At 35.2% G+C, this 64,840-nt stretch overlaps 8 protein-coding genes and 2 pseudogenes across 8 annotated transcripts; 3 read left to right on the top strand and 7 right to left on the bottom strand.

Annotated features, from left to right (window-relative positions):
- Nucleotides 1-3,138: 3,138 nt before the first annotated feature.
- LOC139881073 (uncharacterized) lies at nt 3,139-5,789 on the bottom strand. Its single transcript, XM_071865612.1, has 6 exons — nt 5,288-5,789; nt 5,033-5,132; nt 4,718-4,800; nt 4,438-4,500; nt 3,918-4,354; nt 3,139-3,759 (listed from the first exon to the last, which is right to left on the bottom strand). The coding sequence occupies exons 1-6, from the start codon at nt 5,787-5,789 to the stop codon at nt 3,139-3,141; spliced, it is 1,806 nt and encodes a 601-aa protein (XP_071721713.1).
- A 1,621-nt stretch (nt 5,790-7,410) lies between these two features.
- Nucleotides 7,411-8,677, top strand: LOC139881091 (iron-sulfur assembly protein IscA-like 1, mitochondrial). The gene is given in 4 exon segments (XM_071865622.1): nt 7,411-7,612; nt 8,173-8,261; nt 8,263-8,291; nt 8,587-8,677. Coding segments are annotated over 4 exon segments (411 nt in total).
- A 3,068-nt stretch (nt 8,678-11,745) lies between these two features.
- On the bottom strand, nt 11,746-13,244 carry LOC139881074 (uncharacterized). Its single transcript, XM_071865613.1, has 2 exons — nt 12,701-13,244; nt 11,746-11,939 (listed from the first exon to the last, which is right to left on the bottom strand). Exons 1-2 carry the CDS (start codon nt 13,242-13,244, stop codon nt 11,746-11,748), a joined length of 738 nt encoding a protein of 245 aa, XP_071721714.1.
- Nucleotides 13,245-14,068: 824 nt separating this feature from the next.
- On the bottom strand, nt 14,069-20,285 carry LOC139881075 (uncharacterized). Its single transcript, XM_071865614.1, has 16 exons — nt 20,014-20,285; nt 19,522-19,765; nt 18,783-19,063; nt 18,471-18,641; nt 18,233-18,312; nt 17,530-18,145; nt 17,350-17,432; nt 17,000-17,046; nt 16,773-16,889; nt 16,629-16,694; nt 16,064-16,528; nt 15,856-15,930; nt 15,688-15,758; nt 15,504-15,561; nt 14,934-15,174; nt 14,069-14,697 (listed from the first exon to the last, which is right to left on the bottom strand). Exons 1-16 carry the CDS (start codon nt 20,283-20,285, stop codon nt 14,069-14,071), a joined length of 3,516 nt encoding a protein of 1,171 aa, XP_071721715.1.
- A 2,558-nt stretch (nt 20,286-22,843) lies between these two features.
- On the top strand, nt 22,844-27,751 carry LOC139881076 (uncharacterized). Its single transcript, XM_071865615.1, has 13 exons — nt 22,844-23,104; nt 23,351-23,467; nt 23,814-23,878; nt 24,182-24,287; nt 24,454-24,525; nt 24,657-24,716; nt 24,813-24,942; nt 25,024-25,217; nt 25,347-25,531; nt 26,044-26,171; nt 26,450-26,709; nt 26,963-27,182; nt 27,405-27,751. The coding sequence occupies exons 1-13, from the start codon at nt 22,844-22,846 to the stop codon at nt 27,749-27,751; spliced, it is 2,145 nt and encodes a 714-aa protein (XP_071721716.1).
- A 2,071-nt stretch (nt 27,752-29,822) lies between these two features.
- Nucleotides 29,823-33,896, top strand: LOC139881077 (diphosphomevalonate decarboxylase MVD2, peroxisomal-like). The gene is made up of 11 exons (XM_071865616.1): nt 29,823-30,038; nt 30,219-30,417; nt 30,523-30,586; nt 30,816-30,879; nt 30,982-31,062; nt 31,459-31,545; nt 31,812-31,969; nt 32,085-32,133; nt 32,219-32,343; nt 32,479-32,746; nt 33,819-33,896. Exons 1-11 carry the CDS (start codon nt 29,823-29,825, stop codon nt 33,894-33,896), a joined length of 1,389 nt encoding a protein of 462 aa, XP_071721717.1.
- Nucleotides 33,897-37,909: 4,013 nt separating this feature from the next.
- LOC139881078 (uncharacterized) lies at nt 37,910-41,285 on the bottom strand (annotated as a pseudogene).
- Nucleotides 41,286-43,814: 2,529 nt separating this feature from the next.
- LOC139881079 (uncharacterized) lies at nt 43,815-45,592 on the bottom strand (annotated as a pseudogene).
- Nucleotides 45,593-46,348: 756 nt separating this feature from the next.
- LOC139881081 (probable sodium/metabolite cotransporter BASS4, chloroplastic) lies at nt 46,349-49,702 on the bottom strand. Its single transcript, XM_071865617.1, has 14 exons — nt 49,517-49,702; nt 49,346-49,433; nt 49,162-49,269; nt 49,013-49,080; nt 48,745-48,823; nt 48,189-48,247; nt 48,032-48,100; nt 47,701-47,814; nt 47,521-47,542; nt 47,192-47,259; nt 46,937-47,022; nt 46,693-46,822; nt 46,502-46,603; nt 46,349-46,423 (listed from the first exon to the last, which is right to left on the bottom strand). The coding sequence occupies exons 1-14, from the start codon at nt 49,700-49,702 to the stop codon at nt 46,349-46,351; spliced, it is 1,254 nt and encodes a 417-aa protein (XP_071721718.1).
- Nucleotides 49,703-58,745: 9,043 nt separating this feature from the next.
- LOC139881082 (uncharacterized) lies at nt 58,746-61,387 on the bottom strand. Its single transcript, XM_071865618.1, has 4 exons — nt 60,979-61,387; nt 59,644-60,685; nt 59,096-59,288; nt 58,746-59,012 (listed from the first exon to the last, which is right to left on the bottom strand). The coding sequence occupies exons 1-4, from the start codon at nt 61,385-61,387 to the stop codon at nt 58,746-58,748; spliced, it is 1,911 nt and encodes a 636-aa protein (XP_071721719.1).
- Between the last annotated feature and the right edge of the window lie 3,453 nt (nt 61,388-64,840).

A 64,840-nucleotide genomic window follows, 5' to 3' on the forward strand; every position in this document is an offset into this window, starting at 1 on the left:
TTAACTTTGAAGGCATATGAAAGTTTTGAACTTTGAAGGTACCATTCGGAATATGAAAGTTTTGAACTTTGTAGGTTTAACTTTTAGTATCTGGGGAGAAATTTGCTCTTTTTTTGTGTGAAATCTTTGTCCTGGTTTCTTCGCTTATGTTATTAGATTCTGATGAATACTTTACACAATAATGTCATGAGTGGTTAATTGTTTTTACGAAATGTTCAATTGGGACCCTGATATATATTTTCTTCATTTTTAAGCTTAAGGCTTTCTAATGGGAAAATAAATAAAATCTGCTAGCTCAACTCTCGAGTCAATCTTGAATTCATGTGACAACTACCTCATTATCACAATAAAAGAAAGTCATGAATTCATATTTGTTCATATCATAAAAAGTTAAAACTCTGTTCAACTCAGATATTTCTACATCCTAATTCCTGTATTGAATTTTTTTCTTTTACAAATGGCAAACCCCAGCCTTTCCTTTGCATTGCATAGAGACTGTTATCGTGACTCTAATTTTTTTCTTTTACAATAACCTTTTTTTTCTTAGGCCGTTATCCTAGAGAAGTCAACTGATACATCAAACTCTTGAATGAGTTATACAATATCAATACTTTATCTCTATAATAAAATACTAGTTTATTGTAAAGTATAATAATGTACAAATCATCTTTCTTCTTTTATATGATATAAGCTTGCTTGATGTTGCACATGATTATTGTTTATATGCATCATTTATTCAATGCTTAGTTATGATAGTAATTGATATGTACAAGAGTCTTAGATCACAACTTCAACAGAACAGGTTGAAGAATTGGCCGGAAGTTGACCTCATCGGTCTATCTGTCACTGTGAGTGCAAAACTGTTAATCAATTGATTTGATTAGTTTAAAGTCATGTGGAGATAATTTTTCTCGTTAATTTCTTGCAGGTTGTTTTTGGTGTTCTGCATTGGAATTCAAACATTCGTAAGGCCTTGTTTGGTTGGGACAGCCACAAAAGTATGTTTCGCCTCTCACTTCTATGTTCTGTTTTTACAAAATCACGCTTCAGAAAATTAGGTTCAAGTTTTCTGTTAACAATGGTGGATTTCATGTCTAAAGTCAGAAAACATTCAATTTCGTCTTTCTATGTTCCCAGAAAGGCTCTAGTTGTGCATTACTATTAATTTTCTTACATATCGGCCCCCTAAATTTAGTAGGTCCAAGTTTTGACCAAGACAGTATTAGCATTACAGCGATGCTACCGAATGATGTGTTTGCTCCATTCAAACGAGCTATAAGAGATGGCGATGCAGATTTTGTGAAGGAATTTATTTCGTCAAATCCTAATGCAAAAAATGACAAAATTGACCTTCTCGGTCAGACTGCCCTCCATCTTGCAATTGATGCTGGCCGAATAAGGATTGTGAATAACTTACTGAAAATAATTTCCGATGAGGATGGTTTCCGAATTCAGGACAACAATGGTTATACACCGCTCTGTCTAGCCGCTCAAATCGGAAATACGGAGGCTGCTAAATCCATAGTTAAGAACAGCGTTGACCCGGCAAGCTTGCTAGGCACTACAAATGAAAGAGGAGATACACCGGTTTGTGTTGCTTGCTTGGCACGGAACAAGGATACAGCTCGATATCTTTATTCCGTGACTCCAAAAGAATTGTTTGAACAGGAAAATGAAAAAGGCCATGGATCTGTGCTTCTAGTTGCTTGTATTACCACCCATACGTTCGGTAAGAGTAGTCCAAAGTTTGGTAGAAAAGCTGGAAATTTTCTAAATTAGTTTTCATGGAAAATATTTCTACAATTAAGCCCAAAAATTTATATTACTCATCTCATCGATTACAGATATTGCTCTAGATCTTAAGTTTCCACATTTATCGATTGTTCGGAATCGATATGGCAGCACACCATTGTCAGCATTGATCACGACACCTTCTCTGCTCTTCAGTTGCTGTCCTCTACCTCCTCTATACCTATTTCTCTATCGATGTTAGTATTTACTTCACATCGATCATGTATAATAATCTATATATACACCCATGGTGATTTTCAACTTAATAGAATTAATTTGGGATGTTCTTATCATGAAAGGTATATTTGTCCAGCTTCCTTCTTTGTGTCTACAAGAGAGTCAACTAGACATTCTCACAGAAGAAGAGAATGTAATGGATCGGATTAAATCGAAAGGTAAATCATTACTTACCAGTAAATACTTATACAGGGACTTAGTTTTCTATAGAGTGAAAACAAACTGCGTTTTATAATTTTGTAGAGCTCTTTTTTCTATAAGTAAACAGGGCCTTAGTTTCCAATTGCAGGATGGTCAGATAGATTTAAGAGATGGGGTGCTACTTTTCGAGAATCAATATCAATTTACAACGGTACTCACTTTAATAATCTTATTTGGTTTTGATGTCACTGCATATTGTCGTAAGAGTAACATCATCGATCGAAAGACAAAACCTGATACTCAGATAATCGATTGTCAAGTGTTCCTAGCATTAGCATAACATCGACATCACAGTGTTCACCTGTATTATTAGCTCAATTCCCTAACAAAGAAAAGATGAGTGGCTTAATTGGACATTGGATATAAACTGAAGGGAATAATCTGAATAGCGTGCCTTAGACAGCACGTCTCCGAAATAGATAAGATAATTGGGTTTAAGCGGCCTTGGATGTCTTGGGCGGGCAGTGGGCAGAATCCATTCGACCATTCATTCCTCTGTTTGATTGAAATGAAAAGGCAAAACGACGTCATGTTTAAAGACCGCTAAATTACCGAGTTCCTTAGAGAGAGTTGTCTCGCACCCCTCCTTCTGTGCTTGAAAAGTTCACTCTGTTTTAGAATCTCATAATTGTTCGTTAGGACGATCAAACCCTACCCGTATATATGAATGTTCACCCGAAAAATGAAATTGGAAATAGTGGGATTCGATCTGTAAGTTATGTTTACTTGATGAAAAATCTTGTTGCTTGGCATTTACCTTGAGCCTCAAGATTCAGTAGACTAGAACATCTTCTGAGTCATAAATTAGCATATGTACTTATTAAGCTCTACATAATTTCCACTAGTAATATCTCATTTGTAAAGTCAAAAATTTAGGGACAAATTACAATAGCATGAGTGCACTGTGCACTACATAATTACATGAGCCAAGTCTTTGTTTGTTTTATCAAAACCGCTCAACCCACAAGAGGAAACAGAAATCTTCTTTAAAATTGGGGAAAATGCAAGTGCTAAAGCATTTATATTATAACTTGCAAGGACAACGATCGGTATGAAGAATCCTAGCTCTCCCTTTAGGACAGCAAAGAAAGCAGCACAGAACGCGACGATCATGGCTTGAATCGAAATGAAAAGAGTGGTCAACGCAATCATTATCATTTTCGGCAGAGTTTCGAGGAAATCTCTTTCGACGAAGGAAATAGTCATTAGCCTCAGGAATATCAATACCGATGTTGAGGAAGAAAGGAGTGATATAGCATTGGATACCATAAAGATTTTGAATGAGCTTTCTTTGAGTAACAAGGGATACCCATTTTCTTGATCATTGCTGCCTGGAAATGTAATTGCAGCAGCAAACGAAATTGATATGATTAGGGCACAAACAAATGCACAAGACGACGCGTTGCTCTTTACCCAATTCCCTGCTTCATTCGCTAGATCCTTATGGTTCGTATTAAAAACTTCACGAGGAGTTGCATAATCTAGATTGTAAGATGACCATTCCATTACGTTCATAACGTTTTCCACCTCCTGCAAACATTTAATGTTTACTTTTTGGATACATTGAAAAGTGGATATATCTATACATACCCAAAAGGTAAAGGTGATTACTATTTCTTTTCTTTTTTTTAAAAAAAAGTGATTACTATTTTGATACAGATGTAATAGTAATTAGATTACGACCAGACCTTATACCATTCGAGCTCTCTCTCCATCCGCATAGCTGGATTCGGAATGCGATCATTCATTGAAATAGGAGGTGACATCCCTGCTATATGTAACATATTACTTTGAAACTTATCTTTGTAATCGATTAGCAAGTCTTTCCTTGTTTTAATCCCATAGATAAGGCTGAAAATCTTTTCCTGACGAAATTGAACTGCCAACATAAACATGCCTCTCGAATTCCTATCCCTAGCATAGAGAAGGCTAGGATTAGCTTTAACCATTGCCACGACAATTTCAACTCTTCCATTCTCAACAGCTTCAAAGAAAAGATCTAGTAATCCAAATGACTCGAGATATCCAAGATCTAGCCCCACAATTTCAGGAGCCATGCATTCTAGGATTTTCTTAGCACATAGATGATCGTGCTTTAAATGGTATAACTTCTGTATGCAAGACACTACAATCAGAGAAGTCGAGGATTCAGAAAAAGAGACGAAGATAGGAACCAAAGAAAGAAATAAAGGCGGAATACGTACGTACCATCGATAAGTAATATTGATTCAAGAAAATTTGCACCCCATCTGCTAAATCGATCTAACCAACCTGCAAGTTGAAAATGAAAAACGCAGAAAAGCACATACTTTAAAAAACTAGTTGCTTTCTAGAAAATAAAAAACAATAGAATAATTCTACTAACAAGACCGAAATATAAAATGAATATAAGCTTCTAGTTAATTTGGGGAATGATTTTCATAATGAAATCTTTTGTCAACACTACTATGTATATTGTAATGTACAAAAACTATTTTGTCGACCCTACCTTTTGGTTTCATGGCATCCTCTACATTTTCTCCCTCTGCGATAATATCTAGTCGACTCTCTCGCATGAAGAAAGAAGGAAACCTGACATATATACCTTTCATGAACAAAGAAACCAAAACTAAATATCAAGCAGGTTAACCAAAAAATCATACAAAGTTTGTATATGCTGGAAATATGTACCTAGACTATATAGTCTTAACTAGTCATATATGATCAATGTGAGATAAAATCCCAAGCTAAATATACAGAAAACAAATACTAACATCGATAGAAAAATAGGTATAGAGGAGGCAGAGGATAGCAACTGGGGTACAGAGAAGGCGTCCTGATCAATGCAGCCAATGGCGTGCTGCCATATCGATTCCGGACAATTGCTAAAGCTGGAAAATTCTCGATAAGATCTAGAGCAATATCTGTAATAAATGATGTGATTATATAACAAGCATATGCAATTTCCGACAAAATTGTCTAGATTGATCTGAACTAAAAGAAAAAAAAAAAAAAACATTGGCCACTTCTCTACGACACCAACTAAATGTCTACATATGACTTTGAAGTATACTCTTACCGAACATATGTATGGCAATACAAGAAACTAGAAGCACAGATCCATGTCCATTTTCATTTTCCGGTTCGAATAGTTCTTTCGGAGTGACAGAATAAAGATAACGAGCTGTATCCTTGTTCTGTGCCATGGAAGCAACACAAACTGGTATATCTCCTCTTCTATTCATGATGCCAAGCAAGCTTGTCGGGTCCATGCTGTTCTTAACAATGGATTTAGCAGCCTCCGTGTTTCCGATTTGAGCGGCTAGACAGAGCGGTGTATTACCAATATTGTCCTCAATTCGTAAACCATCCTCGTCGGAAATGATTTGCAGCAAATCTTTCACTATCCTTATTTGGCCAGCATCAATTGCTAGATGGAGGGCAGTCTGTCCTAGAAGGTCAATTTTGTCATTTTTTGCATTAGGATTAGATGAAATAAACTCCTTCACGAAATCTGCATCGCCTTCTTTAATAGCTCGTTTGAAAGGCGTAAATTTCCGGTACACGTCATTCGGCAGCATCGCTGGAATATTGTCTTGGTTCAAACTTGGACCTACTAAAATTTAGGGGGCGAAATGTAAGAAAATTAATACTATTGCACTACTATAACAATTTTTTTCCCCTGCAAACATAATGACCAAATTGAAAGGACAAAGAGAAACCAAAACAGCAACAAAAGCAACATGGTAGTATAAGGAATAATCAAATATTACGAATGAGCTTAAAAATATAAAACGTCATCTATTTTAATACGAAAGGAGGAATAATAAGTAGCAGTTTCATTAGTACTCACAATGATAGGGTCGCTGGAGGAGTTCAATCTTGGGACGAATTCTTCATTCTTGCTCAGTTGTGCTTCTGCTACTGTCTACAACCAGTAACCATTGAATGTAAGTTTATAAAGTCGTATGTGAAATCAAAGGAAGGTTATACAATAATAAAGAAAAGGAAGATGATTTATACGGTACAATAAAATAATATCTTTATTTATACAGCTAATATATTGGCATTGAACGACACATTCAAATGTTTGACTAATCTAATTGACTTATGTTTTACTAGATAGGAAAAACATTTTTTATGAAGGAATAAGAAGAATAAACATTGAGTTGTTTTAATAAATTGAAGCTGGCTGCTAAAAGGATTGAACATTTCGTACGAACACTTCGTAGGGGGCATTCAATACATTGAAGCGTTAGCCATACTAAAAGGATTGAAGCTGGCTGCTCTTTGCAATATCAGAAACTTCGTGATTGAATCTGACTGTAGTAGAAGCCATTCATAGCAGTTCCCTATGTTTTTTTCCCATGCTGTTTTGTAATAGATGACATTAAAAAGGCTATTAGCTCTTTTAATTTTTGTGTATTGTTATTTATTCGGCGAGAGGGGAACAACATTGCGCATAATATTACTAACTCAAAAATTAATTGGCGATGCAATTTCTTTCTTCTTTATTTGATGTAGCCACTCATGATTTGAATTAATATAATTTACGATTAACCTAAAAAAATTGAGTTGTTTTATTAATTGTAGAATTTTTTGTTGAATAGTATTTTGATATGTAGTTTTTATTTTTATTTTATTTATTATTTTAAAAATAATAGAGTAGTACATTTTCTATAAGATTGTAATTGTTAGATTAAAATAAGAAAATAAAATTAATTTATTATATATTTTTAATTAAATTTTACTAATATTATAATTTTTATTGTTAAAAGATAATTTTATATACAATTCATAGGTATTTTCACACGGAAGAGTACTAATTTTATAGTTTTGGGGGAAAAACATACAACTCTTATACTTAACTATAAATTCTGTCCCAAAATAAATAAATAAATTTTTTATATTTATAATTTTTTTATTAATTTTCGACTATATAAAAGAACTATCACGTATTTATCGAGAATTGATCCTATGATCTCAGGTGATATCCATCCCAATAATGATTTGAATCCGGGAAATGTATGTAAGATAATCCGTGACAAATTTAAAACTTCTAGAAGCCTCTTACGGGTCGTTGTTCGGGTATGAGCCGATTCGTTTTAAACCAAATAACCGACTTCCATCTTCAATCCGCTCAAAACATTTCCGTAGTTTCCAGACACAAATCAATCAAATTAAGAATTCAAGCACATAAAAATGGCAGCTTCTTCATCGTCCAGAATTTTGGCGTCGGCGGCCAATAGGGTTGGGGCAGCTGCGCGCCGTCAAGCTCTTTCTTTAACGGACGCTGCCGCCGATAGAATCCGCCGCTTACTCCAGCAGCGACAACGCCCGTTTCTTCGTCTCGGCGTCAAGGCTCGCGGCTGCAATGGATTATCCTACACCCTCAATTATGCAGGTTTGTAGTTTTTTGTTTTGTTCATGATTTGAAATTTTTGGATTTGATATCTCGGAGAAGCTTTTTGTGTTGGAACGATCAATGATTTTAATCGCGTCTTAGTATTATTTGGACGTCTTGTTGAATCTTCATGGAATTATAATACCCTTTACGAATTTAGATATCTAAACCACTTTGAGGTGATTAAGATGATTATCGGAATTCAGATGAGGTTGAAAGTTCCCAATATGTCATTATGGTTTTCAATCAAAAGCAGAGACTTTAGAAGAACCAGTGAATATGGTTTCTATTGGCACATCTAAATTCACTTAGATTTCTTTCAGATGATTGCTTAAAACCATGCCTCTTGAGTCTCAGCGTCGCCATGCTAGTAACTTGTTTATTTGTGTGGTTTGTTTTGTGTTGAATTGCATCTGTTTTCCCTTGTATGTAAACGTTCTAGTTTAAATGCCTAAATATCCTATCTTTTACACTTAGTTACATACTATCGCCTATTAAAGTGTTTTACTCTGTGTACCTTTTGTACTGACTGTTTATATTGTGTTGCTTTTTATATTTAGATGACAAAGGGAAGTTTGATGAGTTGGTCGAAGACAAGGGTGTGAAGATACTGATTGATCCAAAGGCCTTAATGCATGTCTTAGGAACCAAAAATGGATTTCGTAGATGACAAACTCAGGTAGGCTTCATTTCCTGGTGTTACCTACAAATTTGGTCTTGGTTCTCAATGTGGTCTTCGGTGAAAATTTGTTTTCAACAATGTTAACTGAACAACATTTACTTGGTTTGAGTTTCGGACTCTCTTTAGGTGGCAAGACGAATAATATGAATCAACATGGAGTAAAATATGAGTGTTTTGTATGTAGATGAAAAATAAATCATTTTTATTTGTTCATATTGCCCATTTTAGTTTTTCTTGTAAGGTTAGCATTGAGTTTGTACTCATCTGATTTGCATGATTTGTCATGTAACAGGTCGGAGTTTGTATTTATAAATCCAAACTCTAAAGGACAATGTGGTTGTGGGGAGTCTTTTATGACAACAAGTAGTTCACAGCGCAGCTAAGGATCGTACTTGAGAGAACTTCGGCAGAAGAGCTCTTTCGTCAATCCTTTTAACATATGAAACCCTCCAAAATACATATGTTGTTTATATTTTTTCCCCTTTTGTTTTGTAGTTGAGATATGAAAATTTTCTGATGCAAAAAACATTCTCAGATGTAGAAAAAGGGGAATGACAAATCTATTCCAGGCGTTTTTTACATTAATTCAGGCTGTATCAAAATAATAAATTAATTCTAACAATCAGGTTGTACAGTTGAAACAATGTGATGATACAACTTTTATTTTTATGGTTCAATTGGTTCAACTTCCGGCAATAAAACAAGCCTTAGCAGTTATTTGCAGCTTAATTAAAAGCAATCACCCAAAGTGTCTTTTTTTTTCCTGATAGAACCATGAGATCATCCGGAAACTTCATTACTAAATGTTGCCTCCGTTTACGAATAATTGACACATGTAATTTTTTTGTTCATTATTCATGAACGGAGGGAGTATACTGTAAAGCGTCAAATACTACGAACAATTGCACAATCTAGAAAGCAGGATGAGTATATATTCCAACATAAGGAAAACAAGAAAGTATTTGACTTTGAGCAATGAAAGCTGGTAAGCCAATCCATCTCCTTTCTAGTTTTGAAATGAATCAATCCATAAGCTTAGAGAAAGTTTTCAACTGAAGTACTACATGTGTTTATTTGTAGAAATTGGATTAGATATTCTATCCTTGGACCATTCTTCCAAGGCTCCACGGAATTGTATGTAAGATAAAAATAATCCGTGACGAAATTAAAACTTCTATTACGAGGGATAATAACATTTTTCATGCCTCATAAGGCATTTTGCTAACAAGTTGATATCTCGTAATTTTTCGTTAACAAAACCATACCTATCCGTTAGATTTCTTAATAAAATCATACTTTCCGTCAAAATTTGCCTATGTGGCATCAAACTTCCGTCAAGTATGCACAATCATCATCAAACAAGTAATACATCACTTGTTCAGCAAAAATGAGACATCATCAACCTCAACCACCCTAAAAAATTTCCAGAATCCGGCGACCACTAACGATGGTCTAGCCGCCACTTATGGCAGCACGTCGGTCTGTGATCGTTCGATTTCGATAACTTTTACATGTCCGGACTCGTTTCTACGAGATGAACGTCGTGGTGGTGTCGGAATTTTCAAATTTATAACCGTTTGTGGAGGCAAATTTTGACGAAAAGTATGATTTTGTTAGGAAATCGGATATGTATAATTTTGTTAGCGAGCAATAATGAGGTACCAACTTGTTAGCAAAATGCTTTTTGAGGTATGAAAAATGTAATTATCCTTTTAGGGGTTATTGTTCGGTTATGACCCGATTTGTTTAAACCGATTTACCGACTTCCATCTTCAATCCACTCAAAACATTTCCGCAAGTCCCAGTTTGGATTGAGTGTTTTAAGGTATAGTAAAGTAATGGAAAGATTGTAAAAGAAAGAAAGGGAGAGTAAGAATTTTTATGGGATGAAAATATAGTAAATGATGGTTTTATAAAAAAATTCATTTGATTTAAGAGGAGAAAAATGTAAATTTAAATAAAATTTACAAAAATAATTTTCTTATTTGAAATTAGTCGAAAATAAATAAGAATATAATATAAAACATTGTAGTCAACAATAAAATATTTATGATTATTATGAAAAACAGGAAAAAATATTAATCACCAATTTCAAAAGACGGTCTTCCAAAAAAAAAACACTTAAAAATTACTATCTCTGTATTTTGAGAAAAAACAGTAGTAATTAACAATTTTTATTATATAATATTGACACAAGAGATTAAAAAAAGGTAGGACAAAAAGATGAGACAATCGATACTTATATACGTAACAACTATTTTAAAAATTATTTTCTGAATAAAAATAATTATTTTAATGATCTTTTGGATTTGATTTAATTTGGGGGAAGAAATCACAAACAATAAAATTCGTAAGGATATATTAGTCAGTATAAAAATAAAAACTCGTCAACACCTTTTTTTTCAACATTGTTGAAAATTTGTTTTCAACAATGTTAACTGAACAATCTTTACTTGGTTTGAGTTTCAGACCCTCTTTAGGTGGCAAGACGAATGATATGAATCAATATGGAGTAAAATATGAGTGTTTTGCATGTAGATGAAAAACAAATCATTTTTATTTGTTCATATTGCCCATTTTAGTTTTTCTTGTGAGGTTAGCATTTAGTTTGTAAACGTCCGATTTGCATGATTTGTCATGTAACAGGGCGGAGTTTGTATTTATGAATCCAAACTCTAAAGGAGAATGCATTTGTAAGGAATCTTTTATGACAACAAGAAGTAGTTCCCACCGCAGCTAAGGATCGTACTTAAGAGAATTTCAGCTCTTCTTGATCTCAGAGTATTTCAACAGTGCAGTTAATACGGCTTACAGAAGCCCTCTTTCATCAATCCTTTTAACATATGAAGCCCTCCAAAATATGTTGTTTATATGTTTTTTCCCTTTTTGTTTGTAGTTGAGATATGAAAATTTTCTAATGCAAAAAACATTCTCAGATGTAGAAAAGGGGGATGACAAATCTTCCAGGCATTTTTTACATTAATTCAGGCTGTATCAAAATAATAAATAAATTGTGACAAACAGGCTGTACAGTTGATTTTTTTGATGGTTCTATTGGTTCATCTTTTGGCAATAAAACAAGCCTTTGCACTTGCGAATACCATTATTTTTGCAGCTTGATTAAAAGCAAATACACGGTGTCTTTTCTTCTAATAGAACCAAGAGATAATCGGGAAACTAACCTGCTAAATACCGCCTTCGTCCACAAATAATCGACACATGCACTTTATTGGTTCATTAATAATGGATGGAGAGTGTTCGGATATAAAGCGTCATATGGCTACAAACAATTGCACAATCTACAAAGCAAGATTAGTATATATTCCAACAAAAGGAAAATGAGAAAGTATTTGACTTTGAGCAATGAAAGCTGGTAAGTCAATCCATCTCCTTTCTAGTTTTGGAACGAATCAAGTCATAAGCTTAGAGAAAGTTTTCGACTGAAGTACTACTACATGTGTTTATTTGTAGAAATTGGATTAGATATTCGATCCTTGGACCACTCTTCCAAGGCTCCACGGTGAAGAGAGTTCATTCTAATGTAAGGTCGTTTTTCTTTAATCATCTTCTCTGCCACTTTCCAGTCCTCAGCCACACCTAAAGCAACCAGTAGCGCGCACGTCACAGCAACACTTCTCCCATGACCTAAAGGATTAAAAAGTCAAGTCTTTTGAAGTTTACTTGCAGATTTGCAAGCTAAATCGATTAGACAAATAATTGATTGGAAAAGAAGGTAAAGGATAAAACTAAACAATGATAAAACCCATACGTATATTAGTTTACTTAAGAGATTCCGGCAGCAAGCGTCAATTCGAATAGATCATGCTTTAAAGAATAAAACAAAACAACTGTACTGGTAGTAATGCCATAACGACTAAGGGGCGGTCAGTGGTCACAAAACTTTGGAAAATAATACATTACATGGTAGATAACAACATCAAAAGCTACTACTTGCCAGAAACAAACCATCATGAACACGTAGTTTCCAGAAACCATAGAGCTAAAGGAAACATACATGGCCCAATTCATCAACATAACCATCACGCATGTATGACCAACACCATGATAGAACCAAATCATCAAGAACAGAAATGAATGACCAACAACATGATAGAACCAAATCATCAAGAAACATACAACATGTTATCACCATATGAAAAAAGTTCGATCAAGCAAAATTTAAAGCAAAATTTAGCAGGGTGAGAACGAAAAATAAGAAAGCTAACATGAAATTCGCCTTGACAGCGCAGTATACACAATCTAGCTCTCGCCTTATTATGACTAATCACTAATATATCAATATAGCATCAAGAATTTGCAAGAACGACCATTAAGCATTCAAATTTAGCAGGATCACACATCAAATTAACAAAAACAAACACATAAATTTCGACTGGACAGCATACCATAAGCACAATGGATGAAAATCGGCTTATTCAAAGCCCTCTTTCGCATTGCCCACTTCACAGCAGATTCAATCTCACCCGGTTGCGGCGACCTAGTATCCCAAGTAGGCAAATTCAAGTAAGCAAGTCCTTTAAGCTCCGATATTCTCGGAAACTCACAAGTGCAATCAACAATGGCAGGGTTTCCAGGTGGCAGTTTCTCAATAGAAGAAGGCCACCCACCAACATAAACACCCTCAAAAACCTCAGTATAAGGTTCTTCACCACTAAGCCATCTTCTCATGGCACAGAAAACCCGAACCAAGTAAATGTAAGGACCAAACATGATCTTTGACCAAATTGGTATGGTCCCATCTCCGTTTTTGCCAAGGAGAATCGGGAGGTTGATTGATGGATGTGATGCGAGAGAGATTAGCAGAGAAATTAGCGATGTGTATAAAAATGGAAGCGATAATTTAGTAAAACCTAGATTTTTTAGGAATATGAAGGTAAGGATAAAGGCTGCTCCTTTCAGAGCTACCAAGCCTGAAATGCCTATACCCATCATTTGATTTTGCGAGATTTGGGGATTCCGAGATTGTTGAATTAGGAGCTTGAAGAGATTTGGGGGTTTTTTTAATGGAAATTTTCAGAGCAAGGCGTGGAACACAAGAAGACCAACGACTTTTTGTTCGATAGCTATAGTGTAAGTAGTAGTACTCAAAGAAATTGTGAATCCGAAAGTTAAAAGTGTCTGGTGCAAGACGGACGAAACACGATCCAGGCGCAAGACGAATACATCCTTATCTTCGAGTTCTCATGATTGACGGACACTCCAAACACAAAACGAACACACGAATACATCCTTATTTTTGAGTTCTCATGATTGACGGACACTCCAAACACAAAACGAACACGCCCTTATTTTCGAGTTCTCATGATGAATCGGTATTGATCTCCATTTAAGACTCAAATTTCAGTTTTGAAGGAGTTTGAACCAACACTCAAGAGGGATGGACTCCAATTTCAATATGAAAGAGACTCGAATTTATATTTAACCCTTCCAAGTTCGCCAGGATCTACACCAAGAATAGACTTACATTCATAGTAGTATTTTACAAGGAGAGAACAACTCCATCCCATTCGATTTCTGTTGAAGATAAACAACCGATGATAAAAAGGCATTCTCATCTTTCTATATATGCCCAGATATCCATTAGAGCTTCAAAGTCAAAGATCTAAACAAAAATTCCTTTTGAACATCAACTGGTCACACAGGAACAATTGTTATACAGTCTAGAGCTTTCCCCTTTCCTAAATATAACTTCTGTGGAGAGAAGTATACAAAAAGAATGGCTATATAATTTACAAGTGCAAAGTGGCTATCGATTAAAACATATTCAATTCTGTCAGATCATCCATGGGTATTTGGAGGCCAACCAAGTCATGATCTTGAAGGTTGTCCTCGTCAAAGTTGAACCAATTGTTGAAATCTTGATGTTCGCCCAGTTCATTGCCCTCACCTAGTTCTATGGACTCCAATTCATTCGAAGGGAACACGTCTTTGGTTTCTTTTGTTTCGTTAAACGAGTCGACAAGTGAAGTATTCCCGTGGGAGTTTTTCTTATTCTTAAGATCAGCAGAAACGCTATCTGGGGAAGAGTAAGCTGGACTTGTTTGAGCAGGTCTGTAGAGAAGTTCATTTACTGAAGAAGTTGAGAGCTGAACGGTTTTCTGCTTCGGCTTTGTTTTACGCTCTCCCTTAGAATTCCTAGCAACCATCATATCTTTATCTCTTTCCCTCTCACTTCTCTTTCCCTTTGCTCCTCCAATCATTCCTAGAGCTGATGATGTAGCTCTTAGGGATGCAGTAGCTCCCACATCGTCAAGCAGCACTTCCTTCTTCTTCCCTCTGTTTAATATTGGTCCAGTTTTAGCAAAATCCTGGTCGGAGGTGTGAGTAAGCGTTTCAAACACATCAAATGAACTGCCTGACTCCAGTTTCCCAGCCTTGACACCTGTGAAGAGCAGAAGATTCGTGTATTAGAAACGAAACTGAATAACAGATCAAACCAACAAAATTAGCATTAATTTTCACGGTCCAGTCGGTTCAGGTCGGTTTTGATTCCCTAGAAATCTTTTTGAGATCTAGAACTTCCAACAAAGGCCAACTCAACAGCCTATTGTTTTGTTTACAGTTGCAACAGAAACGCTATCCTAGGTAACTTCTTAAAGAAGTAAAAGAAAATCAAACCTGGTGTGACAGGTTCTGGATGAGAGCGACCTGCCTCAGGATGCACACTAACAATAACAGCATCGTTGCCACGAGAAGGTGCAGCAGAAAGGACATCCCGGAGTCCAGACTCACTAAAGCAACTTTTCCCAGTATCTTCAAATTGTCGACACCTTCCGAGCGTTCTCCTCGCGAAACCAAGTGCAGCTTGTTTAGAAATCTTGGGAACCCCAAGTTTTGCAGCACTAGTTCCTTTTGTGGCCTGTCAATTTCAATTAAGAGGGGTTTTCAGGCTCTAGATTAATATATTATTATAGTCTCTTAAAAGAGTGCATATAGCAGGCGCCCCGATATGAAACTCAGAGGAGAAGCATTTAACATAACTAGGAAAAATGTAGTCATTACTTAAATTCATATCATGTAAAGTGGTTCAGAAAGAATTCAGCTGTCTGTAGCTTCAGAATATGAAAAGGAACTAGAAGCTGATTGGACCCATCAATGACCATTAAACTGATGCCTACTCTATGTTCCATAAAGTTGCACCATTTGATGGTTTTTACTATTAAAGGAACAAACGAAGTGAAAGCTTACCAGTAGCTTTTTGTAAGACAGTTCAACCAATTTGTCCATTGCTACCTGCTCAAGGTTCCTGCAATCAATAACCGAGTTATAATCTTCTTTCAAAGAAAAGACAATGTTAATTTAAGACCAGCTTTACAAGGACTATATTCCAAGCTATAACAGTTCAAGCCTTAATGATACGGGAATTTCATACCTTCCTTCAACTTCCCCCAAGTTTTCAATTGCTTTGACCAATTTATTCAAGTGCTCCTTCTTTTTAGTAAGCTGCATAATCAGTAAAGTAGCACATTAACATAAATAATTATTCAGCTTTCCACAAGTTCAGCTCAATTTGGCCATGCAAGCATGAAAGAAGTAAAACCTGCTGCTGAAGTCCCTTCTGCATTTTATTAATTTCCTGAACTAATGCATCCTCCTCTCCATCATCCAAATCCGGCTGTAATAATTAACTAGAGAAAGTGAGAACTTAACTTTGCAATAATTTTCTTTTCCATTTTCCTTTATTATTGAAGGGTAGCGGTGGAGGTTGTGTGCAGATAGTGTGAACAATGAAGTAAGAGAAAAATTACCATTGCTTCGGGATATAGGCCAATACTCTGAAGCTCTAGTAGAAGTTTGCCTTCAAGGTTCATTTGTTCATATCGACAATCAATGAAAGAAAGGTTTGAGGTCTTTGTATGTGCACTCATTGTTCCATCGCCGCCATTTGCATAGAGCTCATGGATCATGCCATTCTCCGAATGCATGAATCCATTACACGGAAACCTGTCAGTGGCACATTGCTTCCTAGAACCTGACAGGGGCTCGTATAGAACTCCACGACTATCTCGATTGATAGGCTCAACATCTGGTAGATATGTACTGACACTGTTTTGATATGTACTTCCACCTCCAATGCCGTCTTCAATTTCATCCTCGGTAATAAGAGCAGACAATACTCTTTGGAAGAGAGGAATAGCATTGATTTCTGGTGTTGTCAAATGCTCTTTTGGCATTTTTCGCTTCGATGGAAGATCTTCGTGCAAAAGCTCAACCTAAGAAAATGGAAAAATTAAATGAAGCATGAATCTTTTGTGTTCAACCTCCTTCTGGCTCAATATCTAAAGATCCGTACTGCTAAGAGAAGAGATATACCAAATTATCACTGCCGCAACCATGCATCTGAGATAAGCTTTCATTGAGCTCCTCAGTAGATTTTAACTGAGATTTGATAAATATATAAAGCACTGGGCAATGAAAGTTTAAACCTAAAGATATGACCAGGAAAATGAGTATTACCTGCTGGTTCAAGTATAATCTATCTTCCGAGCTGACAGAAGCAAAGACCGGTTCCATTTTCTTCCAGAACGGGCTAGAATAGGTATGAACTGCAATAGGAGAACTAGCTTCATGGAACTAGAAAGTAATACACAGAAAGACATAGGTTGCAAGAAGCAAAAGTAGAAAAAAAGTTTGTAAGCCGAACAGAAATCGAGGATAAGACTCATACCATTGGAATTACATGCCAAGTTTGCCGCTGCCAAGAGTTCTTCACGATCATCAACAGATTCATCTAAAGAAAAATACCAAAATTAAATCACAGAACCAACAGCATGGTGTTCATTTCATTCAGCATAATTTGTTTATCTTAATCGAAAAAAGAAAAAAAAAAAGAAGAAGAGATAAATAGCTTGGTTGGTGAGGTAGCTTGCTGAATTTTTTTCAAAAACAAGAAAATCAGGAACATATAAATTTCTGTCCAAGATCAAGGGTTATAAGAGACAAAACAATAACTTTTATCATATCCACAAAAACAAAATTCGATAAAATGGCCCGATAAGTCACATTTGAGAGAATTTGAAGTCAAAGATTATACCTAAAAACTCAGGTGAACCACTGATTGGTGGACGAGCAGCCTTTCGTTCTGAGAATTTTTTTAAAGGGGGACGCCCAGTCTTACTGTAATGAGTAAAATTAATTCTATACATCAGTGTCACAAACAGGGAAGATAGCTGTTGTTCAAAAGAAGAAAATTGGTTGAAAGTAAAATCTAGACCTGCCATTCTTATCTGAACCAGACCTTGTACTTTTAACTAGCTTGGTTGAAGTTGCATCGTCAAATTTCTCCCTTATCGGTGAAATGCTATTCTTTGGAAACGATAACCCCCTACCGGAACTTCCTTGTCTCCGCACCCCATCTCCAGTCTCTTCCTTGTTGAGCAATTTCTTCTTCTTCGTCAACAACAAAGGAGAACTTACATCTGGTAGAACGCCTACACCTCTTTGCTCAACCTCATTGCTGCTCGGTCCTTTTTCCCTGAATCTATTCTCACAAATTTCACCAGCACCAGATTCTTCACTTTCTGATAATCTGGCTGGAGATGCATGCTCATGCCTCACTCTAATTTGTTGGTTGCTGCTAGCAATACCTCTAGCAAGAAGCAGTCCGTTAGTCCTAACAGAGGCCATTCTAGCACCTAAATCAGCAGAAGCTCCACCATCAGGTGACGTTTGCATTTCATCATGGTTTGTCACAGGGGACACCATATTTGCTCTTCTGGTTCGTGACATTTTCTGAGGCCTCTGACCGCCCCATTGAGTTATGGGAGGAGGAGATGATGATCCGGCAGGCAGTTGACGCTTACGATTGTTAACCACAGCCAATGAATTCCCTTTTGCCGTAGGAAGTTGTTCCCAGCTTTCTGAAGATCCAGGAGTGCGAGGCAAACTAGGAGACGAGTTTCCAAACACTACAGGACCTGTCCGTGGTCCTCTTGAGGCCTTTCCTTTAATTAATGGACTTGAACTGACATTATGATTTTCTTCACGTATGCTTAGCCTAACAACAAAGTTCACACTAAAATTAAGCATTGGATAATTAATTGAAGAAGGAATCTCTACAGCCCGAGAGTGTAAACATACTTAAAAGAGCCACATGTGTTCACATATAAGAAACTGGGCAACCATCACTAGATTACTAGGTTGTTGAATGCATACCTATTGTTTCCTTTCGCCACAGGCCGGTCCTTAGTTGATTCAGATACAAAATCTCTTGAGAAAGGAACCTTTTCCATATCATTCTTTGGTATCAAACGAGCATTCAAAGAAGCAGGAGGAAAGGTGATGTCTGCCTTTGTAGTGCAACCATTTCCATTGGACAATCCAGACCTACAGCGGAGGATTAAGAACGCATATTTTCATTAATATATGAAACAACAGGTAAGAGAGGATAAATATTAAACTATCATTATTTTCGATAAAATAAAAAGCCCTAAAATAAACATACAACTGGGAAGAGAAGATCATTACCTCAAGATTTGGGTATCAGAGGAATGCAAGACAGGCTCATTGTTAACTTTGGGATGCACAACTCGTTTAAGATCCCCCTCAGCATCCACATTTCTAGCAAAAGCAGTGGTGCCAACTGATCGTTTCCTTTTCATTTTCTTATCCCACCCCTCCCCTCCAACAGGCAATCGACGAGTCTTTTCATCAACCAAATCAGAACTTTCCCCACCATCTTTTGGCATATCTTTCTCTTTTCCCATGGCAACAGGTAGCCTTGTAAGGGTATTACTTTGGCCTTCAGCCTAAAAGAGTTGCAGAAAGAAAATGCTCAGTTACAAAGTAATAAAGGAAACGCGCTTGACTCATTAAAAATTTAGGATAAGAACCAATAAAAATATTTCATGTGTATGGCTGTATGCTTCTTCTGGCATAACCCAAATGCCCATTCATCTCTAGGCTCTACTTCTCCGTCGACGTTTTTGATAAGGTGATTAATATAATAATATGTACAACAGTAGTGAAGATACAGAAATAAGAAAAATGCAGCTTTTTATCATTTTAACGGGTGTCAACATGCAAATCTTTATTGGACAAAGTCGAATGAAAAACTTCCCAAGTAACGAATAACATTGATATGTTTTGAAGGAAGATAAGTGAGGGGTGAGTTGATGGAAATGAGTAGAATTACAACAGAATGTTACTACAGCGTTCTTTGTTGAACAAGTTTGGAAAATTCCAAATGATCACTGGTAATACATACCCGTATTTCTGCAACTGAAGTACGGACGCGCTTATTCAGAACCACACCCTTTGTCCTCTCCTCTAACTTTTGGAGGCCCAGGTCTGAAGGAGTTTGTTGCATCAGATTCCCGTTTTTAAATAAGTTAGACCCACTTATTTTTTCATTTGTCATCACACCACTCTGATGCAGCTTCTTCGAATTTAAAGCTTCACTGTACTTATTTAATTTACGTATGGAGTCAACGAGCTTCTTCGCTCTACCCCTGAGGCACACAGAAACATTTTCAGCCAAGATGACTTTTTTAGAAGACAAGTTACATGACTAAATGTATTTCAGTAACCAATAACAACTGAACTTCATAATTAGCAACAATGACAAAAAGGCATCGAAAATTTCAAGCATTGATATCAACGATATCAACAAACAAGCAATAAAGAAGAATAAAGATAATATTAGTACTAAAATTTGAGGACCGAAACCAAACAAAGAAGACCGGCTAAGCAAAATTACCTGGCCTTGTCAGAAGAATCTAACACACTTGCTTTAAACCTTTTTATTTCCTCAGTGGATGGAGGGGGAGGCCTAGCATTGGCAGATTTGAAAAAGCTATCTTCAGCAGTGCTTCCACCAGAAATCCCCAAAGCTCTCCTTAACTCTCCTGAACGAGTATATTTTTGTTCCCCTATGACAATGGGATCCAGCACCAAACATTGGGTTATTGGAGGCACATCTCCCAGCATTGTAGAACTTCCACGGGGCATACTCATCCCAGACAGAAACATACGGTTCTCACTACTTTCCCGGAAGCTTCCAGACCTGTCCAAATTGGCCCCAGAGAAATTCCCTCTTCCATTTGTATAGGTTCCTACGTACGGAAGCTCGTCTGGACTGACAGAACTTGACTCAAACCTCAAACTTCCTGCCATTTTTCAACCCAACCAGTTGTACTCATAGCTAACTTATAATAATTGCTATTGTCTCGGTTTCTTAAGAAACTGTCTTCTACGCTTAGCTTTATACTCTGGTCATATCTGCAATAACAACAAGGTAGAGTGAAGCGAAAACTTTCTATTTGATATTGGGCAAAATATTCACTTATATTCAATGCAACTGAATGATCGAAATGTAATGAAAAATGAAAAGCTAACATACTAACATAGTAAATAAAACTAAAATCCTACTTCGCAACATTTGAAAACCGGATTAAAAAACATATGTTTTTACCAACCACACATTGACAATGACAACTTCAAATTCAAATTCTATTTCCAAACTTCCACCAAGTGCAACAAGTTCAAAACTTATAATCACGAACTCTAAACTAGACTAGCCAAAAGCGGACAATTTGAATCATCAACGTGAATACTATTCACCAATGCAACAGCGTGGAAAATCGATTAGAACCCAAAGACTGAAAATTGATCACCAAGTACCCTTTAATTCAAAAACCCCAGCGCGAGCAAGAAATTTAGGGTTTTTCCCACCAAAAAAAAAACTCAAAAATTACGTAAAATTCGCAATAAACACAAAGCAACTCGAATTCAATGCTCAATACGAACAATTAGGAATCGAAGTGTACCGGCATTGATCGATCGAAGTAGAAAGGAAGAAATCGAAGAGTGAGTGAAGAAGAAAGGAAAAAAAAAAAAAAAAAGGAATCGGCGTTTGAGAGAGAAGTACAAAGTTGAAAGTACTACTAACCAAGACCAAGCTCGATAGACTTTGCCTTGCCTCCGTGTAGATTCTGATTGGGTCCCTCAAATGTGTTTACGGGGCTGACACAGGGAAATTCATAAAATTCTGGACCGTTGATTGGGTGGACTTTTTAAGTGTGATTGGTTATTATTATGGGTCCTCCGATTTAGGGGGTTTGCCTGAATCTTCATTTTCGCTTTTTTTTCTTTTTGTTTTGGGGGAATATGCCATCCATCACATACGATACGAGTACTATACAACTGGATAACTTTGTTAGTTGAATGATTATTTTTACTTTTCGGTCCTTAAGGTTTGAGAATATTGTCCCATTAACCCTTAAGTTTTTCTCGATAGCATAATATATTGGTAACATAGTTCTTAAGAGAGAGCATGCAAAAGTGAGTGTGCTGTGTGCATGAGCATATCGATCAGAATCCCTTTTGACTATGAAGAAAGGAAAACAACCCTGAGATTAAGACCAAATTCTAATATGTATGTATGTTCGTTTCCTTTAAATTATTTTTTTGCATTCTGCTTGAAATAAAGGGCAACAAGTATTTTAGGGGGTCCATGTGAATTATGATGCATTACTATTACATTAGAATTTTTTTGATTGATAGAAAGATCATTTAACATATTTAATTTATATGGTGGGAGTCGCTTCAAAAATTTGCCTGGAAATAAATTTTCTGATCCATAGTTATGTCATGTGTCAATCATTTAGACGATAGTTGGTCATGTAATGACTATTAATATATAGTTATTGTTTGATTGATTGATGGGTGAACATTAAAACGGTGATAGATTACAACGTTTCTCCCAGCTAGAACCAAAAGACGTACTTTTAAGATCATTGAGCTTTCTAACACATTATTATTATTACGTAGGAACAAATAAAAAATTTCAATCTCAGTCAAAAACATAAATCGACATATCTCTCGTTTCTCCAATGGATATGTACGTGATTCCAACTCTCAAATACTCCATTAATTGAATCCCTCTACCATATCCAAGAATCTCGTCGATCCAACTTCACGTTTTCTCCAAGCCTTCTCTTTTTTTCATGTCATCAATCGGCTGGGTCCGACCAACCGAGATAGCCTCACAAATCGACCATGTCGTTCCAAATGGCTCATTAGGAATTTTCACACTCTTTTCCATCTCAAATTTAGACATCGTTTGAGGCTTAAATCTCAAATTTCTTTTTGTTTTGCTAATTTCTATACAATTTTCTGTGATTTTTCAAAGCTTATGTTCGAATTACCGATCCAGTTTTACCCGATACTTACTTTTGCTCACAAACATTGATGATCTATCATGAATCAAAGCTTCCACACAGGCCATCATATGTAGTAGTAGTAGTATCAAATTGAGGATTGATGAATGATGATGATTTTAATAAAGGTCCTCTCAGAAAATAAAAAATAAACATAAGGGTCATGTGACACTTTTCTTGTCTTAAGGGATTCATTAGACTTATTGTAGCAAAGCTCCGTCAACTCTAAACGCAGCGTTTTGTAACAAGCAACCGGCTTGGCGGCTGCAAAAAGGAATATCTGAGTGACAAAAAGCAATTTTGCCAAACAAACAATAAACCCTTCAAAGCCCTTAAACCCTTCTCAGCTCTCTCTTCATCCCTTCCAAAATGTCGGCCTTCAATCTTCTGACGGACGTGTACGACATGGCTCTGAAGCCCCGGCTACTCCGTCGGCTGTCGCGGGAGCATCTTCCGGACGAGAACCGGCCGTTTCGGAGCTCGTTTGAGCTGACGAAGTTCGTTTCCTTGATTCAGACTCACAAGCTCCTTCTCGAATACCCTGTTGCCGATAAGAAGCTCGCCGACAGCTGGAAATCCTCCGTCGACGACTGGGTCGATCGCTGCGTCGCTCTCACCTCCGCCAACACGGTACTTTGCTTAGTATTTTACTTCATTTTGGATAAATTTAGCTCCTTTTTTGTTGGATTGGGTTTTAAAGCTACAATTACTAGTTTTTCTTATTCATTTCCGTTGTAATTAGCATTCCCATGATTGCTCACTAGGTAATGCTGATGAGTGACGACACGGCAGTTCAATTATTCTTTTCTTAAGCTGTATAATATGCATTAAATTTATGCAAATGCTAATTTCATTTAATTTACCCTTCTGTTGTAGCCAGATAAATGTTGGGTAGGAATTTGTTTTCTGGGGTTGACATGTCAAGAATGTAGTTCCGAGCGGTTCTTGGCTTCTTACAGTGTTTGGTTCAACAAGCTTGCCTCACACGTCCAGGTATCTCCATAATTTTTAATGTATGTTAGTTTTTCTATGGTCAACAGTTGAATATCAAGTTGTTAACTGTATGCAAAAACTGATCACCTGCTTGTCCGGTGCTGAGCGTATCAAATAATTTTGTATTTGTTTGTGAGCCACAGAGTTGTGTTTATTTATGCATCAATGAATTTACTGGACTTGGCGTTATACTCTTTTTTCTTTTCTTTTTTTAAATTTATGCTATCCTTTGTTTTCAAGTTTCAAACTTATTGCTTCTGAAGTATGTAGGTCTCTCTTTCATATAATCATATTTCTCACGTTGTTTCAGTATTTAAACTGTCATTTGGTATCTTCTGTTAAACAGTCTGCTGGAGGTTCTCAGTTTGTGAAGGTGGCTTCTTGTACCTCAGTTACTGATTTGCTGATAAGGTTAGAGTTTGTGGGTTCTTTTCATTCTTCACATTTTATGCTTGAAGTTGTTGCCCATAAATGGCTCATATTTTCCTACGTTACTCTTTAAGCGCCGTATTTAAATTATTCACTTAGCCATACAGACGCATGTTTGATGTTTAAAGCGTACTGCATACCCTTACTGTTGATCTGCCCATATGTTCATGTGTCTTTCTCTATGCAACCTTTTCGATTTTACTTTGTGTTTCAAGTGTTTCAAAGGTATCTTGCTTATAGTCAAGTCTTTCATAATTTTCCAAGCGATATTCTTTCCTGCAATAGGTTGGGAGGACTTCCAAATACAAAAAGAGACGGGACTTCTCTTGCTGGAAAGCTCATACAACCTGTATTGAAACTGTTAAATGAGGATACTTCAGAAGCTATTTGGGTAATTTCCGACTCCTGTTGTTTACTTCCACTTGATGAAAGTGACCCTTTTATGTATGTCTTGTTGTCTCTGCAATCAGTGAGAGACTTGATTCTGAAAAGTTTAGCTCAGAGTTTATGCTTGTTCTGAAGGTTGACAAATTTCATTCTAATGTGGGGTATTCCAGGAGGCTGCTGCTCATTTATTATGTGCCGCGGTAAATTTCTTTCCAGCTTCCATTCATCGGCACTTGGACAGTGTAAGTTACTGATAATACATGCATTCTCCAACATTTATTCAAAATGCTTGCTTATTTCTGGGGTGGTATGCTTCAAATTCAAATAATCTCAAATTCTGCTGGGTCTAGTAATTGTATATTGCTGCTCGTAGGCTGAAGCTGCTATTGCCACCAAAATTTTGTCTGGAAAATGCAGTGCAAACATGCTAAAGGTAAACCTATTCGTAGCTTTTTTAACAAAATAAGTTAATGACATGCATATGACTTGCTTCTGAATTATATATGTCCTTTATTTGGTTGATATTCAGAAGCTTGCTTATTGCCTAGCATTACTTCCAAAATCCAAAGGTGATGCGAGTAGCTGGTTCCTGATGATGCAGAAGATTCTGTTACTCTTAAACTCCCTCTTGACTGATGTGTTCCATGGTTTAGAAGAAGGTATGTGATGCTAAACTATTTTCCTTGACTGATAGTGGTGGTAATAATGGTAACTAACAAATTTCTCTGCACCTGATACAGAAAGTAAAAATCACGAAGTTGTCAGATCACTGGTTTTGCCTGGGAAAGATCCTCCACCTTCTTTAGGGGGTCTTGCAAACTTGGGAGATGAAATAGACAATCCATTAAAGGGTTCTGAGAAGTTGCTCATGTCTAGTGTGCAAACTCTGATGCTATCTTGTTGTATGATGCTTACTAGCTCCTATCCTAACCAGGTACTGTTTTACTTAAATGATCATTGAGTACATATATGCTTGTAGCTTCTGTATCTTTTGATGTTAAAAAAGTAAGAAACAATAAATTTAAAGGCGCATAATCAAAACCGTTACTTGCTGTGGTATTAGGTAACTGTTCCAATTACCTCACTGTTGGCCCTTGTGGAGCGAGTACTTAAGGTGGATGGTTCTGTACCACACGCTCAATTACCCTTTATGACTTCAATGCATCAAGAACTCATTTGTTTGGACCTACCAGTTTTGCACTTATGTTGTCTGGACCTGCTGACTGCCATCGTAAAGGGTATGCACAGGTAATATGGTATTTGATTTTGTTATAAATATTTTGTAGTTAGGAATGCTAAACTATAGTGAGCTTGAGGTCTCTCACTACGTCTACTATCTTCAGAATGTGATACTACTTATTAAAGCAGAATTTTCTACATATTCATTCGCATTTTCACATGCTCCCTGTGTTACTTTGAATTCTGCTTTCATTCATGATAGGCGAGTGTGCACACATGTGCTAGTGTGTTGTATTTTGAAGGAAATTTAGTTTGAATGCTTAGTTCTTACTATATTCCAGCTCAAACTATGGTGAGAAATGAAAACACTTACATAAGAACTGTTTCACAATATTATTCATTGTTGATATGGACTACCTATTCATGTATGCTGTTTTATACCGACAATTGTTTCACAAATGCGAATCATATTTTACTTTATGAAATAGTACAATCATTTCTTGTATTCATTTCCTGCTTTCTGCTTCCTTCAATAATTTATAAGCTGACACTTCAAGTTTCTCAATAATTTTCCGTTGCAGTCAGTTATTACCATTTGCTGCATCCGTAGTGCGGCTCATAAAAGAATACTTTGAGACGTGTGCACTCCCAGAGTTACGGATAAAGGTCTACTCAATCATAAAGATTTTGCTGATAACAATGGGTGCTGGTATGTAAAATATCTTAGATTTATGTTGTGTAGTACTTGGCTGTTTCCATCGATATTTTCTTGATCTCTGACTGCTACGCTTACTGTATGATATTCCTCTCCTAGGCTCAAACTGCAATATTATAAGCTTTGCTCCACAACTTCTAATTTGAGCAGACTTCTTTGTTATAACTTTTATAAAAACTCTAGAACATATTTGTTTCAAATATTTGATTGTCAGTTGCTTTAATGGAACTTCACTAGGTGATCTCATTAAATCTTGCTCATGCACTGTTCAGGAACGGCGATATATATTGCAAAGGAGGTTGTTGATAATGCAAAGCTTGATTTGACGGCTATTGACTATGAAAATGTGGCCAATAAGGCTTCTTCTGAGGCCTTACCGCAGCTTAGTAACAGAAAGAGGAAGCATGGTAAGAATAATGGATCTCTTGAGCGTCGGGGTGAGACGGGAGTGGAGGAACAGAAGAAACATTCTGCTACACCACTGTCTCTGAAGATAGCTGCACTTGAAGCACTGGGAGCTCTTCTCACTGTGGTATGTCAGGGTCGTATCTGTATTTGTAGAATATATAATTACCGAACACTATTTATTGTTTGTGGATCAAGGTGCTTAGTTCACGAAGAATGTTTTGTCATTTGATTGGTTCTTTTTTTGTTCCAGAGACATCATTTTTACAATCTCTTATGGAAATATTGTTATAATTTATCCTTCTACTGCTTATGAGTTTATCATCAGATATATTGTATGCTTCTGAGTTCCCCTAAAACAAAACACAATGTACTTTCAGGTTGGTGGTCTGAAAAATGAGGACTGGCGATCGGAGGTTGATGTTCTATTGATAAGAACGGCTGTGGATTCTTGTCAAGGGAAATTGGTGCTGAATGAGCCAAATACATGTTTGCAAGATTTGCAACTTGCAGCATTACGTGCACTTCTGGCATCTCTTCTTTCCTCGGCAAGCTCCCGCCCTCTTCATTTAGCCCGAGGTCTTGAGCTTTTTCGCCAAGGTATTTATTGTTAGCAGTATGTGAAATTCCGTTTTTTTTTCCTGTTTGCCTTTCCTTTGTCCTTTTCGTTTAGAAAGCCCGAAAACTGGTCCCTTTTTGTAGAAGAATAACAAAATCCAAGATAAGGGGGACTGATTTTGGGGCATTTTAGTAGAAAATGACCAATTTTGGAATCCTAGGACCAAATATACAGTATATCAGTAACTTTGTTAACTTGTGCAGGAAAGCAAGAAACTGGAAAGGTTGCCAAGTTCTGTACCGATGCTCTAATGGAGTTGGAGGTGCTCATACATCCCAGAGCCCTTCCGCTCACAGATTTATCATCTACAAACTCGATGACTAATACAGATAACTTGAATCACAAGTTCCAACAGAACACTTATGCTCCTGCTCAAAACTTCTTTTCTCCGTTTTCCAGCAGTATGGACAATGCTCCTTTAGTGGATGAAGGGAATCTTTATGACGAGTTCCTTACAGAAGAAAACGAAATAGAAGCGCCGAGTAGAAACCTGGACTCTGGAAAGCTTCCTGAAGTTTCCCAGCATGGAAAAAGGAGCTCCTCAGGCTGATTTGAGAAGCCATGGGAATGAAAATATGGTTATAAAAGCTGTTGGAAGTTCAGTAAGCGTCGAGGAGAGGGGTAGAGAAGATGAAATCATGGCGGAGCAACATCATGGTCAAGAATTTCTCCATCTCGGCTCTTCAAAAGGTATGGTAACTGACTCTTCAAGTAAAATGCTGGAAAACACTAGGGTAGAGTTGGAAAACGAGGTGGTTAGAGCAACAAGCGAAGTTGTCCCAGCCGAGAAAAGAGGCAAGTTTGACAACCTAGTTGGAACTAGTTCTCTGAAACCGTCTTCTGACGGAAAGAATGATTCGGACAATGACTCGATGGATTCCATGCCTGACATAGTCTTTCCTGATACGGAGGAGGAAGATTCAGATGACTCGGATTCTGAATGATGATTTGGTATTTGCAATTTTTCAAGGCTGTAGGAAATTGTTGCTTAGAAAAAGGTATTGGGCAGGCCCACTTATACTATCCATGATGGCCCATATATGTATAACTCTGGCCCGTGCTATATTATATATTCTGCTTTTTTTTCAATTTTCCATTTTTGTATTTTCCATTTCCTCTGATATTTTTTTTATATAATTATTTTGTGAAAATGATTTTTTTTTCTCCTTATCGTGGAAACCAAGAGAGCGACAGACTCATGATAATACTACTACTTAGTCGTAGTTGGTATACATTCAAGATCGGCTGCAATTCACTTAGTTAGAGTCAACTCGACACTAGTGATTGAAAGGTTGACTAATATCAGACAGCAACTTTGACATTTATTAAAAATTAATTTGTAATACTAGTAATTACTGGTTGGTCAGTTGTGAAATGCTAATCCTATGCTCAGAATGATCGACAAGATTGGACTCGACGGACCGACAAATTCAATACTACAATTCAAATGTTCCGTTTTGATAGATATTTCATGTCTAATATTAATCCTAATTTCATGTTGAGTCATATAAAATTAGTAAAACGATCCAAACAAGTAATATGTAGTTTTTGTCCAATAAAAGTTCAGCAGACAAGATTAAGAGAAAACTGCCAGTGATGCTTGTAAAACAATAAGACAAGTGATGGAATTTTATCTAATTTTTTTATTAATCATAGGTTATACGATAAAGTTAGGGAGGCAACAATAAAGAGTATCAAATGTGTGACATTAAATAAAGTCCCACCGGGAAATCTAACTGGAAAATTAAAAATTTCGTCTAAAACTCAAAATGCAGCCTTTTTAAGTTTTAATTAATTTAATGTTTGATTCATTTTAATTTTTTTGTGCGAAGATATAAAAAATAGAATGAAAATATGAGTAATAAGTCTTCATTTTAGCCGAGCAACTTTTGCTGTAATTCGTCCCGATAATCGGATCATGAACGATATTTTTCGATAATACTTGTAATTTTTGTCTTGTCTTGAGGGAATTTGTGAACGATGTTTTTTGATAATGCCTATAATTTTTGTCTACTTTGAAGGGCTAGTAATTTCATCCGAATATCATATTAATTATCACGAATTGACTCGGCCATTTTATTTATAAAATTGTTTCCTCCATTAAAAGAAAAATCATTTTGATTTAAAGTTCATCACTTACAACAAAAATTTTATATCTATATTTTTTCATTTTAAAATTTAAAAATAGAAATTTTTATAATTTAATGAGGACAAGGGATCGAACTACTTTCAAACTACTCGAAGTTGTAATAATATCCCGTCATTTGAGAATGATTCCGGTCTCTGTTCTTTTCTTTATCCGGCAAATTAGAATTTCTTCAGTCCTCCTCAAAGTCCTTTTCTTTCAATCAATCAATTCATTGACAAAAAATAAATAATTTGGCATTGCAAATGGTGGGCCCTATTTAAATTTGTAACTCTTTCCCTCTCCTACATAGATAAAGCTTCTCTCTTTCTCACACTCTTTCTTACATTACAGAACAGATTCAGATCCGTGATCGATCACTACCCATCTGCAATTTGGCTCGATTATCATCCTCAAAAGCGAATTGCAGATTTGGGTTTGTTGTATTTTCAAAAAAGGTTTAATCTTTTTTGGTTTAATCGAGCAGCCAGTCAGTATGAGTAGTGAAGGAAAGACATGGGTGAGAATGGTGACTGCACAGACACCAACAAATATAGCTGTGATTAAGTATTGGGGAAAGAGAGATGAAACCCTAATTTTGCCAATCAATGATAGCATCAGTGTCACTTTGGATCCCAATCACCTATGCACTACTACCACTGTTGCTGTCAGTCCCAGCTTTGATTCTGATCGCATGTGGCTCAATGGAAAGGTAAAACCTTTCAATTTATCCTTTTCGAGCTCTCAAATTTACCTAATTGAGCTATTATTGAAGTCCATGCATCGTATATTAGGTGTATTGAATGTATTTCTAACTTGGAGAAGCTTTTTAGTCTCTTTGAAATTTTATGTGTATCTTCTGGTTGTTAAATTTTGGATGCGTTTAATGTAGGAAATCTCTCTTTCTGGAGGACGATTTCAGAGTTGTTTGAGGGAAATCAGGAGTCGTGCATGTGATTTCGAGGACAAAGAAAAGGGTATAAAGATTACCAAAAAGGATTGGGAAAAATTGCATCTTCACATTGCTTCTTTCAATAACTTCCCTACTGCTGCTGGTTTAGCTTCCTCTGCTGCTGGTTTAGCTTGTCTTGGTAACTGCATATTAACACGTCGTTTTACATTTTATGTGCAGTTTTGAAATTTGCCCAAAAATTTCAATACCAGAAGAATATGTCTAATTCTCTTGTTCTGTGCAGTTTTCTCCCTTGCAAAGCTGATGAATGTAAAAGAAGACGAAAGCCAGCTTTCTGCTATTGCTAGGTTTGGCAAATTTTTCTGAAACATGCTCCATATTCGAAGTTGTTTTAGCTTAGATAGTTTGTCATTGCATAGTTGCTGCCGAATTTAACTGCTTCTGTCTTGTCATTGACTTTTCGCGATGTATATTTAAAATATTCAGAACCCTGTGCTACTACATGTGAAACTATACATGACCTTTGGATTAGACGTATCCATTTTATTAATTATTCAGAAAATTGTTTCTCTATAGGCAAGGATCAGGAAGTGCTTGTCGCAGTTTATTTGGTGGATTTGTCAAGTGGATAATGGGAAAAGTGAGTATTTTTTGGAGCTCATGTTCATATTTTCTTGATTGCGATATTTTAAACTAATGAGCGAGCAACTCATTCTGACCCTCAACTCCTGAATAAATCAAGGACAAAGATGGCAGTGACAGCCTTGCTGTTCAACTTGCGGATGAGAAGCATTGGGACGATCTGGTTATCATCATTGCTGTGGTATGTGGCTCTTTTGTGTTTATCTTTCGTGTTACCATGCATTTCCTGGTTCCAATTCGATGCTGTTGTGAAAATCTGTTTTCCAGTAGGTTTGTTTGAAGCACTTTTTTCCTCTGTATTACTTATTAGATCAACTTTTCTGATAGTATTACTTTGGGACTACCACTTTCTCTTGAATATAATTATCTGACAATGCTGAAATCATCTTAGTGGCCGACACATGCTGCATTGAATTGTTCACCAGTTCTTATTAAGCTGATCTTCCTACTGCTGAAGTTTAGAGGCCATTTTATTTGGAGGAAATTGCTTTCGCAGATATTTTATTAGTGACACTTGTTTCTGTGATATGTCTTCTTTTCTTATTTGTAATCATAAATTGTTGTTATCCAATTCCAGGTAAGTTCACGTCAGAAGGAAACGAGTAGCACTTCTGGGATGCGTGAAAGTGTTGAAACAAGTTTGCTGTTGAAATACCGAGCAGAGGTTTGTCTTGGGTCTTTTCTTTCTGTACCTTTGTATTTGTTTTTAATTATGTACTACGCATAAAGTTACCCGAATAATGAACCTTGGCTGTCTGTCTGAGCTAAGTTCTTTTCAAAACATCTTTAAATTGATAATGACCGTCTTTAAGTTCTGTTTGCATTGAAAAATCTATCCCTATTCTTGGAGACTGTATGCCAATTATGAGTCAAATTTAGTAATCTTGCCTTGCCTTGCCTTACCTTCATTTATTTGTTTATTTTGGATAGGAAGTTGTCCCAAAGCGCATAGTGAAAATGGAAGAAGCCATAAAAAACCGCGACTTTGCATCTTTTGCACAGTTGACTTGTGCTGACAGCAATCAGTTTCACGCTACTTGTTTGGATACTTCTCCTCCTATTTTCTACATGAATGATACGTCCCACAGGCAAGTTCTCTGTTTTTTCTCAATCTTTCTAGTTCAAACTCGATCAAATTTCTCGTCAAGGCTTATATTCTAACTCTATGCTTTAGTATTGATGTTACGTGCAATAATATCACAGGATAATCAGCCTTGTCGAGAAATGGAATCGCTCTGAAGGAACCCCTCAGGTTTGTCTTTCATAATCATCTCTCTGAGTTTATATTGGTTTTTTACTTATTTGGAACGAGTAACTAACTAATAGAAAATTGACAGGTGGCATATACGTTTGATGCTGGGCCAAATGCAGTTTTAATCGCACGTGACCGAAAAACTGCTACTCAACTACTTCAGAGGCTGCTTTTCTTCTTCCCTCCGAATTCCGACACTGATCTGAACAGGTACACATACAAGTTTGTCTTTCTATCTTAATAGTGTTTCATTTTCTTTCTGGTGGAAAAAAGTGAACAAAAAAATGGTCGAACTTTGTTTTGTTAAGCAATTATAATAACACTTGTCCTCTGCTCCATCATCAGTTATGTAATTGGCGATAAATCGATTCTAAAAGATGCTGGGATTGAGAGTATTAAGGACATGGAATCCTTACCACCTCCTCTGGAAATGAAGGACGCCAATAAATTCAGTGGAGGAGATGTTAACTATTTTATTTGCACAAAACCTGGTAAAGGTCCCGTTCTTCTTGCTGATCAAACTCAGGCTCTTCTCAAACTTCTTATTGTCACATATATATTGCACAAAAAATTCAGTTTTGAGATGTTAACTATTTTATTTGCACAAAACCTGGTAAAGGTCCCGTTCTTCTTGCTGATCAAACTTCTTCGTGAGTATTTGTGGCAAATGCCAATAGTTGTTATAATAATAAGTTCTCCCGTTCTATGTGTTTGATGCTTCTTCACACAACTATTGGTTTTGAGCTTATTTCTCGTTTAGAAAAGAAATACTGTTGTAGTATTTGTCTATTCATTTGTCTACTATATTGTCATTTCACTGCTTGCATTTGTGTTGCCTGAACTTGCTCAAAACTAGAGTTGAACAAATTCTGCTAAATAATTGTCTTCCGAATTGTTACTGAGATTTCATTTTCTATCTGGCTCGATTCCAGATTGGAAATCAAAAATAATAATTGGTTATTTCTGGTATAAATAAGAATTTATTGAAACTAGCAGTGTTGAAACAGAGAAACGTGTTAAAGAAAAAACAGGATTACAAAACAGAGGAGTCTATCTTGTTGCACAAGTTATGTAAATTGCTACATACACTACCTGCACAAGTAATTTCAGGATGCGATCTCTATTTCCTTGAGCAATGGGGAACAAGTTACCTGCACAAAGAAGCTCGTGGTAGTGAATTGATGGAAGTTTTCGAGCCAGTTATCGGCACCTGTGGCTCCAGGAAGCAGTTCCATATATATTGGCATCTTATTGTCACATCTCAAAACTGTTTCTCCGATCTTAAGAAGTGCGCACTAAATATTTTGACAGCACAATCCCACCATGGAAAATAAGTTTGCTCAAGCTATCGCCAACATAAAAACCGAAAAACAAGGGAAGCAACGAGCCGAACTAACCAGAAACAGGAAAAAAAAAAAAAAGAAAAAAAAGAGGATTACGTCCATGGGTACAACAAACAATCTTCGATCGGCATGTCCTAATATTTTACTACATGAGAAGATACCGTCTTAAGATCAAAGGAAAATCTCCACAAACACTTGAAAAATAAATCTCTGTTTGAATCTACTCTGTCTGGCAATGAATTGATGGTGGCGTTGCAGAAGGACGACTGCTCTGTTCTTGACAAGTTTTTTTTTTTTTTTTTTTTTTTTTTGTCCTGCAAAAAATATTGATTCTTGGTTCAGTTTTTCAACCTAAAACAAGTAGTAGTCTATGGGAAAGCACAAATTAGTTGTAGAGAAATTACTACTTCTTTAGTATGACATAAATACTTATTCATTTATTAATTATAGAAATTACTACTACTAGTTTGAAAACTACTACTAACCTGGAACTCCTGTGAGTTTCATGGAATACTGTGCCAATCTTCTCCGTCAATCTTAACTTTAGGGATGTCGGGAATCTCGCCCCCATCTTTCCAGAACAAAAGTTGGAAATTGAACCGGTTCAAGAGCTAATGATCACTGGGGCAAGGCCAAGGTTATACAAGAAAGTTACAATCTATTATGAACTCTACATTAAGAACTTTAACCTCTAGCTAGATTTGATCATCTCTCCTCTATTTATATATTATCTGTGCTTTTGTGTGCGCCATGAATTAAGAGCATTAAGCCAATTATGTTACTTTTATTAATGTATGGATTTGCAGCTAGCTTGTCAAAGTTGGTTAGTTACATTTCTAGAGCTTGTCAATTTTAATATTAGTAAAGTAACATGTGAATTGTTATATACTACGGAGAATAATTTTAACATGAATCAAGATTCATCTATTAAATTATCCGTTCAGAGGATTTTTTAGTAAAGCCAGAGATCTAGGGAGGGATAACTGATATAACCTTCATGAAATTAATGCCAGGGAGCAAGAGAAAATTATTAAACAACTTTCTCATATATAGTTTATTTAATAAAAGTTGTTTTTTAGAAGCAGTTCGTAGAGATATATGCTAGTCTGCATACATAACCTTTCCGTAGCGCCAATTAACATCTTCCAGGTGGATCCCTGCAATAACATGGGGGATGAGCGCAATTCCGATTTGAGTTGCCATTGTTACACAAGACGTCTGGGCCACACCAACATGGAGGATCATCGCAAAATGGATATGAGTTGCCATCGTTACACAAGACTTCGCCACACGAACATGGAGGATCACCACAATCTGGACCTAATTGCCCATAGGTCAAAGGTGGAGGATCATAACTTGTTTTATTTTTCAGATTCTCAATTTCGTACCATCCTGAAATTAAATAAAAATTAGCTAGTCCAAATATTAGGCACATCTCCTGAAATTATTAGTAATCTTCTCTCTAACTCACTTAAGTTAAATTTTAGTGAATGAAAGTTCAACTATATGTGACTATCTTAGAATATTGTACTTCCCCCCATTCGAATCAAATCCTTCAAATAACAAGATGTTATTTGAAGGATTTGATTCGAATGGGGGAAGTACAATATTCTAAGATAGAAGCATGTATACATATTTACCATATCGAGGATTGGATAATCTAGCGTCTTTTATATACTAATTATAGGTAAAGAAATACCATTCTCTGGAGTGTGTTTCGCATTTGTTATGAGTTTACGAGAAGCTCCGAAATCCTTATCGACTTTGTGATAGCTGATTTTCAGTGTGCTGAGCCCTCCATTCGCTCCATCATTGTCGTTCTTTCGTATGACATTCCTTCCTGCAAAATGATCATTGATTATATTAGGACATTATATGAATGAGACTGATTATATGCGGAAATTAGTAATTATATGCGGAAAAGATTGTACCTTGAACCCCAAGGAGATGGAGGGAGCAAAGAAGAAATAAAACTAATGGTAAAAAGGCCTTCATGTTGATATTCATTTTTCACAATGTTTGATGGATTCTCAAACCAAGGTTATGCTTAATTAGAGAACTTAGTTGCACACGTATTTATATGCATCAGCTGCTAATAATTCCAAGCAAGTTGGTTGTAATTCATTTATTTAATTTACTAAGATAAAACACCTATTTGCAAATAGGATATTTAGAAAAACAAAATTAGTCAATTAATAAATTTGGCGGTCTAGGATATTTAGGACAGCGACTAATGTCGTTTTTATTTCTTCGATTAGGAAATACTATACCTAAATACTCAATTCTAGTTAAATCCTGATTTGGATTATTTATTGTCATTAATTTTTTATTGGCGTGTGAATCCTGATAAAGTCTTAAAATTTCACATTCTTTTCCGATTATGCTGTCTAATTTCACTAGCTCTAATTTTTTTGGACCTAAAAGTGATAGCTAGCTAAGTGGGTCGTTCGATAACATGGAATGACTAAGTGATACTCTTTAAGAATATCTGAAATTTCAAAACAATAACCGAATAAAAAAATTCTTTAGGTTATGTTTTATGGACCGACAGAAAAAAAAAAAAAATGGATTGCTGGTTAAGTTTGGAAGAGGTGGACTCATGAAATTGGGGGCTTGAAATTTTAGCTGAAGAAGATTTATGTGTGCTCGAAATTATAGAGGTATCTTAGACAAAACTTTCTTTTAGGCCATTTGTTGTTCTAGACGTGATCAGTTAGGGTTTCAAGTTAATTAGGCCAGCCATACTTTACTTATTTTAGGTTCAAATCTTTTTGTAAACAAGCAGCGTGTTGCTGGTAACTTGTTGGAATTATTTATAATTAACTTTCTTTTATGCAGGTGATTGCATACCCAATATTAGTTTGTTTATTTGGAGTTTGGAGAACTATTTACAATACGGTGGTTAGAATTATAATCCCTCAAGTTTTATCAAGCGGTTTTGGGGATATCTGACTTTAACATTCACATACATCTTAATGTAAGATAATTTTTTAAATAAAAATTTAACCTTTTATCATATATATATATATATATATATATGTTTAACTTTAAGGATATAAAAGTATTTTATATATCAATTATATATAAATGAAAATTAAGAATGTTCGTAGGGAATCGGTCCTAATTAAGTTTTGAATCAAACTTAATCGAATGTCGATCCAACATATCATTCCACTTAACCTACCCGTAAAAGGTCGATCTACAGTCAAGTTATTGAAACTAATCACTTGTTCCAACTGTCAACGTACGAAACGGTGGGGAATTGGCCACAAAATTCAACCCTAACGGAATGGTTACTGACACTTTAATGTTGTGACCATAAAACTTGAGAAAAATTATTAATTTCCCATTGAAATATTAGTAGCTGATAATATTGAATGATTGTACATGTATGAAAGTATTATTCTGATGAGGTTTTAGAATCGTTTAAATCTAATTTCCAACAACCATCGGACATCGGTTTGTCCCCTTTATCAAAAAAAAAAAAACCATATGTCACAATCCGCACATTGTCTTCATCCGTCAAACTCATTACGACCCCTCTAAGGATGAAGGGTTCAAACAAAATTCTACTTTTATTAAATTCACTTCCTTTTGTTCTTTCTCTTCATAACTTCATTCAAAAATTAAACATCAGGAAAAGTAATTGGTAATTAATTAGTGGTATAACTATGAATGTATTAAAACGAAAGTACTAAACCATTAAAAGTATATTTACAGAAACAAGACAAACATATTCTGCTAAAGTGACAAGGCAAGTTGCAAGAAAAACATAGTTTCAAGATGGATTCATAATTTCCTTTAGTGATGGTTGAACAAGCAACCACTACCGGGTAACGCATGGTAGTGACGCCATGGAAATCTTCAAGCCATATAGAGAGTGTGAACCTGATCGGCACTTGTGCGTCTTAGGCGCAATGAAATGTATGCATGGAAACTTCATTCTAAGGAGAAGGGTTTAGATCATGCATTATCACTAACGTTATGAACAAGGAGCAACTGATCATCATCTACAATATGGAATCTTGAACAAATAAGCATATTGTCCACGGCTCCACAATTGAAGCTCGAACAAAATTATCTTTAAGGTATTGGCACACCTATATATATGAATATGATATTTGTAATTGATGATGACAGCCACCTCAGAGATTCACATTCTTCGATAATCAACACCTTTTCAATTGTAATTGATTAGTTTCCCAAGTTGAAACCTCTTCATCCACTTCATCTATCATCAAAGGATATAAGTCATGGGAAAGTAGAGATATTTATTCATCAATTCAATCCAATTGTTTCTCTACAAATTTAATTTATCTCCATCCTAATTGTGTTGTTTCACTCTTGTATCATGTACTAAGATGTATTCATAGTATAAATATTTATTAATAAAACAAGGGAAAAAAAACTTTTTCTACATAGCTAGAACAAATCTATATTTCGTGAGAGGCAGGAATTTTGTTCTTAGGATTCCAGATGGTGGCTGGTTTAGATGATGATGATGATGTGGCCGGAACTTTTCTTTTCTTGTTCTTGTTCGGATTATCGAATTCCTTTAGCAGCTCATCCATTTTAGTATACTCTTCCTTCTTTTCAATTCTAATGACATTCAGCATTTCAGCTACTTGTTTCATGGTTGGTCGATTGACTGGTATGGAGTTTAAACACAATAAGGAAATTCCTAAAACCTTTTTCATTTCTTCGATTTCTGATCCTGGCCGCGATCTTAGACTTGGATCAATGACTTCTTCTACTCGAAACTTTTTCTGTCTAACCCATTCCACTAAATGGAGTCCATTTGGTATTGTTGGATCAACAGGTTGCTTGGCCGTCAAGACTTCCATTATCACCACACCAAAGCTATACACATCACACTTTTCTGTGATCCTCATCAAACACCCATATTCTGTAAACAAAGACAATTATTATTTTGCTCCAAAAAACAATCTTAAATGTGACAATTTCAGAAATAAGAGTAAAGATAAAAGTAGTTTAAATCATACTTACCAGGAGCAATATATCCATAAGATCCTGCGAATGTGCCTGAGGATCTTCCCATATCACCCTCATCATCGAGGAGCTTTGCAAGGCCGAAATCAGCAATGTAAGGGTCATATTTAAGGCCAAGGAGGATGTTATTAGCCTTAACGTCCCTGTGAACAATTGGAGGTACACAATCATGGCGCAAATAAGCTAGGCCTTTTGCAGCTCCCAATAAAATTCTATATCTTAGATCCCACTCCGGAGCATTTTCTGTAATTCTATCGTGTAGTAAATTACTTAAACTACCATTAGGCATGAAATCATAGATAAGCAATCTCGTCTTTCTATTCCAACAGCAACCCAACAACCTTACAATGTTCTTATGTCGAATATTTCTTAAAGTTTCCACCTCAGCAGAAAAGGAATCACGAAAGCCAGATTTTTTATTATCACCCATTATTGACGATGGCCATAATTTCTTCACTGCAATGACCTCACCATTTCCCATATCTACACGATAAAGGACCCCGGAATAGCCTTTAGCAATCACATTAGTATCTACCAAACATCTCAAAACCTCGTCAATTGAGAAGTTCAGCCTTTGGAATGGAGTAAATTCCCAAGGCCATGAATCATCATCATCTATAATGGTCTTTCGCGTTCGCATCACTGCGATTATACCCATAACAGTTAGCAACACAGTCAGTGTGATTAAAACTGCAAGTGTGAGTTTTATTTTCCATGTCATTCCATTCTTTGCTTGTGGTAGAGAAGCCTTTCTACTGTTGCTTGAGAAACAAGATTCCTTGCCTGAAATACAAAGGCCTTTGTTTCCGACGAGGTCTTCTACCGGTAAATTTCTGAAAAGTTTGCTGTCTGGTAGATAGCCGGTAAAGTTATTATAAGAAATGTCGAGGGTGACGAGATTTTCGAGCCCGGAAAGTGGAGTTAAATCTCCCTCAAGCTCGTTATGCGAAAGATCTAGTATTGAAAGTTTGGTGAGGGCAGACATTTCGGCTGGAATGGATCCACTTAGTCTGTTAAAGCTAAGGTTGAGAGCAATTACAAGTCCTTCGATTCGACTGAGTTCCATTGGTATGCTCCCAGTAAGTAGATTTCAGCTAAGATCGAGTAACTGAACGTTTGAGCACTGACTCAATGATGAAGGTATTGAACCAGAGAACAAGTTCATACTCAAAATCAGCTTGTTTAGTGACTTAAGTCGGCTTAAACTTGACAGTATTTGCCCAAACAACCTGTTTCCAGAAACATTTAAGTATCCCTGTCCAGAAATACTCGAAAATGAATTACTCAAAGGACCCTGTAGGTTGTTGTTGCTGAGGTCTATCTTTTCCAGTTTCGTGCAACCTCTGATCTCATCAGGAATTGGTCCCGAAAGGCGATTGTTAGCCAGATAAAGATCTTTCAAGCTCTTCAAACCACCAATTCCTACAGGAATTTCACCAACAAGGGTATTGTCATCAAGCCTTAACCTTATTATGGAGCTACTACTACCGATCTTGACCGGTATAGATCCCGAAAGGTTGTTTTGCCACAAAACAAAAATTGTAAGGTTTTGAAGCGGAAACAGGCCAGCAGGAATGCTTCCGGTGAGAGAATTGGTAGATAAGTCCAGATCTTCGAGACTTTTACAATCGGCCATACTTCCTCCAAGTCTGTTAGAGAAAGCATGGAAAAGAGTTTACTTTGACAACTCCCCAATCTTTGGATGAATAACACCTGAAATCTGATTACGGTCAATATGAAACTCCCTAAGACTTCTAGCATTTACCAGATTAGACGGAATAGAACCAGACAAGCTGTTACAGCTAAGTCAAATTTTTTCAATCTCAGTAAGGTTTCATAGTGATATAGGTATAGTCCCTGATAGCGAATTTGCAGAAAGCTCAACCATCAATAAACCACTACAATTTCCAATATCTTCAGGAATTACTCCTGTGAGATTATTTTCAAACAATATCAATTGTTGAAGCTTGTTAAGCTTACCAATCTCTAATGGAATCGATCCCGATAGATTATTTCTGGGAAGATACAAGATTTGAAGCTCAGAGCAGTTACCTATTTCAGGAGGTATCACACCAGACAACATTGTTTGAACAATGTACAATATCTTTAGCTTGCTTAGTTTTCCGATTGAGGCTGGTAAAGAACCTGAAATCTTTGTTTGAGATAGGCCTAAATTAATCAGGTTCTCACAGTTTCCGAGCTCGAAAGGAATTTCTCCATAAAGCTCAATATTACCACCAATTGTTAGCTCTTCGAGATTACACAACTTGCCAAATTCAGGAGGGATGAACCCTCCAAGCCGATTATCCGAAAGTAGTAATTTTTTTAGACTAATACAGTAGCTGAGCTCAATTGGGATTTTCCCACTTAACTGATTAGAGTTCATAACCAATTTTCAAGTTTCAAAAGCTTACCCATAGAATCAGGAATGTGCCCCACTAGGCCATTGGTGCTAAGGTCAATGACCCTTAATTCCGTACAATCTCCGACTTCATCAGGGATGGTTCCCGTCAGGCTCGAACCAGAAATGACCAATTTTTGTAGGAAATGAAATGAAGAGAGATTGGTAAACAATGGAATCTGAAAGTGGGATTTTTTTAATAGTAATCTCCGTGACGAAACCCTGATTAGAACATGTAATGAAGTTCCATTTGCATGGACTAAAGTCTCGATCATTCAGTCGTAGAACGAAGACGAGACAGAGGAATTAGACGATGATGAACGTATCCATGAATAGAGAATTGAAGCTTCAGGGTTTTGTATAGCAACAGATAAATGGGTTACGGTGAGCAATAACATCTAAAATGAAAATAAAGAAGAAGAGATCGATAATTGATCCATCGAATTTGTTGTGATTGACAATTTTTTTTTTTTTTTTGGCTCTCAATTTAAAATGTGTTGGGGTGAAATGTTTTAGTATAATACAATGTACTCAATTTTATTTTAGTTTTTATGGAAATTTTATATTCTTCTATATAGATATGTGATATTTAGTACTTTGACTTTTTTTCAACCTTTTTGGAATTTATATTCTTCTATATGGATATGTCACTTATTTGGTATAATTTTTTTTCTGACTTTGTTTATTTCCAAGTTAGTTTTTTTATTATTATTTTTTTTTGAAATATTTCCTTGTTGGTCTAATTTCCTAGAAGTAGTACATTGGTCTTTCCTTGCTTGAAAAAATTTGCCCAAAAAATATTTCCAAAAAGTATATGGTCTTTCCTTTTGAATATATTTTCAATTGTACGGTCAACAAAAAAATAAAATACATAATAAATGTTGTAAAATATGAAAATTAAATAAAAAAGATATATAAGACATGACGATCTTATTCACCTGTCTTTATCACTAATGTATATTGGTATGGCTATTTATTGGGCATGCTATTTATTTCTTTTAGTCTCTTCGGATATCTTCACCGCCAATAGCAGTGAGACTAATCTCTCGTTTCGACTATCAGCGTACGATGCGGTAAGATCATAAAAAAATTTCCATTCGTAGAGTAGGAATCGAATCCTCGACCTATTGGACATTCTATTTATAACATGTATATATAAGTTAGAAATTATTCCTCAACCTACTAATACGTATTTTTTTAATTTTTTTTCATATATTTAATAGGAGATGTATTTTGTCAATATTAATTAATATGTACATATCTTCTTGAAAGTATCTTGAAAAGCTAAAAAATTACTCCCTCCGTATTTAAATAGATATAGACGACGTTTTCACTTTTTAACTGTGGACGGCTGACATCGAACCGTAACTAACGAAGGGTCCAGATATGGGGTAACACAGTAACTCCACCAAGGACTCACAGCACCGAAACATATTTTACTTCAATGACTTTGAAGAAGTATTTACAGGAGACGGTCCTGATCAATTTTGATTGCCAAGAACAGCTGCGATTTACGCAAAACAGTAATATTAATGAAAAGACTTGACTTACATGTATTTTTCATAAGTAGTTATATATATTTTTTTAATTAAATGATTGTATATTTAATTATATTTTTTTGATTATTACCTTAAAAATCAAAATTTACAATCAATTTATACAAAGAAAGGCATGTAAAGTATGTATAAAAATACACCTAAATTTTTTCCAAATGAAGAGCACAGCAGCAGATGTCTGTCTCAACGGCTGGGATTGTGTGTATCCAAAATGGACGGTCCGATAGTATATACACTACTAGCTAATCTTATTACTATCGGATTCGAGGTCGAATTGGATTCGTAAATTCACCGTTCCAAACAATGGATTAAAAGTGATTTAGATTCTTACCACTAAACTACAGCTGATGGTACAATCCGACTTTTGTCGACTTATAATGGAAGTGAAAGTGATTGGCGGGTTGGTTTTGGGTATTGTGGTTAGATTGGATATTGTCAGCTATGATTTTTTCATGATGTGCTGCAGATTGTTTTATTGTCACCTTTATTTTACGGGGTTGTTGGATTGGAATGAACTCTGGGATTCGATCTCGTTGAAGGGAAGAAACATCAAGTAATTTAAGGATCAGCTGAAGTGGACTATCTTCTGAGGAGTGAAATTGTTCTTTTCTTTGGCTGTCTTTATCTTGTAATAGCTAGATAATCTTTGAGACGTTTTCTCTGTTTGTATTCGAGACTCGCCTCTTCCAGTTGATTGCTTTAGGAGGAAGCTATTCCTCTCACGTACGGTTCGAGTTTCATACGGCGGTTCGAGGATAGTCGACTTTAGCTATCACAACCCTTAATAAAACTTTTAACATTTTATCAAAAAAAAAAAAAAAGTGATTTAGATTGACAAAACCCAGTCCAATTCTTAATCCATCCAAACCACCCCTTAATGTCTCATGTATGGATTTTTTGGACCAAAGCGTCAAACGATTTCGAGGGAGAGTAATGCTATTCCTACAAAATTTTATATACAAAATATGTCATGTTATTATTCATCATATAACAACTTTTGATTTTGTTGAAATTTACATGACCAATAATAACATGACATGTATATGACAACTTTTGATTTTGTTTGGCACGTATATGACAACTTTTGATTTTGTTGAAATTTACACGAAAGCTAAGAGCTGGAATCAGGAGATTGGAGCTCAAGAATATAGAATAACGTCTCAGGATTAATAAACATCACAGATCTATTAGAGAACAATTGGACGAGTTAGAGAGTGATGGTGACTTTATCAAGAAGGAACTTAACGAGATTGCCCAGATGGTCGAAGAAATTCTAGACGCTCGTAAGAATAAGGATTTTGTTAAATCGATTTAGTTTTATCCTTTGAATCTTTGTCCGAGTGATCATGCGATATACTCGAAACGAATAATTTAATCCAAATCCTTCATTTCCAATAATTGAACAATATTTACAGAAACATGACTTAACAGCTGCTGCTAAAGTAGAAATTAGGCAAGTTGAAATAAAAAAAAACAGAGTTTTAAAATGTGAAAAGATATCAGTCTCTCTTGCTTGTGACCCAAATTACCTAACACCTACATTGTCTACCTGCACAAGTAATTTCAAGATGGATTCACTCTTTCCTTTAGCAGCAGGGAACAAGTGGCCACCACCTGGTAAATCATGGTAGTGAATCCATGGAAGTCTTCGAGCCATGTATCGTGTCAACAAGATCGGCACTTGCGCATCTCCCGTGCAATGAAATAGATGTATGGAAACTTCATTCTTAGGGGAAGGGTTTAAAAGATCCAAAGGATCAAACACCCAACTCCCAAATCCAATCATCATGTCACGATGGATGGACTCGAACAATCCTTGCTGATATCTCTCCGCCTTCAAGTAAAAGATCAAGGATCATCACTTACAATGTTATGAAATTGATAATTAGTAGCAGAGCCCACTGTCAAAAGGTTTCTGAATGCCATATGCATCCCAAAATACTTGTCAATTCAATTTTTACATGCATCATATAAAGAAAAATTGATAACTATCTTAGGACGGAGGTTATAGAATTTAATGTCCAAACTCATGACAACAGACCTTGTGTTCTGGGTTTCCATATATCTCCTGCAGAAGTTCCAAATCTTCTGCCGAGTAAATCTGCTTAAGCTCGGCTATGATGCTTGATCCAGGAAACCAATTCTGAGTGTTCCACCAGTTAGTAAGCCATGGGAAGTAGTGCACTACTCGCATTGCCCATTGATCACGACGCAAATGTTGATTATAGGCTTGTCGAGACAAGCTTACCGGCAAACCAGGCCACCAGAAATTATTAACCGAGGCCAACATCACTCCTCCTGCTAGCCTGCACCACAACAATGAAATTTAAGGAGGATAGTAGAAAAAGTTATCAAAATTTATACAAAAATAATAAAATCTGGTTCATAATGTTTAGATTTGCGTACCTGTCAGGAATATACTTGAGACACGCCCAAACAGCCTGACCACCCATAGAATGTCCGATAACAAAAAATTTGGGACCGAGTCCTAAGTGATCAGCAAGCTCTTCTATATCAAATGCCAAACTCATCATGGTTCGTCTACTATGAGGGTCACTCTCTCCATATCCTGGCTTGTCGAATGACACCAAATACAATCCTACTTCCTCTATAAAATCCTACAAATTCAAAACTTGAAATTCATAAAGCATGAAATCACAAATTCATCAAGTTTATTGTTTCAGACCTCAAAAGTGGATTCACAAGAACTTAGATTTTGTAAAGTCGATGGAAGCAAGGAAAAATACGTTAAGCCTAATTCATCTTTCATGATTGATTTTATCAAATTCTCTATAGACTAAAAAAACTTAACCGAATACTAGTTGTATATATATTAATACATATGATCAAATTAAGAAAGGTTAAGAGAAGAATTATGTTCCAAACCAATGGAAGAGGAGAAAATATGATAGGATCATGTCTGGAGGAAATAGAGCTATGAACAAAGACAATCTTAAGCTTGGCGATTCCTTGGGAACACCATGTTCTTTGTAGCATAAGTATCTTCCATCTCTGAGCTTCAATCTTGGTGCTTTAATGGGAGGACCACCTTTTGTGCCACACAGTTTTGGCTTTGGTGGCAAAATGGATTGATATGCATATCCCAATAGTATTCCAATCAAACTAACAATCACAATTGCCTTAAGCATCCTTCTAGAAATTGATTTTCAGATAAAATTTGCTTGAAGTAGCTAGTTGGAATTCAAATGAGCTATGCAGCTAAAGTTCTAAGAGCTTGATTTATAGAGAGTGTCACTGATCGGTTTGTGCTAAACTTTTAGCGTAAAATTAATGTTCTGAACTTGATATTCTCAAAACAAATGAGATACTAACACTACTCAGTCGGTTGCACCAAATGACAAATCGATTTTTCCCTTACATTTGGGGAAAGTTTTTGGATCATAAAATAGTACTCAATTAGGGCAAAAAAAATGCCAAAAATGAAAGTTCCGATGAAAGACTTCCGGAAGTAAAAGTCTATTTTGAGGACAAATACAATGACAATGATATGTGTGCTCTTATCTCCTATTTTGTCGAGCTGCGCATTTAAAAAAATTATAAAATTGTTTGAAATAACCTACATGATGTTCTTAACAAATATTAACCAAAATTGATTAAAACATCGGAGCTCAGGAGATAGCGACTCGACATCGGAGCTCATGGATGGCGACTCGCAAAAAATTGAAATTTTTCTACTATACTGGTATAACGAAACTCAAAGTTTTAGAGCTAGATAATTGAGAATAAATGTCAGACGTGTAATTGAAGTAAAAGGGGGAAGAATGATACATTACATTGTATTTCGATCTAGTACACAGACAGACCATTTACAACAGATTGATGGAGGTTGCAAGTCATTCATTTACAGATATATGAAAAGTAATCGATGAGCTTTCAAAATTGGCTTATGCAACCTTCACGTTGTTGGTTGAAAGATCATCCCTGAGCCAGAAATTGACTAGGAAAGAATCCAAGATAATCTACACGAAACATTACGAATAAGATGAATAAAATAAGAAAAAGTTTTGAAAAGAAACATAGAGAAGCCAGATAAGGACCTGATTGATATGTGCAGCAACACAAGGAAGAACCAGCAATCCAGACTCGCCGAAAGCGCCGCCGAGCTGTTCTACTACTGCCACCATAACTGGAAGCGTTTTCTGTAAAATGGACGAAAATTTATCAAGCTCTGCGAAAAATCAAGTAATCCAGGGAAATTTAGCAGAAGACACATCTATATATATGCCACCTGGCTCGCAACAAGTAAAGTGGCATCAAAGTTTCCTTTTTTGGAGAAACTTGATTGTTCACCACCAGAGAGAGCTGAGATGCTCTTTAGAGCAATGGCGTTAAATGCCAATAAAACTAAATGCACGAGTCTGCGAGATAAGAAGAAAGCAAAAGTTTAGTTACTTCGTACTGTTAGCCAAAATTCAAAAGGTCGTAATATGATTGGATAAGCTAAATGTGAAAATATCAGGTAGAGAAAATACATTCCCATTCCGATAGCTACGATAAACATTGTTGGCTTGACCATTAACAGCAGAGACCTTGACCTGCTCACCTGTATCCATGGAACCTGTACAACAACATTGGATTAAAATAAATTATAAATGGCAATGATTGCATGATTACTTAATAATTGGTACTGACTTTTCAGAAGAAAACCAAATTACTCATTATGAATCATCTGAGAAAGACAGAGTTCACTGCAACAAAGAAATTTTTTTCCAATGCATAGAACTTACTAAACCTAGACAGATGGCACTGATCTTTGAGAAAATCTTGCGGTTTCTGTCCACAAACTCAGCCAGCCCTGAAATTTAATTTAATTGGGTTTAACATCAGCTGATATAATCATGTTATTGTTTCATATCAACTGAAAATAGATATATTCATAGTCATAGAGGACTTTAGTTCGGCAGCTCCAGTTATCTGAACAGTGATCTTGATGCATCTTACCAAATCAGTTAATACAGCATTCAGGCTTACCAACATTATTTCACAAAAAAAAAAGTTTGACCTTTCAAATTTTACTAGATGATGGTGCTTTTATGAAAAAGAAAAAAGAACTTACCTTTGGAGGATTCTCGTAAAACCTGTAAATTGATACACATGAGTTACTACCAACAGAATACAACACCTCAGAAAGAGTTCAATGTATCGATATGCCCATTCATAAGTCGGGATAACATAGAAAATTAAACTTGTAAGAAGAAAACAAATTAAAATTATGTGAAGGCAATGTAAATATTACTTTCCCCAAAATAAGAGGTACTAAGAGCATTAGAACAAGGTTTCTAAATAGCTCCTTAGTTGGAACTGAAACACCGACTCCAGCAGCTATGAATTTTGAGATAGACAATGGAACCTGAGCAATAATAACAGAACGAGTTACTTTTTTTTATCAGTTTTATAACTAAAATTTGAAAGGCGAGACAATTTTAAGTGTATAGAAAAGAAACCGATCTAAAGGATATGGACTATGGAGGTATAGGTGAAGGACATTCTCGAACAAGAATTACATTGGATTCTTGAATTGAGCTTGGTCAGCAGAAAAACACAATAATCTTGATAATGTGACTTACTATCAAAATTCCTAGCAAATTAGATATCAAAGTCATTGCAAGAGCAAGGGCAGAATTTCCCCCAGCAAGCTGCATTGAAGAAGAATTGTACTGCATTTGAGTCTAAACTCACAGGTAAAAAGTGTTGTTTGGGGAAAAAACCAAAAGATTAACACACCTGAGTAAGTGCCACCCCACTGGATAAAGTGGTTGGCATGCAAGTAAATATAGCCAGCCCTGCAAGAAGCACAACTTTCAAACTACGAGTGGTTCAGGTAGAGGAAATAACACATGATGGATCATTTGTAGAAGTAAATTTAGCATGCCCTTCATCAGCATTGCAATATAATATACACAAGAAAATAACTCAGTTCCATAAACAAATTCAACTAAGGTCGAGAGTGGACAGTCTGTCAAAATTTCAATCTTTACCACCTGGTGATACACTCAGCATTGGATACAGACATCGAATGGAAAATGGCAAAAGATGGAACAATCTTGGGCATCAATAATCACCAATAAATATTATGAAAGGGGTAACCAGCTGAAAGAAAAAATGCTTTTCCATCATGATTAAGAGACCATTCAATAAGAAAGACTATGGTACGGCATTTAAGCGGTTTTAATGTCCTTGTGGGATAACAATGGATCACCTGACTTCAATGCACAGTTTTTTAGGCTCTTTAAGTTCTATTTCCCAGAATTACATAACTATGTGAAGGAAAGTACCAAACCTGTAATAAATTCTTGAGGTTGAAGTTGAATTTGCATAATTATCTTCGAAAAGTATGGGGTAAAAAGTAGGATGGAGCACTGCATTCAAAATAGAAACAACAATTAAAAATGAGTATACTGTCAAAAAAATAAAAAAATATCTGAACCTTCTAAATGTCAATATGCAATTATAAATACTGTTAGAAACATTCAGCAACAACTCGATCACAGAGCAAACTAAAAGGAACCTACAAAAAGCAATGGCACATAAGAAATTGAAGATCATACTAGCCCAAAAATTGCAACTGGCCATGCTTCCACAGCAGCACCAATTTCTTCACTACGCAACGTTAAACCTGCATAACAAGACAAGGTAAACTATTAAAGAATGCCATCTGGTCAAAACAAAACTATGGAGTTAATGTGAAAATACTTACCTGAAATGATAAATATCCCGAATGTGCTAAACTTTGACATATAGTATTTATCAGCAAGACAGCCAAGTGTAGGATTTGCTAGTCCCAGTGCAACCCCAACTACTAATGCTGCTCATATCGATGACAGTAATAAATACAATATGGATACCCAAATACCATCTTGAATTATGAGCTGTAAATTTACCTAATGGAAGAAAATTATCCGATGCGACTTTCAACAATGGTTTTGCCCAAACCAAACTAGAAGCTTTGCTCTCATTACTATCATCTGCCTGATTACACAATTCAAACATTAATTAGGAAACAACCCCACAATCTAAAAGGGTAGATGCTGAAATGAAGTCGTGGAAATCACCTGATCGGACCGTTGACTGGCTCTGACGACGGTGGAACGACAACTGCGACTGGCGGCGATGGAGAGAGCATTGGGTAAGAGAATAGTGGTAGAGAAACGGCGGAGGCGATGAGAAAACGATGACGTTTTGAAGTGTAGTAGAGGAGGAGAAGGAGCGAGGAATAGTGATTGGATTGTTCCCGCCATCACTTTCACCGCCAAAATGCCAGATGATTGATTGGTCTTTCCTGGATATTATACACTCCTTGCCCGTTATTGGTTTGAGTCGGGTCGGGTTCGAAATTGCGGGTATGGTTTTTAAACCCGAGATTATACAAAAATAATATGGGCTTTTATCTGTTTTGCAATTTGAACCCATTTAATGACATGGTAATTTAATGACGTGGATTATTTTTTTTTTGATAATAATGGCGTGGATTTTTCACTTCTAGCCTAAATTCATTTAAATTATGATAAATAAATACTTTGTTATTAAAAATGAGAATTATTTGTTAAGTAAAAATAAATAGAGTAAGTGTGACAAAACATATACAATTGGAACAAAAAAATTATCAACAATCGCATCTTTATTACTACCTCCGTCCTAAATTAGATGCAAATTTTTACATATAATTTTGTATGTAAAAATTTGCATCTTTATATTTAAAAATTTGCATTTAACTTAGAACGGGTAGTAATAATAAAATTATTTTTATATAAAATCTTCTTTATTTATTCCCATTCTCCTTTGTTTACTTCATCGAGATGACAACTCTAGCCTTTGTATAGAAGACCATCCCATTTACCTCTTTCGTGTCCCATGAAACAAACATATTTAGAAAAAAAAAAAACCAATTAAAATCTTGACAAACTACTTAACATAATATCAATGTAATTTAAAAATATAAGCAAATCAAATCAAACTAAATTTAAATTCAACTGAAATAAACGTGTACTCTCCTCTAATCAATTGATAAATACTATCATCGATGTTCGTATTTAATTTCAAAATATTCGAAGTATAGAAAATAATTAGTTTTTATTAGTAGGGACTCGGAGTTAACTGCCTACTCATCATTGCCACACCTCCTCGAAATCCTAAATGTCAATTAAATTTAGCACTAATAATGTTGATATGTGCTACTCATCTTTGGATGTTTGAAGACTAAATTAAACAAAGTTGTCTTTTAAAGAATATGGAACATACATGAAAATCATAAAGATTAGTATATGATATGATTCTCTTAATGTCCATACCCAAAACGTCAAGACGAGCTCTCAAATAGCTCATTCACCGTACATATCAACAAAACTATCATACATAAGCACTATCTAACTTTAAACATACTAATTGTTGGTCTCATCCTTTAGACAAATTTATTATATATGGCAAATATCTAATTATATATTAAAAAAATTCATGATTGTATATATAAATATATATTTATATATAAACTCATACATAAAAATTAAGATACATATATGCATTATTTTTTTCTTTGATACATATATACGTATTATATTCAATTTGGGATTATTTGAAGTTATAATTTAGCTTAAAGCCTAAAATTCATTCAAATGTATAAATAAAAATTAAAAATAAGACTTCCACGTGTCGAATTTTAATTTAAAAATAAAATTTATAATTATAATTTAATTTAAAGTCTAAAACTTATTCAAATGTATAAAATTAAAATAGAAAATAAGACCGTCACATGTCGAACTTAATTTGACAATAAAATTTGCAATTATAATTCATCTTAAAGTCTAAAATTTATTCAAATGTATAAAAAAAAAAAAAAACTTCCAAATGTTGAATTTTAATTTGACAATAAAATTTGCAGGTGGAACAATTAAAAAAATGTTCCTGTTATCTATAAGATAAATATTTTCTATAAAAATTATATACATTTTCATCAATATAACATTCTAGATATTTGACCACCACAATAACACAAGTGAATGTAGACCCAACTCTAAAGTTTATATCAGGTGGTACTATAATCCGGAAGGGCCAAGATAGTTTCATGAATCTAATAATGACTTCTCATACAACCATCACGATACTTAGGAAGAACTAACACAATTGAAAGACAAAACATAGCTTTCATGACTTCAAGAGACACGCTTAAAACTATGAAAGATAAACTTCAATTCTCATGTGCTAACTCATTGAAAGTCGTATTGATCCCACCAAAATGTCTCACCAAAATCATAAAATTGTCTCAAACCGCCGACATATCCGGCATATAATACTACTAGAGATGAACTCTAATTTTGGTTACACCGTCCATGAGCGTCACTCTAGATATTTGACCATCACAACAACTCACGTGGACATTGACCGAAATCTAAAGTTTATATTTGGTGGTACTATATAATCCAGAGGGCCAATCAGAGGTAGTTCCACGAATCAAATTTCTTTTAAATTTCATTTATACCCTTCATGTTGTTTGGAGATAATGCTACTAAGCTTAGTATGTGTTGTGTTTGGTAATGACAATAGAAACCATATGCATTTTTTACTACGATGTGAACATGACAAAACATAATTCAATCAATTACATGCTCACTGAGGGAAGAAAATCAACTCACCACAAAGAATCAATCACAAAAATACAACACAAGCACAAGAAAACTCAAAAATTCAGCCAAAATTACCAAAAAAATTAATGGGAAAAAAAATTAAGTTTATGACTATATAGATGGACCTATAATACGAAAAATATCAGATATTTTAATACGTGATAGTATCTTTTTCTCCATTAATATTTTTGATAATTTTGGCTGAATTATTGAGTTTTTTTATGCTGATGTTGTATTTTTGTGATTGATGATTTAGATTTATGGCTATGTGGATGAACCTCCTTCCAAAAAAATTAATGGTTCATTTTGTTTTTCTATCCAACTTTTGTCAGAAGCGGCAAATGGGCAAAATGAAAAGGAGAATATTAATTTTCTTAAAGAAGAATGAAAAACTCATTTTATAAATAATTTCTTGTCATAGTCAAATCAAGAGCACAACGACCATCATCATCATCATCATTATCATCATTATTATTATAAAGAAAAAGGTCGTTTGCAATCAATCATAGTAGCAACACACTTTTTGGTATGAACATGCGATGTAAAACGCCTTCTTGGGAAATTTACCCTTATCACAATCTTCGTTATTTGAGCATTTTATTTTTGTCGGATGACACGGCTCAAGGAAACCAATTAATTCTGGTATTTATTCTCCATTTTCGATCCTTCAATTATTTAGAGACGTTAAAGAATCAATCTTCCCAACATAAACGGAAAATTAATCTAAAATAAATATCGATATAAAGATAGATCATAGATATATGTAAAGATTCATGAGAAAGATAGAAAGTACCATGAGTTTGTGCCGATAATTGAAAGCAGATGAATAACATAATCACAAACCAACCAAAATGTGTTGAAAAAGTCATTGTAATGTTGTTAATTTCTTGATTGTGTTTCATAATTTTGATTTCTTTTCTCCCTTTAAATTTTTCAATTGACTGACCAAGTGAACTAGATAGATTCGAGCTTTATAAGGACCTCATATGATCTTCTAACTAGGGTGTGCTAAAATGGATTTGAAATAATCAAAATATACTCTAGGAAAACAAATCTAATTATTTTTGACAATAATGTTGCTAAAAATATCTGAATGTCGGGGATGGATTTATTTACCAAATTATGTGAAAAGAGTAATGTTTGGCACATGGAGACTTAATATAGAGACTTAAAATATCGGGACACGTGACATTGAAAATCAAATATTCTGATTTTATTAATTTAAAATTAAATATCAAATTCTCAATACCACGTATCACGATATTACGAGTTTCTATTTTAATCTATATTAAGTCTCTATTTCGATTATTTCTCTATGTAAATACATATCTCAATATCCAACCATTCAAATAAATTTTCGTCTACTTATATATTTTGATTAAGTAAAGCATTCGGAAAGATTATACCACCGATATAATTCAATTTTCGATATATATATATATACATAAAATGATCTTATAGATTTATCTACCAACTTTTCTTTGATGAAGGAGGGGCTGAATTATTATTGAAAATATAGAAAATGGTCGAGCTAATTTACGTCCGCCGTTTGGTAATTTCGGATGAAAATCCTAATCCTTCGAGCTAGGTAAAAAATTGTAAGTACTATCAAACGCAGTCATTCGTAAGCTAGCTATCAGAGCGAATTACACGAAAATTTAACGTAACAAGACAATGCTGTCGGAATTTTACAAGTGCGAGCATCAAGAAAAAACACGACCAACTACGTGATAAATCTATGTTTCAGTACACATATGCATGCATCCGCCCACACCACATGAATCCTTAACATGGATCTTTGAGCCCTCTTCTTCCCGATCGAGTTGTAGTTTTGTTAGAGCTTCAACTGAGTCGAGTTGTAGTCGTCTTCCACACTTTTTCACCATCACCACGAAAATGAGTTCCCTCCCTCTAATTCTTTCTTTTTGCTTGACGAATGACATGGATCTCTCTAATTTCTTCAAACCTTGATTTCAAGTGACCATCCTCTAATTAATCCAATGAAATTGTTTCCCATGATCTTCTCCTATCCAACTTGCATTGGCCATCTCTACACCAAACTATGAGAGTGGATAGTGTGGAAGCTTGACTGGTGATTTTGCCTTTCGTATGGATTGGAATTGTGAAACAAATGACTATCTTTTCCCCAAACATTAAATTTTATTAATTAGACCTTGTAGTTTTAGAAAATTTTACCAACTAACTAGTACGTCCATGAATAATCGGCACAAATTTACTTTTATATTGTCCTCAAATAATTGTCACATTGTACATTTAGGGCTATTTTTCACTAAATAATATTTCCAACTATACCCATAATTACAAATAAAACATGAATCATCATGACTCTGTAAGGGTATTTTTAGTCATTGACATCTATGATCTTCGTAATTCTATGATCAAAACCTCAGAATGTGACAATTAAACATGGGCAGATGGGTATTAAATTTCAATATTTTAGACAATAATTCAGAGCAAAGTTTGGAATTCTAGAGTTCAGTTACTTATGTTCATTTAAACTTCTTAATGCCAACATTCTCGCGACGACACGGCTTATAACCCTTTCATGATTAGTCAAGAGACCTCAATTCTAATCAAAACACACCAGACCTAACATTTCACAGAGTACACAACATCTATCTCAATATTTATGTAATCCTACAGAAGATCATCTGAAGGGAGCACATAGAATTTTGAGATACCTGAAATCAGCTCCAGGACAAGGTCTTTTCTTCCCCTCAGATAATAGTCTATAGCTCAAAGCATATTCTGATGCCGATTGGGAAAAATGCTCTATTACACGAAAATCAGTGACTGGCTTCTGTGTCTTTCTTGGAGATGTACTTGTCTCTTGGAAATCGAAAAAGCAATCCACCGTCTCACGCTCCTCTGCAGAAGCAGAATATAGAGCTCTCGCCATGGTCACTTGCGAATTAATGTGGATTGGCTATCTTCTACGGGACCTGCAGATGCCTCATTCTCAACCTGCCATCTTATACTGTGACAATCAATCAGCCATCCATATAGCTCATAACTCCGTCTTTCATGAAAGAACGAAACATATCGAGATTGATTGCCACGTTATAAGAAACCAGGTCAAAGCTGGCCGCATTCTATTACTTCCGATTTCTTCTTCACTTCAATTGGCCGACCTATTCACCAAAGCTTAACGATCACCCACATTTCAAAATTTTCTGTCCAAGCTTCGTCTTCTCGATTTTCGACAAGCCTAGCTTGCGGGGATGTTGAAATTTGTGTGTGTGATGAAGAAGTTATCGTTGATGATGAATATGAACCCAATGCAATTAGGGATTGCATTTCATAATGAGGAATTACCGTTGGAAGCAAAACGACTCGCTCTGCTGCGTTTTGATATCTCTGCTTTGATGAAACAACTAGTTTTGCTGCGTTTCACCAAAACGACTCACTCCACCGCGTTTCATTCTGTCCAGCTCGTGTTGGGCCTCACTCATGCTTCGGCCCATCTCTATGAAGCCCTATTTTACTTCTTCTTCTTCCTTTCTGTTGCTTGCACAACAAGTCACTCTTCTTCTTCAACAAACAATCATTGTACAAAAATAATCATGATGTCATTCACCAACTCTCAGCCACTCCACCACTCCAAGTATTGCTGAGGATGGATTGGACAAGATATAAACTAGATTGCAAAATATTTATTGTAATTTAATTAATAGTCTATCTTAGAAATTAGTAGTATAAATATATACAACTATCACTTGTAATCTTCACTTGAGTTAATAAAGAAACTGAGCTCACGACTCTCAAATCACTTCCTCTCGGTCACATAATTTCAATAAGTGATGCAGATTGTGTTGGTATATGTCGCAACAAAATAGTTCGATATGACGGTCTATGTGATTTTACTAATGCAACACATGTAGTAATAATAATAATAATAATAATAATAATAATAATGGTCATTGTTACATTAATATTATTTGTGCTCTCGAGAAAAATTATTGGAAGATAATTTCCTATTTAAACATGCGAATCATCTATTGTAATATGCGTGTATAGTCAAAATTCTTATTTTTAAATATTGATAAAACAATTTAAAATATACACATAACAATAAATAATATATATAACTAAATGATATCGTGTTAGGAAGTTCTTACAGACTTTTCAATAAAATGAGTTTTTCATCGTTCTCCAATAAATTATTTCCTTTTTTATGAATGGAAATTGTACCGCTTCTTCAAATATCACATTGAGACTATAAATTACAAAAAATGACTAGAGAAATATGTGAAATATGTACACTATAAAGAATTACTATATTTATATAATTTCAACAATAAAATTGAAAAATCATAAATACAACTTGAGTCCTAGTTAACACCGATAATCGCTTCCATTTTATCATCATCCGATTTAAAATACAGTGAGAGAGTGTGTGCTCTTCAGACTTCATTGTCCGTTTATTTCATTGAACTTGATCATCTTACTTTAGAGCCGGGGCCAAAATTTGTTACTCGGGTCGGATCAAACCATTTGAGAGGAAATGTTATAATTCAAAGATCGTTTAATTGCTATACTTACAATTTCATGTTTAAGAAAATATAGGGGTTCGTTCCTACATTTTGACAAAATTCAGATTAGCCTGGTGTTCTATTTTTCAATAGCCAATGTTTTATTATTTGTGGTATTGAGGTCCCAAATCCATTGACAGAAAATGTTAACCTGCCGTTAATTCCCATAAAATATATGTGAACAAAGTTGGTAGATAAATCTTTAAAGATATTTTTAGATATTGAGAATTGAATTATATTAGTAGTATAATCTTTTCTTTGTTTTTTTGAAGTTATTAGTGGTATAATCATTACTAAGGTTTTACTTAATAAAAAATATTTAAATAAACTAAACTTTGTTGAGATATGTATTTACATAGAATGGATTATATAGAAACTCGTGATATCATAATACATGGCTTGATAAATAAATATTCTAATTGTATATATCTAATACTCTCCGTCTCAAATTAGATGCAAATATTTGAATTTTTACATAAATCAAAGAAACAAGGATAAAAGTAGTAATTTGACAAACATAACATTAATGATCATTAATTAACATATGAGGAATGTATGTGCAATGCTAAAATGTGTTGAAAAAGTTGGTGATGGATAAAATAGGAAAAACGTATTTTTTACCTTAAAATTATCAAATTTACATATATTTTGAGATAAAAAAAATTATATCTAAATTTGCATCTAATTTAAAACGAGAGAACAGTAAGGGTAATATAAAAAAACTTATTTTTATTAATATAGTTCATAAAAATTAGAATTTATCTATAATAGAGTATATTTTGATTCTGCCTGTTATCTATAATAGAGTGTATATATATTTTTTTGAATAGGTATAATAGAGTATATTTGTTAATTATTTTATTCACCATGTCATATATCTCCAACACTGCCTCCCTATTGAGATAGAGTAGCTTTCCAATGAGTGTCCTGTAGATGGAAGCTGATTTCAGGTATCTCAGAATTCTATGTGCTCCCTTCAGATGATCTTATGTAGGATTACATAAATATTGAGATAGATGTTGTGTACTCTGTGAAATGTCAGGTCTGGTGTGATTGAGATAAAGTAGCTTTCCAATTAGTGTCCTGTAGATGGAAGGATCAGACAGAGGTGGAGAGTCTTCAGAGAAGTCCACAGAATAAAGCATATGCGTGGATGAAGGTTTGCAACCAAGGAATCCAGTATCAGTAAGCATTTCCAAAGTATATTTCCTTTGGCACATGTGAATTCCTTGTTTTGATCTGGCTATTTCAAAACCTAAGAAATATTTGAGCTTTCCTAGGTCTTTAATACTAAATTTGTCATGTAAGAAAGACTTTTTTGCTTGTATCTGTTCATAGTCATTTCTTGCAATGATAAGATCATCAACATAGACTAGAATAGCTGTGAATGATTTTCCAACAAGCTTGATGAACAATGAGTGATCTGATTGTGCTTGTGAATATCCAAACAAAATCAAAGCTTCACTGAGTTTAAAGTTCCACTGTCTGCTAGCCTGTTTTAGAGCATAAAGTGATTTAGTTAATTTGCAAATCTTGGTAGAGGGAATGTTAGAGCCTGGAGGAGGTTTCATGTAAAACTCTTCATCTAAGTCACCATGTGAGAAAGCATTGTTGATATCCAGTTGTGCTATGTGCCAATTTTGAGTGGCTGCCATAGTGAGCAAGACTCTTATTGTAGTGAATTTAACCACTAGAGAGAATGTCTCAGAATAATCTATCCCCTCTTGTTGTGTGTAGCCTTTTGCTACCAGCATTGCTTTGTATCTTTCCACAGAACCATCTGCTTTGTGTTTAAGCTTAAAAACCCATTTGCATCCAATGGGCTTCTTTCCTTTTGGTAATTCAGTAACTTGCCATGTTTGATTGTCTATGAGTGCATTCAGTTCTGTTTCTATTGCTTTCTGCCAATTCTCATCTTCCATGGCTTGCTTAAATGTGTTTGGCTCTTTTTGACAACAAATGTTTAGACTAAATGCAAGATGATTATGAGACATTTTTGAAAAAGGAAAATGATTTTGAACTGAATGTGGACTACCTGGAATTGTGATGTTTGGAATGATGCTTGAGTCCTTGAGGATAGAATCATGGTCTAGCTAAGAAAAGACTTGGACTTAATTATAATGGAAATCTGCTAGATGCTTAGGTATGGATTTAGTTCTAGTAGATTTTCTAATTTCTGGTCTAATGATTGCTTCTGATTCTGCAGAAACTTCTTGTGTTTTAAGGATAGCTTCATTAGAAGAAGAAGAAGGTTCATCAATGTCTAGATGTTCAGAAATGCTCTCATTAGCCAATTGATTATCAACAATTTCCTCATCAAATTCAGGTAAATTCCTTCTTTTAATTGGAAACAATCTGCATAAATCATCTAAATCTATCTGTGAACCATTGTAAGGAAAATATGCTCATAGAACATGACATGGAATCCTATCTCAATGCAGTGGTTGTTTAAGTCTAGAACTTTGTAGCCTTTAGTCCCCTGTTGATATCCAAGCATGACACATTTGGATGATCTAGGTGTGAACTTAGTTTTACCTCTATCTAATGTATAAATGAAACAAAGTGAACCAAATACTCTTAGATGTGTGAGGTCAGGCAATTCATTATGCAATAGTTCAAAGGGAGTTTTATGCTCTAGAATGGGAGTTGGTGTCCTGTTATCAAATGAATGGCATGACAGAGTGCAACACTCCAAAATTTTAATGGAAGCTTACTCTGAAACAGTAAGGCTCTTCCAACATTTAAAATCTGTTGGTGTTTCTCTCTATCCTGCCATTCTGTTCAGGGCATTCAACACATGATGTTTGATGCATAATTCCATGTGAAGTATAAAATGCAGCATGCTTGAATTCTTGGCCATTATCACTTCTAATGATTTTAATTCTTTTATCAAACTGTGTTTCAACCATTTTATAGAAACTTTCAATTAGGCTCCTAGTTTCAGACTTATGTTTCATGAGAAAAATTCATGTATGCCTACTGTAATAATCAACAATAGTTAAGAAAAACCTATGACCTAGCATAGTGGGAGGACCAGGTCCCCATATGTCCATGTGAATCAAACCAAAACTGTCATTGGCTACTGAATTGCTAACTGGAAAATTAAGTCTTTTTTGTTTTGCAAAATGACAAACATCACATATATGATCCTTTTTGAAATTGATGCTTTGATTTAAGTTCTTGAAAGAGTTAAGTTTGACATTAGACGGATGACCAAGTCTAAAATGCCAAACATCAAATGTTTCCTTAACATTATCATGAACCACATTAACAGAAGACTGCTTTTGAACACAAAAATTCCTAGGTTGCACAAAATTATTTGCCAGATTCATGTAGTAGAGTCCATGTCTTTGTTCAGCTGTACCAATCATCTTCATAGAGGTCAAGTCATGCATTAGATATTTTGAAGAGTAGACCATTAAAACAAAATTAGAATTCACTGTCAGCTTGTTTGCAAAAACAAGATTGAAAGTAAATTCTGGAGCATATAGTACATTTAGGAGTGTGATTGTGTTGGATAATTCTACTGTCCTTATGTGTGTTACAGAAATGACATGTTTGTTAGGTAGTTGAATGTGATGATTTCTAGTTGGCTCTATAGTTTTAAAAAGACCTTTTGAACAACAGATATGGTCTGATGCACCTGTGTCCAACAACCAAAAAATGTTTTGATGTTTTGATGACTTATCAAAAAGCTTACCATAGAAGGCATGAGATGTTTTGGCAATGTTGCTAACAGAGATTTGAGACTGAGCATTTGCTTGATCATGTCTTTTCAAGGCTTCATATTCATCTTGAGAAATTGTCATTGTTGTTGTCTTTTGTGTTGCAGAGGGTTCAGCTTCAGGTTCAGCAGCCATGTTTGCAGAGGCAGATTTGTTGAACTTGTAGTTTGGAGGGAATCCAACAATTCTGTAGCATTCATTTGCAAGGTGACCAATCTTCTTGTAGTGAGTACATACAAGGTTTTGCCTTTCTTTGTAGCTTAACCTTTTCTGCTGGATCTGTTTTGGCCCTTTTATTGAAGAGAAGGCAACCAAGGTAGGTTCATCTGCATCAGGAGGTAAGACATTTTGTCTTTCATACTATGCTACTGTTGCATATACTTTTTCAAGAGGTGGGATTGGATCCATCATCATGATTGCAGACCTGGTTTGTGCATAGACAACATTTAATCCTTTCAAGAATCTGATTATTTTGTCATTCTCATAATAATCAGCTATGATCTTAAGTACTTTGCATTCACATCTAATTGCACATTCACACTCAGAAATAGGCATGAGATCATCAAACTCATCCCACATATTCTCATCTTTGTGTAGTAATCAGAAATATTGAGATCACCTTCTTTTAGGCTGAAGATCTCTTCCTGAACATTAGAGATTCTTGAGAAGTCAATCTTGGAAAACCTGCTTTGCAAGTCTTTCCACATGGCATGAGCTGTTTTGAACCTGAAAATAGAGGGTTGAATGGATGCTGAGACAAAATTCATTATCCAGCAAGAAACAGTAATGTTGCATCTATCCCAATTTGGAAAATTTGCATCATCTTCATTTGGTTGTCGGATTCTTCGATTCACAAAGTTGTATTTTATTTTTGATCTGAGAGCCATGGTCATAGATCTTGACCATGAATGGTAATTGTTGTTGTTTAACAGGAGAGAAACAAGACATTGAGTTGGACTTTCACTTGGATGCAAGTAGAAGTCTGATGTTGGTGATAGAGCCGAGTCGGCAGTGATGGAAGATGACATTTTCAGGTGATTTTCTCAACTGAAAAACAGAGAAGTGATTGTTTTGGTGATTTTGAAGTGAATTTTGAATTCAGTTAAGATTAAAACTGATATCTCTCACTGACTCTTATATACCATATTGAAATTATGAGACCGAGAGGAAGTGATTTGAGAGTTGTGAGTTCAGTTTCTTTATTAACTCAAGTGAAGATTACAAGTGATAGTTGTATATACTTATACTACTAGTTCCTAAGATAGACTATTAATTAAATTACAATAAATATTTTGCAATCTAGCTTATATCTTGTCCAACCCATCCTCAGCCATACTTGGAGTGGTGGAGTGGCTGAGAGTTGGTGAATGACATCATGATTATTCTTGTACAATGATTGTTTGTTGAAGAAGAAGAAGAGTGACTTGCTATACAAGCAACAGAAAGGAAGAAGAAGAAGTAAAATAGGGCTTCATAGAGATGGGCCGAAGCATGATTGGGCCCAACACGAGCCGGACAGAATGAAACGCGGTGGAGTGAGTCGTTTTGGTGAAACGCAGCAAAGCTAGTCGTTTCATCAAAGCAGAGAGATCAAAATGCAACAGAGCGAGTCGTTTTGCTTCCAACGGTAACTCCTCATTATGAAATGCAATCCCTAATTGCATTGGGTTCATATTCATCATCAACAGTAACTTCTTCATCACACACACAAATTTCAACATCACTTGTGCATTTTCTGGTCGGAATTGTCGATTGACACACGATTGGCCAATATAATTTCGGCAGTTCTTTTGATGGTAGCTCTTCCATCTTTCACACTGAAATTTAATTAGAGTAGACACTAATTAATAAATCTTCCCAACATAAACTTAAAATTAATTAATCTGAAATAAATATTGATATAGAGATAGATCTATATATATCATCTGTGTATAGATTTTTCATGAGGAAGATATATAGATAATGTACTATAGGTTTGTGCCGATGACTGAAAGCAGATGAGGAACATAATAATTAGAAGACAAGCAAAATGTTTTGAAGAAGCCATTGTATTGTTGTTAATTTCTTGATTGCGTTTTACAATTTTGATTTCTTTTTTTCCTTTTTAATTTTGCTATTTACTGACCAAAAGTGAACAAGATCCAAGCTTTATAAGGACCTCTGTTTTCTCATATGATCTTCTAATTAGGATGTCGAAAATAGATTTAGCATAATCATTTTTTTTTTTTAAGATTAGCATAATCAAAATATACTCTACTAAGGAAAATATATCTAATATTTTTTTATCGTAATCTTGCTGATATCGGAAATAGATTATTTACAAACTTATATAAGTTCATATCTCAATATTTCCAACAATTTAGTTAAATTTTCATATATTTATACTCTCTCCATCTCTCGATACATGATTTTTTAGACTTTATTTTATTTCAAAATAGATGATTCTCATGCATAATTTAGATCAAAATATGATGAAATAGGTGTATTTTTCATTTTAGACGGAGAAATATTTTTATTAAGTAAACATTCTTATAGATTATATCTATACCGATTTAATTCAATTCTCAATACCTTAACAGATTTTTTAACTATCAAATTTATTCATATTTTATGGAAATTAACGGCGGAATAACATTTTCTGTCATTAGATTTGAGACGTCAGTCAGAACCACAAATAATAAAACGTTGGACCTACTTATTGAAAAATAGAATATCAGGACTAATTCCTAATATTCAAGAAAGACAGAAAATTAGCATCTTAATAACCTTTTTGAAGGAGCAAGGAGAGATGAAAAGCATAAAACATATTTTCGAGGAGTATGTGTTGAAATTCTGGGCTTTGGACGGAGAAGTCGACCGGAGTATGGGACGGAGAAGAAGAAGGGAAGAAGACAGAGGTTTCAATTGATCGGGAAGAGACGGAGAGGACGAGAGAAAGATATTTGGGAATTAGGGATTTCAATTTGAACCCGTCATGAACTTTGAAGAAGAAGAGAGAAACGTCGTCGTTTTATCCTTGTTTTTCTTTCGTTTGTTTCATCTGATTAAGCAAACGACGTCGTTTCATTCTTTACAATGAACGACGTCGTTTTGATTCCGTTGGATAAGCTGGGCTTGCTCTGTTGCTCGGCCCACTTCTTCTGTCTCTGGTTCGCATCTGCTGCTGGGCTTCCTCGTGCGTGCCGGCCCAACTTCTTCATTCATTCAGTCACGACCCAATTCATTCTTCCGGCAGCCCAAGTCATTTTCTTCAGCTGCAGCCCAAGTCAGCTTCAGTCACTCCTCTGCTGGGCTTCGTATCTCTGTTGGGCTGCAATGCAACTCAGCTTTGTTTTTGGCTCACTCTGTTATCTGTCTCAGCTGTGTGTTGATGGGCCTCGCACTCACTGTTGTTGCTCGGCCCACTCGGAAAGTCCATCATTCCCTCACTCAATCAGTTGCTTGTGTGGGAAGCAACTGTCTTCACCTTCTTCCTTTCACAATCACCATTCCAAGCATGGCTTCCACATCACATCAAAACACTTCAACAACTAAGTATGACTTCACCATACTTAGTATGGACTTGAATGATATATGTTAATGTATGTGGATATAGGTTAGATTAGACATGTAGTGTTTAATTTCTTTCTTTAATTGTCTTCCATTAGATAGACATTGTAGTATAAATAGAAGAACAATTCCTTTGTAATTCTTAAGTTGAAATAATCAACAAGCTAGTTTCTCTCAATTCTTGTGTTCCATCTCTAAATTTCAACAGTATGTGAAGAAGAATGGAGTGGAAGGCATTTTTAACGTTTAAAAACTGAAATAATTCTTTAATTCTAATGGATGAATTTAATATATGAAATTCATAGAAATAGTCATTACTTTTCATCTTCTCCCGTTAAATTATACTCTAAGCAATACAATGATATCCCAAAATAAATTTAATATATATATATATTAATTTTATTTATGACGACTTATTAGTATATACAGTATATTATTATCATAATTTTTTTAATATATATGTAATCGATAATTCTCATACATCTTATAAAAAAAGAAAAAAAGACATTTTTCATACATATGTCTAACGAATATGCACAAATTAACTATAAATAAAGACTATAAATAAAGACATTTATCCATTGAGAGGCATTCATAATTCGACAATTACACATGGTTTGTGAATTAAAACTATCGGCGATCAATAAAATTATCGATGCTAATCAGGAGTTCTAAAGTTGTATGAATAATTTCCTTATAGTGTATTTCGTATATTTCTTTTGTCAATTTTTTTACGATTTATAGTCTCAATTCTATACTTGGAGAAGCCGTAATTTTCCATTAACAAAAAAAAAAGGAAATAAATTCTTGAAAAACAATGAAAAACTCATTTTATTAATGATAAGAAAAACAAATGAACAATGACCATTATTATTATTATTACTATTACTATTATATTATATTATATATTATTATTACAAAGAGAAAGGTCG

This window comes from Rutidosis leptorrhynchoides, unplaced genomic scaffold (genome assembly GCF_046630445.1).
Source record: "Rutidosis leptorrhynchoides isolate AG116_Rl617_1_P2 unplaced genomic scaffold, CSIRO_AGI_Rlap_v1 contig111, whole genome shotgun sequence".
Classification (NCBI taxonomy): domain Eukaryota; kingdom Viridiplantae; phylum Streptophyta; class Magnoliopsida; order Asterales; family Asteraceae; genus Rutidosis; species Rutidosis leptorrhynchoides.

What these genes read in the sequence shown, in the direction of transcription:
- LOC139881077 (XM_071865616.1), top strand. Translation starts at nt 29,823, where the DNA reads ATGAGTAGTGAAGGAAAGACATGGGTGAGAATGGTGACTGCACAGACA. An exon ending in GCTCTGAAGGAACCCCTCAG is followed by an intron (nt 32,134 to 32,218) that starts GTTTGTCTTTCA and finishes GAAAATTGACAG; the next exon opens with GTGGCATATACGTTTGATGC. An exon ending in TTTTATTTGCACAAAACCTG is followed by an intron (nt 32,747 to 33,818) that starts GTAAAGGTCCCG and finishes TTCTTGGTTCAG; the next exon opens with TTTTTCAACCTAAAACAAGT.
- LOC139881073 (XM_071865612.1), bottom strand. Translation starts at nt 5,789, where the DNA reads ATGCTGCCGAATGACGTGTACCGGAAATTTACGCCTTTCAAACGAGCT. An exon ending in TATTGCCATACATATGTTCG is followed by an intron (nt 5,133 to 5,287) that starts GTAAGAGTATAC and finishes CATTTATTACAG; the next exon opens with ATATTGCTCTAGATCTTATC. An exon ending in ATCAATATTACTTATCGATG is followed by an intron (nt 4,355 to 4,437) that starts GTACGTACGTAT and finishes CTCTGATTGTAG; the next exon opens with TGTCTTGCATACAGAAGTTA.
- LOC139881075 (XM_071865614.1), bottom strand. Translation starts at nt 20,285, where the DNA reads ATGTTTCTGTCTGGGATGAGTATGCCCCGTGGAAGTTCTACAATGCTG. An exon ending in CTCAAGAGGACCACGGACAG is followed by an intron (nt 18,146 to 18,232) that starts GTCCTGTAGTGT and finishes CTACGGCAAAAG; the next exon opens with GGAATTCATTGGCTGTGGTT. An exon ending in GTTGCGGCAGTGATAATTTG is followed by an intron (nt 16,529 to 16,628) that starts GTATATCTCTTC and finishes CCATTTTCTTAG; the next exon opens with GTTGAGCTTTTGCACGAAGA.
- LOC139881081 (XM_071865617.1), bottom strand. Translation starts at nt 49,702, where the DNA reads ATGGCGGGAACAATCCAATCACTATTCCTCGCTCCTTCTCCTCCTCTA. An exon ending in ATTTGCTAGGAATTTTGATA is followed by an intron (nt 47,815 to 48,031) that starts GTAAGTCACATT and finishes ATTATTGCTCAG; the next exon opens with GTTCCATTGTCTATCTCAAA. An exon ending in TTTACGAGAATCCTCCAAAG is followed by an intron (nt 47,260 to 47,520) that starts GTAAGTTCTTTT and finishes ATTAAATTTCAG; the next exon opens with GGCTGGCTGAGTTTGTGGAC.
- LOC139881076 (XM_071865615.1), top strand. Translation starts at nt 22,844, where the DNA reads ATGTCGGCCTTCAATCTTCTGACGGACGTGTACGACATGGCTCTGAAG. An exon ending in GTTACTGATTTGCTGATAAG is followed by an intron (nt 23,879 to 24,181) that starts GTTAGAGTTTGT and finishes TTCCTGCAATAG; the next exon opens with GTTGGGAGGACTTCCAAATA. An exon ending in GTTCCATGGTTTAGAAGAAG is followed by an intron (nt 24,943 to 25,023) that starts GTATGTGATGCT and finishes CACCTGATACAG; the next exon opens with AAAGTAAAAATCACGAAGTT.
- LOC139881074 (XM_071865613.1), bottom strand. Translation starts at nt 13,244, where the DNA reads ATGGGTATAGGCATTTCAGGCTTGGTAGCTCTGAAAGGAGCAGCCTTT. An exon ending in TTTCATCCATTGTGCTTATG is followed by an intron (nt 11,940 to 12,700) that starts GTATGCTGTCCA and finishes TTAATCCTTTAG; the next exon opens with GTCATGGGAGAAGTGTTGCT.
- LOC139881082 (XM_071865618.1), bottom strand. Translation starts at nt 61,387, where the DNA reads ATGTCATCTTCCATCACTGCCGACTCGGCTCTATCACCAACATCAGAC. An exon ending in GATCTTCAGCCTAAAAGAAG is followed by an intron (nt 60,686 to 60,978) that starts GTGATCTCAATA and finishes CTCCTGATGCAG; the next exon opens with ATGAACCTACCTTGGTTGCC. An exon ending in CCCACTATGCTAGGTCATAG is followed by an intron (nt 59,289 to 59,643) that starts GTTTTTCTTAAC and finishes ATTTGATAACAG; the next exon opens with GACACCAACTCCCATTCTAG.